This window comes from Symsagittifera roscoffensis, chromosome 7, assembly GCF_963678635.1.
Source record: "Symsagittifera roscoffensis chromosome 7, txSymRosc1.1, whole genome shotgun sequence".
NCBI lineage: Eukaryota > Metazoa > Xenacoelomorpha > Acoela > Convolutidae > Symsagittifera > Symsagittifera roscoffensis.
In genome coordinates, this window is record NC_087068.1 from 52,476,326 (window position 1) to 52,548,414 (window position 72,089).

Here is a 72,089-nt window from a genome sequence, read left to right on the forward strand (position 1 = left end):
GGGAGGGGATGATAACATGAGCGGTGGGGAGGAAGGGGGTTTTGATTCAGTTTTTTTTGTGCTACATGTTCAGTTTCAAATTGGTTGTAACCATGGTAATTTTTTTTACTTTGAAAATTGTTTTTTCTTGAACTCGAGTAAAATTGATAACAAGAGTTTTCCTGATTAATTTCGCGTAGTGAAACTCACGAGAGTTTTTGCTCAAAAACGGAAAATCTTTTCTAGTAGATCAATTAGACTTTAACTTTCAATTAGACTTTCAGATTGTTGGTGTTGTTTCAAATTTGTTCTATTTCAAATTGAACTCAAATATTTTCTCTTTCAAATATGAACTCAAGAATAAACATTAACCAGACGTAAAGTCATATGGTTATTTTATTGTTATAATGTCATGAAGTTTTCGACATGCGTTTTAAAATTACTTCAAGCTCAATTCAGTATTATTAGTTATCACATTTTGAAATGGTTTCTCTTTATTTGTCGCATTAAATTAAACAATTCATTAAAATGACAATTTAAAAACATCTATAAACCAAAATAAGAGTTAACACATTTCAAAGAGAATTAAATTTTTGTCCAAATTGGCTTCAATTTAAAAGCAACGAGAGCTTATCGAGCTTTGGAGAAATCTGAAATTAATATCAAGTTTTACTAACCGATACGAACTAGGGGAAATATTTCAACTATGTTGTCAGAGGATATTGTTCTGACTCGGAAACCAACAACTGCTATTGCGGGTATCTTCATCATCTCCAATGCTGCGCTAGGGGCAGGCACTCTCGCATTTCCAAATGCATTTGCCAAGTCAGGACTCATACTCAGTTTTCCCATCTTGGGGGTGAGTACCCGCACCGAAGTTTCATGGATAAAAATATTAATGAATTTTTTGACTAAAATGTTGTCCATATAATCGATTATCATGGCAAATTTAGACGACAAAGTAAAGGATTCTTAATCCATTTTAACCGATTATTTTTGAAAAACAAAAATCCATTAATAGCCATTATAATCAATTATATTCCATTTTGTTTTCAATATAATGGATATTTTTTGTACATAAACTCCAGGAAAATTGATTAAGTTTTAAAAATAATGACTCTACTCTCTGCAATTTTCTGCAAAACCCGAACGAACACGTTCATCCAGGGGCGGTCATCATGTAGTAATTTTCCCATCCTTAAACGCATTTAAATTCAAACCCCCCCTCCCCACGCGCGTACCACACCCCCACTAAACACTAAACATCACCACCTGGATAGGTAATTATGTAGCATGAGTAATAGCATTTTCAAATCACCCTTTGCTAACAAACTTGTCTTATTATAAACAAAAAAAGTCTTTTTTAGATCAAATTTTATCGTTCAAAATTCAAAAGATGTAAGCCGGTTTCTTCGACACTGGGATAATTTTTCAAATTTTATTTTATTGTAATTCTAATAAATAATAAAAGAACTTGAATTTGATATATCATTCGACCCATTCCAGTGATTAATTATGATCATTTTTTTTTGAAAAACAGAAGAAGTCTGCTCGCTAATCTCATTCGCTCAAATTTAGACCAAAAATAAAAAACTTCAAACCGGGTTTTCCTCACAAAGAAATTCTTTTGAAATTTTTAAAAATTGTTTGAACCACGACTGAAATGGTTTTAATATGGTATATCACTCGACCCATTCCGATGATAATTTGTGGTACTTAATATTGCATGAAAAAAAACTAAAACACATCTGAATACAAATTTCCTTCCAACTTTCAGTTGTCGGAAGAATTACTTTCAGCAATTTTTAATCAAATACTAATATCTTTTTACAGGCATTTTTGATTTGATTGAATCCATTTTTTATATTTCGTCTATGTAGCCCATCTATTCCAAGCCCATGCACTTTTTTGAGTTTTTTATAAATGTTTTGAAAACTAACTTTTTCTTTCTAGATATGTATAGTGTTGTGTGCTCTTTCTCTCTCAATAGTGGCTTTCGCCAATTACGAAACAGGTGAAAATACTGTATGATAGATAGTCTTTCAGAATACTTCATGAAAATTGCTTAGTATACCGTCAAAGCACAAACTTAACTTTACAACAAAAATTAGTTTGTCTTAAAGTTTTTTGTGAATCAAAATTTGCGCAAAATGCTTAAGACAATCAATCAAACCAGATATATCATTATATTTTTTGCCCAGTAAATCGAAAATATTTTGCATTTTGTTTTTAGTACGATTTAGCTTGAGAAACAACATGAAAAAAAAACTTTTTTTTCCCACTCAATCAATGCAAATAAATCACCCTACTTATCACACACCCAAGGTTGCCTAGTAACGGATTGACACATATATAGAGCTAATTCAATGGTTAAGCATTTGTATTTTTGTACCTAGTATTGAACGCCCCCCCCCTTTTTTCAAAATGAGGACTACCGGGTCGAGCTCCCAGACTCATGTAGACCACATTTTGGCGACCAATTTTTGGCATGTCCAGACTTTCCAGACCGAAATTAGGCATGTCCAGACTTTCGCGACCAAAACTTGCCATTTCCAGACTTTTGCGACCACGATGATCCGTCGCGACTTTCGCGACCGAAGCGGAGTTGGCGCGACTAAAATATCGCGACCCAATTTGGTATGTCCAGGAGACGGCGCGACCAAGAAATAATTCCTCACGACCGAGATGGATACGGCGGAGATTTCCAGGTCAAGTTGGAGACGGCGCGACCAAGAAACAGTTTCTCGCGACCTAGGTGGATACAGCGCGACTTTCAGACCATGGTGGAGACGGCGCGATTTTGAGGCCGAGGCGGAGACGGCGCAAATTTCCAGACCGAGGCGGTCACGCCGCGACCACGACAGAATTCTTCGCGACCGTGGTGGACGCGGCGCGACTTTCACGATCAGAGTGGAGTCATCGCAATTTTCCAGACCAAGGCGGAGAAGGCGCGATTTTCTGGACACAGACTTTCGTGACCCATGTCGAGGCTTTCGCGACCAAGTTTTGGTACGTCCAGACTTTCGCGACCCATGTCCAGATTTTCGCGACCAAATTTTGGCAAGTCCAGACTTTCGCGGCCCACGGCGCGACTCATGTCCAGACTTTCCAAACTCAAACTATGCAATTTGGGTCTAAATCCGGATGCGGCGCGACCCTCAAAGTCTGGATATGAGTCTGAGACCTCGACCCAGGTAGTTGAATAGTTAAAAAGATCCAGGCTAATTTAGACTCTATCTATCATACTTAATTCCTCTAAGGCACCTATGAGTATTACCAAGCGATGCGGTTCTACTGCGGACCCTGGGTTGAGTTCTTGTTCAACGCACTAATGATAGTTGGCAATATTGGTACTTGTGTTCTCTACATGATCACAGTCGGCGACCAAGCAGATCAAGGTCTGTAAAGATCATTCAGATGAAGGGAGGCAGATATTAGTTTTTTGTTTGTTTCAGGATTGGCTCTTTTCCACTCCCCCACACTTGAATTACACTTTCAAAAAACAGTTTTTACGTTGTCAAAATGAGAAATGAAACATTGCTCAGTGAGCAAACTAAATATTGTGAACAAATTTGTTCTTCAAACTTTATATCATAACATCACACATTCAGTGAGAACATGTGAGACATTTGAGAAAAGATGAAAATATCTGAAATTGTATGTTAAGCAATGTTTTTGTTCAGAAAGTTTTTTTTGATGCCAAAGTTGCTCTCATTTAACTGAAGCTGCCATAAACTGTTTTATTTTAGTTTTAAAACAATATAAGATAATTTTCGGGAAAAAAACCTTTCGATTGAAAATTGCTTGCCATGCAGTTTTCTTCTTTGAAAATTGTATCATAAGCCTTATTCCATTTTCCACATATGAATTTGTAATTTGGCCTTTTTCTTGTATGGACCTCAATCCGCGATTATAGCAAAAATGACCGGTCGCTTTCCTTTTTTGAATTTGCATCCAAAAATTCTAAATAAAGTGTTGCATATGAACTTTTTGGATGAAAACTTAATGATAACGTTTTGAAATCAAAATTGTATTAGTATATAACAAAAAATGTTGGTTGCTTCTTACCTTCCACTGAATCCTACAACAAAAACTTAGACCAGGAAATATAGTGAGAATAGCGGTCTCAAATTTCATAAAAATACTGGTCTGTGAAATCATTAATTACAGAATTAAGCTTTTTTGTCTGAATTCAGTGCCCTAACGAGTGGGAGAAACATAAATTTCAAACAATTTTTTATCCATTTTTGCCAATTTTGTTCACTTTTCTAAACGCATTTTTTGCATTTGATATGTTTAAATTAGATTGAAATTGAGAGCTCATTTAGAATCGAAGCTTATTTAGCATTCTTACTTTAGGGCACTATCACAGAAAAGAGCTTTATGATTTTTGTGTTTCTTGAAATCACTTCAATTTGCAGCCAAAGTTAACTTTTTACGCTGATGAACCTAGGGCTTGAGACCTAAAAACAGTTGAATGAAGAAACCATGTTTACATTTATCTTTTAAGACCTCGTTTGAATAAAGTTTTCTTTATCATTGTGAGGCTATTATTTTGACCAAGAAATTTGCTGGTATAAACAGACCCTATGGTTGTATTATTGGTCTTATTTTGGCATAAAAAACTTGTTTATTAGTCAGAAAATTATCAAAAAAGAGTATTTAAGTTTAAAGCGACTTTAAAAAACAAAAAATGTTGATGACTATTGTTTTTTTTTCATATATTTCTACAGGTGTTCATATTTTCGTTTTTATTGGAAAATTATCTTGGGTTTGGAAACAGCACAGAGTCTGAAATACATTTTGTTTTTAACTAATCAATCGTTCTTTTAGATTAAGAACGATACGTAACATAATTGGCAGGTATCTAATCAATACCATAAGTCAATAGATCAAACAAAATGAACAACTTACACCATTCACCAACGTGAAAAAAATTAAGTTCTTACATCTAACTAAAACTAAAGCCTATATACACCCATTTCCCCCTTCAACGTAGAGTGAACAAAATTTAAAAAAGCACAAAACAAAATTAAATGAACAGATCGAAGTTTTGGTATCTATAAATGAGGTTGGTATGTACAAATATGTACAAATGGGTGATTTTACAGAACTTACTTAATCTACATAATCATACATAGAAATTAAAACATAAGTGTACATCTACACTACCAAATGTTGACTTCAACGTACACGTGTATAAAACTAAGAGACATTGTAAAAAAAATGGTTAAAATAGTCAACAACTGGAGTTTACCAAAGGTTGATATATTTCGTCTGTATTCATTCATTTTAGTTATGCGTTGACTTTGCTCGACCGACGGAAAACAGTTTGGACATATTCGACCAATGAAAAATTTTTCGACTGCATTTGAGCGATAAAAAGCAATTTCGACTACAATCACCAAGAACTTTCGACTAAATCTTAAGTCAAAGACTTTCCAAGCGATTTTCTGTATTCATGGAATTGCATTTAAATTGTATGATTAGAAATTTTTCATACATGGAAACTGAATTAAAAGCATTCTTGGTCATTTTTTGATGCAGAAGTGAATGAACTAGATTAAAAATTTTATAGGGTCACGCTGACGGAGTTGCGAAGTGAATATCAATTTCGCTTAATAATAATATCTAAAATAAGTTTTCAACTATAACACTAAAATATCTTTTTAAACAGTGTTTGAGATTTTTATGGATTCTACTCGGACAAATTTGTTCTGTCTGGGCCAAATGGCCAAATTTGGGCAAACCAGTCCAAGTTGGCAAAAGTGTGCTGTTTTTAGCCGTGATTGATTGATTGAACTAGGATACTTCTTGACTGTGTTTGACTGTTTTGTTGTCATAACTTTGTCTCAACAGTAAGTTTTTGGTCAAACAGGTTTCGTTCTGATTGTCAATACAAAGAAAATAGCTCCACTCGTGAGATCAAAATTACTCTGAGCTCATTTTATGCTTCTAACTTTGATAAAAAAAAAAGAACTCCATGATGAAAATTTTATATTAAGGAGCTGAATATGCCACAAGTTCGAGCTGTGTTTTTGTGAGTTGTGATGCGTGAATACAGATTTGTTGCGTGATCCGCAGCACAGCTATTTTTTGCTGATTTTTTCGCTTTTTTATTGCACGAACAAAAATAAATGGAAACAAGGTATTGCTCAAAATGGCTTCAAAAGCAGCCCAATTTGCGGAATCCAGAACAATTTGCAGATCCAAAAAAAAAACAATTAGGCCTTTATTACATCAAAGATTATAGTTTTGCGCATTCCGCTTACATTTGGCGGAATCTGCTTTTATTTGGCGGGATTTGCTCACATTTACGGAATCCATATCAACTAGCTATAATAGCTCTTTGCGGAATCCGCGATACTAACAATGTGCCGACAAAATTTACGTTACAAGTTAATTGTGCGCGAAATCCACACAAAGTTTCTAATTAGAACTCAATTACATTTTTGAGCCTGTTTAAATTATTGTCAATTACCTACACACATTGAACACACATTGAATCAGCAATAGTCAATCTAGAGCATGATTTTGTCTCGTTAACTACAATGATGATCAGAAATTGCGATAATTATAAATGAAACAAAAGGTTATCATTTAAAAACTAGGATTAATTGATAGTTATTATTTCCACCAACAACTGCTGTGATCAAAAAATCACCGAAGAAAGAATAGTTTTTATGAGCAAAAACAAGTTAAATAAAAAAAGTATTTCAGACTCTGTGCTGCTTCCAAACCCAAAATAATTTTCCAATAAAAACGAAAATATGAACACCTGTAGAAATATATGAAAAAAACAATAGTCATCAACATTTTTTGTTTTTTAAAGTCGCTTTAAATTTAAATACTCTTTTTTGATAATTTTCTGACTAATAAACAAGTTTTTTATGCCAAAATAAGACCAATAATACAATCATAGGGTCTGTTTATACCAGCAAATTTCTTGGTCAAAACAATAGCCTCACAATGATAAAGAAAACTTTATTCAAATGAGGTCTTAAAAGATAAATGTAAACATGGTTTCTTCATTCAACTGTTTTTAGGTCTCAAGCCCTAGGTTCATCAGCGTAAAAAGTTAACTTTGGCTGCAAATTGAAGTGATTTCAAGAAACACAAAAATCATAAAGCTCTTTTCTGTGATAGTGCCCTAAAGTAAGAATGCTAAATAAGCTTCGATTCTAAATGAGCTCTCAATTTCAATCTAATTTAAACATATCAAATGCAAAAAATGCGTTTAGAAAAGTGAACAAAATCGGCAAAAATGGATAAAAAATTGTTTGAAATGTATGTTTCTCCCACTCGTTAGGGCACTGAATTCAGACGAAAAAGCATTATTGTTATGACATTATTTACTTAACCGGGGTGCCGAACATCAAGGTGACAAGACTTAAATTAGTCAGCCAAATCGTAAAATTAGGGACTTCAAGCCAAATAATTTTTCCCAAAGTGATTGTTTTGTACATTTTCTTTGAAGAACTTCACATTTTTATGATCTTTCTTCACTATTTAGTGGCGTTTTCATAAAAATTAAGCCTCCAATCATATCTAACCTTAGACCTATTATAGGTTTAGGAAATTTGAAAAATAAAACACAGTTGAAGGCGTTATTTGTGTTTATAATTTATGCATTTCAAAAACCAGCTGATGTTGTTAACGAACGCCAATATTAAGTGGCGCATTGTCGCAAATGATACTTATTGCGGACTAAATCTGCCTACTTTTTTGAAAAGCAACGAAAATTTGTGATTTCAGATGCTTGTTAAGATTAAATTTCGGCCTGAAGTCCCTTCGGCTTGAAATCCCATTGGCTTATTGTCGTAGACCCACTTAACCGATTACAAACATCGCAGCTTTAGCATACTTTGTCAAGTGATTTAAAACTATCTAACTTTAGACCTATCAAAGTACGATATTGATAAGAAATGAACGCAAATATTTACCTTGTTTAGCTCAATCAAAATTTACAGTTTTAATAAATCCTGAGACGAACCCTGCGTAGATATTTGAATAGAAATAAAGATTTACGCAATAGATTCAGGCAGTTCAAACTTTGGAAAAAACTTCATAAAATAACACTTTTTGCCGAAATTACTGTTAAGTAGTTAAAATTCGTTTTACTTATTCTTTTCAACAAACTTATTCTTGTCTATTTTTAAACAAGTTTCCCTGATTGCTTTTCCAAAAACAGAATAATTGTCAAAACTAGTCTTGAGAGGACTTCAGTTGGAAGAAGTTACCCGAGAAGCTACTGTCCTTAAACTAAATCTTTCAGCAAAAAAGTAGTAAATTCATTTATGTCGTCAGAGGATATTGTTTTGACTCGGAAACCAACAACTGCCATTGCGGGAATCTTCATCATCTCCAATGCTGCCCTAGGGGCAGGCACTCTCGCATTTCCAGTCGCATTTGCCAAGTCAGGACTCATACTCAGTTTCCCCCTCTTGGGAGTTAGTGAGCTTCACTTCTTATTTATTTCATGTGTTAGTGGGAGTTAGTGAGCTTCACTTCTTATTTATTTCATGTGTTTTCCACACCTCCCCCATTTTTCAAAATTTTATTTTGGAGTTTTTAATTGCGTAATTTTGGCTAAAAATGTAAACTTACGACTTAAATTGTGAATAACAATTCTGTTCACAGATGTTAGTTCGTTCACCATGCCAAGTTCCATTGCACTATGGCAACGCTAGCGTAACCTTCTCATTTTGAAATTGGCAGGTGGGTGAGGTAGTGGAAAAAACTTTTATTCGGGTCATTAATAAACCGTCTAAGTAACAGAAAGGCGACAAAGAATTATTATTTTTTGTTTCCAACCAACAAAAATGAACGAATATTTTACTCAATTTTTTCTTGTAAATTCAATTATCATATAACACGCATGCCTGAAATATTGACATTGGTGTTTGAATTTACTTGAATTTAGAAAAAAAAGGACTGTGTGTATATCAGGGTGAATCCTTGAATATTCAGACCGCACTTAAGAACAAATTAAAACAATTTTTGGTTGATTAATTGACGAAATAACTGAAAAAAAAAAGTTTTTTGCTCATTTTGTTTCTTCATTTGATCCCACCACGCTATGTCAAAAACAACCTGTTATTCAAAAAACTAAACTGCCCTAATCAGTTTAATTTGGAATTAGTCCACCGCCTACAGATATTACACGAAAGCAAAATAGTGCGCGTTAATTATTCAAAATTGACCATTTTAGCATTTTTTAAACCCTCATACTTTTAGGAAAATTGATAACGGGCAATTTATTTTTCTTTATTTGAGCTCCAGTCAACAATATGTTTTGAATGCAGTAAGTAATTTTGGTCAAAAATATTGTTGTTAAAAAACTTCTGTCATAATTTAGCTTGAAAACGAATTAAATTCTGGCTTTTTTAGTTTATAATTACGCAAAAACAACCAACTGAATTACTGACAAAATTATAGCAAAACTAGTCTCGAGAAAATTTGAACAAAGTATACCGAAGCTTCGCAAATCTCCAAATTTTTGTGGAAATAAGTTTAAAAAAGTTTTTTTTTATCTAAAAAAATTGAATTTCATGTAAAAAGGTGAAATTTTCGGGCTATAAAAAAGAGTTCATATATACAAAATTGAAAAATTACGTTATTCTTGAATTATAAGTAACGATATAAGAGGCTCGCTGTCATATTTTTTTTGTCAGCAACTGAATGGGTAGTTTTGGTGTCTTCATTTTTTAGGCTAAATATTTACTCCATTTTATTTTTGTTAAACTTTTAGCATGTCAACCGACTGAGAAAAAGACAAGTTTTAAATTTCAAATTTTATTCATTTTGTTTGGATATTTTAAATCAGCTCTGTAGTCATAAGTCTGACAGATTAGTCATGGGCGGAGCCAGGTGCGGATCTAGGATTTTCTCGAGGGGGGGTTTGAACATGTATTAGGCCTGCAATTTTTTTTCAACTCTCATCTGTTGTTTTATGCTTTTTAAAGAAAACTTTTGGCCCATTGATTTCCCATTGCGTTCTGAGCCCTATAATGCAAACGTCTTGGACTGCTTAAGTCTCAACAAAAAGGAAACTTTGCGAACGAGTTCCGAACGACCAATCAAATCACCTGGCCAGAAAAAGATTTTTAAATTTTTAATCTATAGCCTAATCCTTTCAAATAATTTCATCAACCACGTTTCGAAGTTTCAGTTTTTTTATGGGTTAATTAAGAAGGTGCAGAAAAAAGGACAAAAGCGAGATAAAATTGTTCGTTTTGTTGCCCTGAATGAAAAATTTGCTATTTTTCCCGTGCCCGCTTTCTACTACTCAAAACGAAAACTCAACAAGAAAATATCGCGAATTATGTCGCTTTAGGAATCGATTGAGTCCTAAAAATTGTTATTAAAATTTTCAAATTCTTCGTTTTCTTCGGAAGGTTAAAATTAAATTTTGAAAAAAATTTAGTCAAACAACGCCTCCAAAAGCGTAAACTAAAGAAATTTCAATGAATTAGTGAAATATTTGGTTCTAATTATAAGTTTCAGGTACATTCTTTTCAGACACTGATAAAAAACACGAAAATTCAAAATTAAAAAATGAAAAGTGCGCTCTTAAATAATTATTTTCGTCATTGTTCCTTTTTGCCATAATCATAAGTGCGCTCAAAGAAATTAATAATGTTTGCTCAACTAAATTCGATTCGGTTCAAACACTGTTTTCCTGAATAAGGCGTAAAAAAGCAAACGCTTCTTAAAATGAGGACGGGAGAAATGTTTGCTGTGAAAACCGAACTCTGATTTTGACTCAAATCTGCGATTTACAGCAGATCAGGGCGATTTGTTTTCCCGGTTTTAGGTGTGCGTGGTGCTATGTGCTCTTTCTCTCTCGGTTGTCGCATTTGCTAATTATGAGACAGGTATTGCCAAGTATGATATGTAGATCTTTCTTTAAGACCATTTATCCACGGTGGAAAGGACCAACACAAGAGCTGTACAGCTCATCACGGCGAACCGCTGTTGTGCCCTTGTTTAAGAACTACATGCTATTTTTTTGGTTATTTTTCTGGGCTGGGTAATGTTGCTTCACCCTCAAGCAACGAGCACGGATCATGGTGGTCCTCGAACATCCGACCTTTCGATTGAGAGGCGGAGACGTAACCACTACACCACCGCTCCCCCATCTCTCGTGAAGAAACGCATAAAATCACGGATGTTCAACAAACCTCCATATTTGAAGCCGAAATTACATCAGAGTTGGAAGCTTTTGATTGGTTTGTACTTTCTCCTATGAAAAAGTACCAACCAATTACATCAGAGTAGGAAGCTTTTGATTGGTTTGTACTTTCTCCTATGAAAAAGTACCAATCAATTACATCAGAGTTGGAAGCTTTTGATTGGTTTGTACTTTCTCCTATGAAAAAGTACCAAACAATTACATCAGAGTAGGAAGCTTTTGATTGGAGTATTTATTTTCCATTTGGTCTTTCTCCCATGACAAAATAGCCCCCCTCCCCCGAGCTAATTTTAGTTAGAGACCAACCTATCATACTTGTGTAAATGTGTAGGCACAAAAGAGTACTATCAGGCCATGCGGTTCTATTGTGGTCCTTGGATGGAACTTCTGTTCAACGTGGCTATCATAGTGTCCAATATTGGCACCTGCATTCTCTACATGATCACAGTAGGCGATCAGGCAGACCAAAGTAAATTTAAAAGCAAAGTTATTTCTTCATCATCACCATCATCATTGGATTCTCTAATCACCTTTTTTATTGAAAGTAGGGTAAGTCGCCTTGATAATGGTCTAGGTTGTTCCTTGATATCAGTCCCGAGTCGAAGTTTTTGCCAGTTTTTTTTTCTATGGAAAAAACTGAGTCAGGGAAACTTTTAGTGTGACATACCCCCGTGTTATCACAGAAAAATTGAACCCAAAAACACCCAAAGGGTTCCAAATTTAGTAGTTTGGGCCATTCTTCCCCTTCCATGGCAAATTTGGGACCAATCTTTGAGCTCCCTCGTTCATTTTTGTTCAAAAAAGAATGACTCACGGGACTAGAACTCATTCACGGTGTATCTACGGTCTTCAGTGTTTCTCCTGTTCTGCAATTCCTTAAATTTACTCATGATTTGATTTTGTAAAACCGAAAGTGAGAGATAATCATTCCTAATTCAGCATAATACAATAAGTAAGATAATAAGGCTTAAAGGGTAACTTACAGCACTGAGTCAACACTAATTCTTGAGGACGTGGGTTGAGAGGCAAGTTATATGCGACTGGAACGCTACAGATTGTGTGTTCGATCCACAGTGGGATCTTTGGTTTTTTTTTGCTCAAAATTAAACAATCAGCGTTGATCCAGAGAAACTTCAACACTGTTTCAGAGATGATACAGATTGAATTAGAACTGAAATTTCAGCGCTGAATCATCGATGATTCAGTTTTGATCTTGGGTGGACAGACGCTGATCAGAGACTGAATCAGCGATGATTATACCAGCGACGCCAACCCGTTTTCCGGAAATTGGCTTCATTCATTTTCCTGTGTTGGGAAAAGTTGAGCTCAAAAATCTGCTTATTCATCTTTTGCTTTAAATTGTGCTCATTGAGCTTCTTTCGCAAAAAGCTGGGCTCATTCAGCTCGTTTTCTTAATAATTGGACTCATTCAGCGTCCTGAAAGGAAAAATTCAGGGCAAAAAAAGCAAACCTAATTCACGTCTGTTTTTTTTCTGCAGGCTGGAAATTGAGCCGACTTTATGTGAAAATGAAAAAAAAAATCCCATATATTCACTTGTACACTTATTTTCGAAAAACTATCGAAATTATCTCTGCAAAAGTTAAGCGCAAGGAAGGTTTCAATATTCAACAGCAGGTTATATAAAAAACTTTGAAGAATTTTCAATTTTTCAACCAATAAACCAGTTTCAAAGTTCAAAAAGTACAAATCATACAAGAGCAATATATAATTTATTTGACTTATAATGATGTATCCAAGAAAAAATGGAGCATACCCGGATCCAAATTGGGCCTCAATTCAAGTCAAATAGATTATATATTGCTCTTGTATGATTTGTCCTTTTCGAACTTTGAAACTGATTGATTGGTTGAAAAGTTGAAAATTATTTTAAAATTTTTATATAATCTAACCTGCTGCTGAATATTGGAAACTTCATTGCGCTTAAATTTTGATAATTTTTTTGAAACTGAGAGTACAAGTGAATATGTGAGTGTTTTTTTTCATTTTCACATAAAGTCGGCTCAATTTCCAGCCTGCATAGAAAAAAACAGACGTGAATTAGGTTTGCACTTATCACGTTTTTTGGTGATAGATAAACCATCCGAAGATCAACAGCCGACAAAACGTTTGTGTACCCGTGTTGAAATCCGTACACCATAAATGCTTGTACACCGTGTATGGAAATTTTTAATAAAACAGTCTGGTGATGAAAAAACCGAGGTTTTTATTTTTTTTAAAAACGCATATCATACAATTCCCATATAAGGAAATGGTATGACTAGCATTTTGTTTTGCTGGCGACACAAAAATTTTTCCAAGTAATTTTGAAATTGCTCCAAAAATTTTTTTTTGGAGTTTTTTCAACCTCACAAACTATTTCCAAAAAAAAATTCGCACACAAAATTTAAATTTTTGTGTGTATAATGTAGACCTGGATACACTAAAAATAGATTTTTTTCCTTTTCGCTTAATATTTGTTTTCAAAAACGCTGAAAATTTCTTTATATATATATATATATATATATATATATATATATATATATATATATATATATAAGCTATATAGGAATTGTGTAACATTTACCACCAGAGTTATGGAATTTTATTCATTTTATGTATTTTTTCGGCATGCTTATAAACTCCACGCATGTTCGATTGGTTTATACTTCGGCTTGTTTGTCTATTTACCCTTTTTTCGAGACAACTCAAGTAACAATTAAAAAAAACGTTAGATGGGCTTCACTGAAAAATCATTTAAGAGGCCGCTCAGACGTGATTTGGGCTGCAAGGTAAAAATAGGTGTAAATATACTGTTATCGAGAAAAAAAAGAAAAAAAAATTAGCTCGGCAATAGTGGCAAAACTTTTACCGCTAAATCATCAAATCAGATAGAAACAACTTAGAAAGACCTATCTGTCAAAAAACTGCAATTAATTTGTCAAAATTTCGTGGGCAACGTTGGAATTGAGATACGAGTTCGCTAATTACTTGTCAAATTGCATTCTTTGCAGAAAACCCATGTAAATGATGTTATGTTCAATTTTGGTTTCGAGAACTTAACCGAATTTGGAGATCAAAAATTTTGAAACACCAGTTCATCCATACTTCATGAATAATCGAATAAACAAATATGATGATAGAGCAGCAAGGTGGAAGTTTTTGTTTGCAACATTAGTTTTGTTATAAGTTTGCCAAAGAGAGTTTTAGACATCACGCTAAAAAAACTTAAGCACTTGTTAATTAACAAACGAAAAAACTAAACAAACGAAAATAAACAACTAAAAAATTTATAGATCCAGTTTTTGAATCTTTCTTTGAGTTTTATCACCTCGGTTCTACATCAGTTTTTAAGGAAATGTTCTTAAAACTTGATCAAGTTCAAGCACATTCAACAACATTTTGGACCAAACTGAAAAAAATCTATCATGACGGGAAAAATGAAACCAGCTCAAAACAGATCCTCCCGACTGTAAAACCAAAATAGAGTAATACGTTTGACAATAGCTTGGCCTCGTAATGTTTGGGTTAGTGGAAAGTTTGTGTGAAACTTCCGAGAATTAAAGGTGACTTCTACTGCAAAACCGCTGTCTCAGAACACCAAAATGGTTAGTTAGTTGTGAACATACGTGTTGTCGACTATCGACAATTTTTCCAAACATGGCAAAATTTTTTAGCTGCATTTATGAAAAGAAGAAATTCAGTAATCATTCAAAGTATGCAAAATGTGCGTTTTGTTTGTGCAAAGCGGGAATCTCTAATCAATTGAGAAAAAATCTCCTATCAATCTCTGATCAGATAAAGCACTCAAAAATATCGGAGAACAAGCAACTTGTGAATTGAAGTAGGCTTCAAAATTTCTGTCAACAAAAGTGACATTTCGGAGAAAAAATATTCTAGATTTGCCAGCAATCAACAGGTTTTGCCATCCGCAAAAACATTAAACTTCTCATTCAACGTCAGTTTCTAATGAATGTGTCCAAATACAGTTTTGCTTCTTTTTTTAAACAAAATTATTGTTCTGACTTTCGTAACGAAAGTAACGGAATATTTATGCTCGAAAGTGGGTTTTTTCTTCAGACAAATTTCAATTTATTAACTAGCCACTGTTGACGGAATTTCTAAAATATCATTCTAAAGTTATTGTTGTCCTGAGCTTAAATTTGAAAAAAATTTGTACCTGTGATCAATTTTCATAAAGTCATGGGGGTTTAAAGACTGTCATTTTGATCAATTTGGGTCATTTAACTCGCTATATATCAAATCTGCCATAGAAATCGTTCCAAATTGGTTGAAGGAAACTTAATTGCAATACTTGCTTTGTTAGGAGCGAAATTTATCACTTTGTACTTTATATGGCGTGTGGGGGACAATTTTTCTTTAAAATCTCAAACTAAAAATTACTGCTCGTATCAGCACGAAGCCTTGATTGTTCCGACTGTCTTTTAAGGTATATGAAGCAGTAATAAAATTCAGTAATAACATGAAAAAAATTAATTCTAAAATTACGAGGCCAAACTGTGCACTAGATTTGTGTCTGTATGTTCCTGGATTCCAGAGACAACTCTTAAAACAAGTTGAAACTTTGTCGTATCGATCAAACGAAATGAAAGAACAAAAGAAAAACAAAATGAGCGTCCTCGTTGCGGATTACGCTTACAATTCACAAAAAGCACAGTTTGGCCTCGTAATGAAGGAAATAATTATTGTTTTTTAATTTGAAATTTTATGTGAAAATCCTACCCCCAAACGTCACATAAAGTGTAAAGTAATAGATTTCAATCCTTTTAACAAACCAATTATGGCATATAAGTATCCTTGAACCAATTTGGAACGATTTCTAAGACGGATTAAATCTCCGCCTACGCGTTAACAGCGCGAAATATATCGCTCGTTAATTGTCCCAAATTGGATAAAATGGCAATCTTCAATCCCCCATAACTTTAACGAAAAATGATCACAGGTGAAATATAATTTCAAACTCAAGCTCAGGACAAGAAAGAATAGCTTTCGAAATGATATATAAAAATCCGTCAAAATGGCTAGTTAAAAAGTCAAAACTTATCTGAAGAAAAAAAGCCCATCCCGAGCACAAATATTCCGTTACTTTCGTTACAATCAATAGTCGGAACAAAAATTCATTTTATTTTGTTTATATTTAATTTTTTCATGTTTTTACAGAGAAATACCCTGAAATTTTGACATCGAAGAAGAGTTACATTAATAGAAATTGATTAAGCAAATCAGACAGAAAAACTTCTTTTTACGAGAACTTCAAGGTGCTGTGATGCTACAAGCTTTTTCAGTTGCCATTTCAATTCCACGAAAAAAAACTCAAATTTTTTTATCTCATTTTTTTCGCAGATTTGTTTACACCTGAAGGGCGTAAGTTAGGTACTCATTTGCATAAAAACCACAAAAATAATCCACAGTTATACGGTAATTAGAGGTTTATAAAATTTTCCAGGTAGGCTTAGGTAAGAAAATGAGGAATATTGAAGTTCAGATGTTTTTTTTTCATACAAATTTAGCCAAAGGAAAAAATATTTTCGTCATTTTATTTATATAAATTTGCGGGCGTGTGAAAAATTCAAAGTTGAACAGTTTTGACCAAGTTAGATCCTGAAATTGATCGAAATCCTTTCAAGGTAATCAATTTAATTTACACGGTACAAGAAGCAAACTATATCACTTCATGCTTCAAATAGCGTGTTAAACAAATATTTGGAAACAAATTTAAAACTTTTCCTTCCTCAGCCAAAATTGACTTGATGCTATTTTATTGTGTACTTGACACCATACCGTGAGGGGAGAAAGAGCCTCAAAACGTTGACATAACAAAACCAAAATTAATAAATCAAAATGTCGCTTTCAGCTTTAAACAGGGGCGGATCTAGGATTTTCTAGAGGGGGGGGGCGGATTTTCAAAAAAAATGAAAATTTTGTCGAGCTTTTTTTTTTACTTTTTAGGCCGACCAAATTGAGATTCCGAGCGGTCCCAGAACAAAATAAAGACTTAATTTAGACAAAATTTTGTTCGATAAAAAATTTGAAAAAACAAGTCCAAAAAGCCGTGTTTGGGCACTTATAAGAAATTTTTGAAAGAAAAAGTACGTTTTTTTTTGGCGCGCGCTCCCCCTCAAAATTAATATATTTTGGCGCCTTTAGAAAAACTTTATGGTTCGTCGGCGAAAAATTGATTTCTTGAAAAGTACCAAAGTGAAGACCTTTTGGGTCGGCAGGAGGTCGAATCCCTGAGGCTGAGAGCTTGGCGACCCCCCCCCCCCCTCCCCCTAAATCCGCACCTGGCATTTCTTCATTTCAGTTGTGAACCGAATTCTGGACAACAATGACGATTCAGAAGACAACCTGTGGTATGTGAACCGGAAATTCACCATCACTGTTTTAAGCACCTTCATAATCCTCCCCCTTTGTCTGGCTAAGAACATAGACTTCCTCAAGTACCCCAGTAGTCTGGGGGTGTTGTCTATGGTGTATTTGATGGTGGTCATTGTGTGGGACTACTTTGAGGAGAGGGGGGAGGAGACAGGTGTGGAGATTGACAAGTAGTAAGTAGCAAATCAGCTCAACCAAGTCAATCAGGAGCAGACTCTAAGAGTGAAGGAGGGGGGGGGGGGGGTTAGTCAACTATATTGTACGAGTTTTTTTCTCGAAAAACCAGCTTATTGAAATTGTACAATCAATTTGAATATGAATAACCGCAAGCGCATTACTGCGAAGTCTGCTTCAGTAGAAATTACTGCCCATAAGTTTAGTTATCCCAATCAATGTCGCAAGTTTTGTCAAATTTCAGTTTAAAATAGGTTTCTGAGTAAGGCAAAACTCAGGTTTTTTTCGAGAGGGGATTAAGTCGTGTTTCAAAAACTGTTCGACACTTTTGTCGACGATTTCAGGTCTGCCAAGTTATTTGTTACAAACCTAAGCCGATAGGTTTTCCGTAATCTTGAGTAGTAAGGATACTGAACTCCCAGCCCCTAAACAGTTTCTGTTTCTGAGGCTTCTAAGTTCAAATTAAAATTTTCTACAAATTTCACAAAATTTCTCAAAACCCTATGAACTTGCGATGTTTTAGTCCTTCCGACTATGCCAATATATTCGATGCATTTCCAACAATTCTTCTTGCATATCAGGTAACTATTCTGGTCTGAATATTTGAGACAAAATTGATGCCTTGTAAAACCGTTTCGACGTGTGTTTTTCACGTGTAATAAATGTGTTTTTGTCGTGTGGTTTTTATCAGCTTCTCCCGGAAAATGTCTTGAAATCGTCCCACTTTTTTGGCGCTTTGTTTTGATTTATTTTTTCAACTTTATTTATTTATTCGTTTTTTTCTGAATTCATTCAACTTTTTTGTCAACTTTTCAACTGTCTGTTGTTTGTATTTCCATTTTCCTTTATTTTTTCTTCTCTGTAATTTCATTAAATTTAGTGCATGTCGAATGCGTACCCTGTGTTCGGGAGTATGGCAAGTGTGTCCTTCCGAAATTACTTCATATGCATCAGTGGCAGTGTGTTTGTCTGCACTCTCGTCTATCTGCCAGTTGCACTCTTCGGATACCTCTCCAAGGGCGTCAATGTTAGTCATATCATACCTCAAAGAGTGCTCATTAGTTCGAGTGTTTCGTCGTCCTAAAACCCTTTCAGCCGTAGTTCGGATTTTATAAACGTTCCGCTCAGTGTCAAAAAATTCTAAAAGCAATTAGTTTACACAAAAAAAAGTGGGTGCGAAAGCTATTTCGAAAATTTGACGGCCTTTTTTTTATGTCGACCAAATTGATTTTCCGAGCTCTCCTAAAGCACTAATGCAAAATTTTGACAAAAAATAGCGTTTTTTTGGCGCGCGCTCCCCCTCAAAGTCAGTATGCGCCTTTAGAAAAGTTTTAGGGTCGGTCGACCAGAAATGGATTTCTTAAAAAGTACCATTGGGTCTGGTGGTTGTGAAATTGATGATATCTTGTAAACCCCAACGCACTAAAGTTTAAACTTTAAAGCAAATTCGCAACATTTTACCAAAAATTTTTTCTGGGGAAGGGCGGTTTTTCGATGACCTTTTTGTCAAAACTTTTTATAGGTCGACCAATTTGATTTTCGAGATCTCCGAAATACTAGAAGGACCATTTTTTGACTAATTTAAATAAAACAGGCCAAAAATGCCCTTTAGAAAGGTTTCACCGAAAAAGTGTTTGTTTTTTGAATGCTCTCTCCCCTCAAATTCAGTTATATTGGCGCCAGAGGTGCTTTTTAAAAGTTTTTGAAAAAGCCCAGACAAAAATGAGCGTCGTGAAATTAAACCAAAGACCGGACCTCGTAGCTCCGTTATTGTTACTTCGTCGAATGTTAAACCACCGTTCCTATAGTAAAGTAGTCTCCTTTTTTTTGAGATGAAGGCTTTATTAAAAGTCAATTTATTAAATCAAAAACTCGTATAAAACGAGGAGAGCCAGTTGTTATGCAAGTAGCACGGAATGTAACGACCACGATGTTTAAAAAAAATCATACATACAAAAATAGTTTAAAAAATCAAAAAAAAACATTTACATTTCAAATATAATTATATAATACCGGACTCCGCAAAAAAACTTCCGACGCCGCTTACAAATTGCAGACTCCGCTCATAAAACGCGGATTCCTCCCACAAATCGAGGATTCTGCTTACTAAGTGCGTCTAATTGCTTACAAAAAATGAAACTGGTTGGAAAGTAGGATTCCGCTTACTTAATGCAGATTCTACTCTCAAAAAGCGGAAACGCTTAAAACATCCGGACTCCGGTTATGAAACAGCGGATTCCGCTTAGAAAATAAGAGCTCCGCTTATAAAACGCTCATTCCGCTAACAAAAGGTGGATTTTGCAAACAAAATGCAAAACCCGCCTAAAAGTGGGGATTCCTCTTCCTCTTGCAAAATGAAAATTTCGCAATCAAAATGCGGATTCTGCTACAAAATGCAGATTCCGTCATCATTATGATGATTTCCCGAGAGCACAATCAATTGAACACATGAATACGTATTCGTACTCAATCTGTTCTGGAATTCATAAAATATGTTTCGAATTCTGCAGATTTAGCTACTTTTGAAGCGATATAAGGTTGTAGTCATTTGTCTGAAGACTCTCTTACAAGAAAGATGAAAAAATTGATTTTGTTGCTGCTTTAATAATTCAGTAAAGAGCGAATAAATAGAACTAAAACTGAACTTTGATAGATAAAAATGCTGGAAAAACAGTAAAACTCTATTTGTGAGGGCAGCATCTCATGTTTTTTGCTAACTCAGTTGGAAAACAGACAAAAAATTAGAACAATTGTCGGAGGAAATAATTTTTGATTTATTAATGAATTCAAATCATGGCAATTAGGTCTTCTATATAATAGAGCAGATGTGAGTTTTTTGAACATCTGCGAATTTTTTGAGATACCTGCAAGTGGATGAAAACACAAACACACTCTAAGCCATGGCATCTTCGCACCCCCTTTAGGTGGGATGGCTCGAAATAAAAATCTTTTAAGAATAATGCGCGCTTGAATGCAAAGGCTAATTTTAGTAATGTACCTAGTTACCTGATAAAATAATTGAATGAAAACACTAATTGCTTAAAACACTTAAGATATTTTTTGACCAACAAAAAAAATATTTTCAACATAACACGGAGGTTAAAGAACATGTGCTGTTTATTATACGTTTAAAAATTAACAAGTACGATTAGATAAATTTAGGTGTGGTTTTTATCAGCTTCTCCCGGAAAATGTCTTGAAATCGTCCCACTTTTTTGGCGCTTTGTTTTGATTTATTTTTTCAACTTTATTTATTTATTCGTTTTTTTCTGAATTCATTCAACTTTTTTGTCAACTTTTCAACTGTCTGTTGTTTGTATTTCCATTTTCCTTTATTTTTTCTTCTCTGTAATTTCATTAAATTTAGTGCATGTCGAATGCGTACCCTGTGTTCGGGAGTATGGCAAGTGTGTCCTTCCGAAATTACTTCATATGCATCAGTGGCAGTGTGTTTGTCTGCACTCTCGTCTATCTGCCAGTTGCACTCTTCGGATACCTCTCCAAGGGCGTCAATGTTAGTCATATCATACCTCAAAGAGTGCTCATTAGTTCGAGTGTTTCGTCGTCCTAAAACCCTTTCAGCCGTAGTTCGGATTTTATAAACGTTCCGCTCAGTGTCAAAAAATTCTAAAAGCAATTAGTTTACACAAAAAAAGTGGGTGCGAAAGCTATTTCGAAAATTTGACGGCCTTTTTTTTATGTCGACCAAATTGATTTTCCGAGCTCTCCTAAAGCACTAATGCAAAATTTTGACAAAAAATAGCGTTTTTTTGGCGCGCGCTCCCCCTCAAAGTCAGTATGCGCCTTTAGAAAAGTTTTAGGGTCGGTCGACCAGAAATGGATTTCTTAAAAAGTACCATTGGGTCTGGTGGTTGTGAAATTGATGATATCTTGTAAACCCCAACGCACTAAAGTTTAAACTTTAAAGCAAATTCGCAACATTTTACCAAAAATTTTTTCTGGGGAAGGGCGGTTTTTCGATGACCTTTTTGTCAAAACTTTTTATAGGTCGACCAATTTGATTTTCGAGATCTCCGAAATACTAGAAGGACCATTTTTTGACTAATTTAAATAAAACAGGCCAAAAATGCCCTTTAGAAAGGTTTCACCGAAAAAGTGTTTGTTTTTTGAATGCTCTCTCCCCTCAAATTCAGTTATATTGGCGCCAGAGGTGCTTTTTAAAAGTTTTTGAAAAAGCCCAGACAAAAATGAGCGTCGTGAAATTAAACCAAAGACCGGACCTCGTAGCTCCGTTATTGTTACTTCGTCGAATGTTAAACCACCGTTCCTATAGTAAAGTAGTCTCCTTTTTTTTGAGATGAAGGCTTTATTAAAAGTCAATTTATTAAATCAAAAACTCGTATAAAACGAGGAGAGCCAGTTGTTATGCAAGTAGCACGGAATGTAACGACCACGATGTTTAAAAAAAATCATACATACAAAAATAGTTTAAAAAATCAAAAAAAAACATTTACATTTCAAATATAATTATATAATACCGGACTCCGCAAAAAAACTTCCGACGCCGCTTACAAATTGCAGACTCCGCTCATAAAACGCGGATTCCTCCCACAAATCGAGGATTCTGCTTACTAAGTGCGTCTAATTGCTTACAAAAAATGAAACTGGTTGGAAAGTAGGATTCCGCTTACTTAATGCAGATTCTACTCTCAAAAAGCGGAAACGCTTAAAACATCCGGACTCCGGTTATGAAACAGCGGATTCCGCTTAGAAAATAAGAGCTCCGCTTATAAAACGCTCATTCCGCTAACAAAAGGTGGATTTTGCAAACAAAATGCAAAACCCGCCTAAAAGTGGGGATTCCTCTTCCTCTTGCAAAATGAAAATTTCGCAATCAAAATGCGGATTCTGCTACAAAATGCAGATTCCGTCATCATTATGATGATTTCCCGAGAGCACAATCAATTGAACACATGAATACGTATTCGTACTCAATCTGTTCTGGAATTCATAAAATATGTTTCGAATTCTGCAGATTTAGCTACTTTTGAAGCGATATAAGGTTGTAGTCATTTGTCTGAAGACTCTCTTACAAGAAAGATGAAAAAATTGATTTTGTTGCTGCTTTAATAATTCAGTAAAGAGCGAATAAATAGAACTAAAACTGAACTTTGATAGATAAAAATGCTGGAAAAACAGTAAAACTCTATTTGTGAGGGCAGCATCTCATGTTTTTTGCTAACTCAGTTGGAAAACAGACAAAAAATTAGAACAATTGTCGGAGGAAATAATTTTTGATTTATTAATGAATTCAAATCATGGCAATTAGGTCTTCTATATAATAGAGCAGATGTGAGTTTTTTGAACATCTGCGAATTTTTTGAGATACCTGCAAGTGGATGAAAACACAAACACACTCTAAGCCATGGCATCTTCGCACCCCCTTTAGGTGGGATGGCTCGAAATAAAAATCTTTTAAGAATAATGCGCGCTTGAATGCAAAGGCTAATTTTAGTAATGTACCTAGTTACCTGATAAAATAATTGAATGAAAACACTAATTGCTTAAAACACTTAAGATATTTTTTGACCAACAAAAAAAATATTTTCAACATAACACGGAGGTTAAAGAACATGTGCTGTTTATTATACGTTTAAAAATTAACAAGTACGATTAGATAAATTTAGGTGTGGCTCCTAAACGTTATGATTAACTATTAAAAACAGTTCAATCAAGTCGGAAACTGGAAACTTAGTTTGAAAACTGTCAGACATTTAAAAACTTTACCTGTTTGCAGTGCAGTTAGCACAGAATTTTCTTACCACAATCATAAACAGAGGCGAAACTGCGCTCTGCAAATACTTGCGAGAACACAACCAAAAAGCAGCTCTATGAAGTGACGGAAGAAAAAGTACAAACAAGCCTCGAATTAGCAAAAACTCGGCAACGTCTCGGATTCGAATCTGCCACCGAGCAAGTTTGAATCTCATGCACTAACCACTCAGCCAGAGCTGCTTAAAACACCCAAAACTGGCCACCAATAACGCAGCTACATATGCTATTAAATTACCAATTCGATATAACAAAAACAGCCCGCACCGAAGTTTCTCGGATAAAAATAGATTATATTGGGAAAATTTTGCCGAAAATATTGCCAATATAATCGATTATGTGTAACCAATTTAAGCAACATTTTCTATTATAATAGAAAGAAAATAGATTATTTTCATCAAGAATATATTGCCTTGTAATTCCACTAAAATATATTTTTATCTCCACATAATCTCAATAAAATCTATTTTTTTTGCCCTGAAATCGCCAAGAAATCGCAATAAAATCGATTGCTTTTGCCATAAAATTGCAATCAAATCTCTTATTTTTACCTTAAAATTGCAATAAAATCTATTGTTTTTGCCATAAAACCGCAACAAAAACTATTGCTATTGCCATAAAATTGCAATAAAATCGATTATGTTGTCAAAAATTTTGATTATATCGACAGAAAAATTGATTTTTCTCTGCTTAAAAGCATGCTATTTGAAAACTCAAAGCAAAAGTTCAATTCAAACCAAACGACACGAATCATGAAAATCATCAATATAAACAAGATTTTCGGCACAAAAAATATGCAACAAAAATACAAAATATCATCATTGTAAATCAGATTTTGTGCAAAAACAATTGGAAAGATTCCAGAAAATTGTCAATATAAACCAGATTTGAGCTTGAAAATATGCAATTCCGCTCATTCAAATCAAATTTGTTATTCGAGTTATGATGGGATAGAGTGAGGTCTCGAATGATGTAAGAACAAGACACGTAACAAAACTTGAAATTCAGTTCGAAAATTACTTAAAAGCTTGTTTTGTTGCTAAAAATCTCATATTTTCATGCTCAGGCAACTAAGAATTTGAAAAAGTTGGCGTCGCACATTTTTGTGTTTTTTTGATCGAATTTTTAAATCAATTTTGTCTAAATTATAATCTATCATAGTCTATTATAATTCCAATATAATCGAAATAAAAATAAAGCTTTTTAATGAATTGTTTTTTTCCATATAATCGATTATTTTACTCTGCTACCACAAAATCACCAAATAATTGATTATTAAAAGAATAATTTTTGGTTCGACCCTAAAATCGCCAGATAATATATAATAATCGGAGAAACTTCGGTGCGGGAGCACCAAATACAAAAAGTCACAAATTTGCATGTAAAAAAATGGAGGGCATAAAGCCAAATTATATATAAATTATGAATTTCGAAAAAACGCGAGATACATTGAGTTGGAAAATTTCTGAAATCGAGCTTTATATTTTTGTACTGCTGTTTCAATCAAATAACTTTTTCGGTTCGTTCGATGAACTAAAAATGCATCTGCTGTGTTAACTTTTAAAAAATAAATTATAAAGCACATATAATAACATACTTTATCGCAGCCTACCAATTCAAAAGTACCACCAAAAGTAGCAGTTTGTTTGTGATTTAGATTGGAAAAAAAGAAAGTTCGTACTAAAACACTTTGCTTCGCAAGTGTGAGAATTCCTCAAACTAGGGTAGTTTCTTGTGCATGGTTTGGTTAGAGAGCTATACACGCGCGTAGAAAGTTCGTGAAATAGGCAATATTGCCAACAATTTGTAGAAAAAATTAGCAAACTAACAAGTGAAAATACTTTCAACAAAAATTTTCCACAGTTTTTTCATTTTTTTGCACATTTTCAAAAAAGAAAATGTTGCAAGTTTTTTTTTCCAGGAAACCTCTAAGTGAAGCTTTCATAACCAACTTTCATTTAGTAAAATCAAGTTTTTTAGACTAAATGACCAATATTCATTAAGTGAACGTCACTCGGTCGCTTTAATCGTTCGAAGTTAGTCTGAAACTCGCAAATTTCAAGCAAATTTTTCTCGACCCGTCCCGATGATTGTTTATGGCACCTGCTTTAACGTGGGGGAAAAACTAGAACAAATCCGAATACACAGTTCCTCCAAAAGTTTTCAATGGTCGGAACAGTTATATTTACGGATTAAAAGATAATTTTATACGGTGTACCCATTTAGGTAAAGAGTAATGTGCTGCTATCTTACGACTCGAGGGACAACAAAGTCTTAGTGGCACAGGCAGCTGTCCTCATTTCAGTCTTGATGTCATACCCAATTCAATTTTGGGTACTCAAGTAAGACCTTTAACATCTTATTCGTCCTTCCTACCACCCCCGTTATCTATTTTTGTACCAATTCATTTGTCTACCCTATCTTCTTTTCTTCCATTTTTGGTACTTACTTTTTATTTTCAAAGTAATCTTTTATCAATGTTTTTAACCCTCCCCCATCTATGAAAGAACCCCCCGCCTGCAATTCTTACTTCCTTAACATATAAGAAATTGTCCGCATGGGTAAACTGTAGTCAAATGACCTGTTTTCTGCAAACTCCCCATATTTTTCACCCTCTATATCCACAAAATCACCCACTCCCCTATCATACCTGTCTAATTTGCATTAAGTGCATCTGGGACACTTGTGTTATCAAAATAAGAAGTGATAAACGAACTGAAACATGCCCTATTTAGGACGACCATTTTTTGAACTAATTTGAAAAATAAAGTGTGCTGTGCTCAATTAAGCGTTTTCATGTTAAATGGTACTGCACTCATACAAGCAGAGGCAAATTTGGGAGGGTGCGAACAATCTTATTTGGTTCTATTTCTTATGACTATTTTTTTGATTTTACGGAACAATTAGGATTATGAATGATGCAATTTAAGCCTCAAAAATAATTTAATGTAGCTTGCAACTGGTCGTTATTTTTTGTTCAAATACAACTTTGATCGGCTTTTAGGTCTTTTTCTTCCATGCGTGGTACTTTTTATTTATATAAAAAAAAAACATTTTATTGTTGCTTGAATTTTTCTTCCAATTTTGGTATTTTTTAATTCAATTTTTTTTTACCATTATTTCTGTTTCTCACAACAGGGAAAGTATAATCAAAGTGTGGCAATCCGGTCGCCAATTCACTTCCAGCAGTGACTACACTGATCCAGGCCTCACTCCCCTGAGGCGCTACACCATAGTGGCCATAGTGTTCACTCTCACTCTTGCTATGGCCCTGCGACTGCCTGATATCAGTGTGGCTGTGGCTTTCACAGGCTCATTTGCTGCCTACTTCTACCTCATATGCCCAGGTTCGCACTCGCTTAGATCAGTAAATTTCTTATAAAAAATTTGAAAAAAATAAAAAAGGTTTGATTTTATACTTTTTATGGTAATTATAATTGAAGAACCTTTTATTGTTTTTGAAAATAAATATGAATAAAAAATGTTCGAAAAAATCGACAAAAAGTTATGATTTAATATTTTTATTGTAAAAAGAAAATAAAAAAAAACCGAATCCATTTAAATCGTGTTCGAAACAATTTAAAATGTAAAAAACTGCGCAAAATGATTTTTTGATCCGTTTAGATTCTAATAAAAAAAATTGGCTCACAGCTATTCGGCTTATTGCAAAAGTGGTAAGCTGAAGATCATGTTCATAGTTGTGAATGCATACCTGATGGATTATTGGGTAATAAATTGGTGAACACGGGTGGTTTTACACTTTTTGCCAGGTTAATGCTTATTTAAAAAAAAATCCGTAGACCGTTGTAAGTCGACCAATTTTTCTCTTAGCAAAATTCGGCAAAAACTTTTAGCTTCACAACCTATTGTTCCGTTTTCTAGGCTTGCTTTTTTTATCAGGTCTTGTTCTAATCCAGACGACATACGTGAACGAAAGCGGTCAATTCATCTACAAATCAAACCCCAAAAAAGTTATCACATTTGAAGATTCAAACTTTCGACAAAAATCAACAACTCAAAGTTTACAGTCACAAGACGGCCCAAAAATATTCATTATTGAAAATGACCTGGAGAATCAGAGTAACTTCTTGGAAGAACATGATGTCTCAAAATCAAATTTGGATCCAGGCGTGAACAAACCTAAGTTTATGATGAACAAGTACAAAAATGGCGCGCTTTCATGGTCACTTCGAGTAGTTGGGCTGATTTTGTGCGCTTTGGGAAGTTTCATTACAGGACTTGGATTGGTAGTAGCTATTTATGGAGTTTTAGACATTCTATGACAGCTGCACGGAAGTAATCATACTATGGTATCATTTAGTTTTTGAAAGGATATTAGAAAATGAACAAAAATTTCAAATTTCTTCATTTATATCATTGGAAGATCACTACACTAAATTTTCATTACGCAATTTGAGAAAAGTAGCTGGAAACAAAACGCTTAGTGTGTCTACGATAGTCGAGATTCTTCTTTAGAGATGAGTCGGAACTTTGTTTTAGGTTTTGAGATGGGAAGGATCGTTTTCCTCTTAGAATGATCTTTTTCGTCTAACACTAACCCTAGTCCTTCACTTTTTTGCTCGTCTCAGTAAATCTAACGGATTACTAAAAACAGCGAGGTTATTGAAGCATCAACTTCTTTCTGATATCTTCTAAATGTGTCTGACTAAAAAAACTAGTCAATGTTTACAATAAAAAAGATTGGTTTACTAATAGAATTAGATTGCTAAGTAAGAAATACTTGAAACCCAAATAAGAAACGGAAAGCAAAAATTTAAATGAAACTCAGAACAGGTTGCAGTTAACAAAAAATGAATATGAGGAAAAACAGAAGCAGCTTAAAAGTTGAGCCGGAAAACTTATACCTGAAAAACGTCCAATATATTTTTACTAAGTCAAAATATGTTCCTATCAATCACAATTTCAAATTTGTTTTTTTTTTCAAATATTTATGATTAGTTAGTTACCTTTATACGATTTATGATTATTTAAAAAAAATGTTTACTTTATTTTTATAGGGAAATTACAAAACCAATTGAACCGATTTCAATTTACAAAAAAAAACGTTCAAGCTGACTCGTTGTCGAAGAGACTGGAAATGCGCAAATGGATTACTAGTAGAAAATTATAAAGCTTTATTGAGCAAAAGCAAATAAAACAAGACTGCTCGTATCAGGGCGAAGCCCTGAATATTCCGACTGCCTTTTAAAGTCTATGGAGAAGTAATAACATGAAAAAAACTGAAAAAATTAAATGTAATAAAATAAAAAGTTTTTTTTTTAATTTGAGATTTTTTTTTGTGAAACCAGCCCAAGCGCCATATCTAGATCGCGCGTTAATTGTCCCAAATTGGCAATCAATAAAACCCCATAACGTTAAGAAAAAAGATCACAGGTGAAATATTTTTCAAGTTAAAGCTCAAGATAACAATAACTTTTGATTGATACAAAAAATTGTCAAAAATGGCTAGCTAAAAAGTCGAAATTTGTCTGAAAAAAGTCTACACCGAGCACAAACATTCCGTTACTTTCGTTACGAAAGTCGAAACAACAAGAAGGTCTTCTATGCTTGCTGCCATTGACCAAATTTCAAGAAAAAGACTTCAACTTAGCCTTTGAAGCGGTCTAGAGCGGAAACAAAAGCAATGAGCTTCGACACAAAAAACTTGTCTTCCTCAAAAACAAACAGAATAGTCAAAATAGAGGAAAAAACTATTTTGGCAGATTTCAAAAGTATCTAGCAACATTCATAGAGCCAGATAACCCACGACAGTCTTTTCCAACTATTTTACTCACAATACATAGACTAAGAAAAGAAAAACAAAACTTCAAGTTTTGAAAGCATTTCTTAAATAACAGGTTTGCTTACACTTTTGCGGATTTCGCTTTACAAATCAAAAAAAAATTTAAGTAATTAGTCAGATGATTACTATCAGTTTTCCTAGGGTGTTACATCAAGAGCAAATGTGCTCGTCGTAGTGTTTTTGTGTGGCATTCATTGTAAAGATTTTAAACACGATTGTTTAAATGTATATCGTTATTTGCCATACTAAAAACCTATTTCGTTTTTCACAGTTGATTGTAAACAGAAAACAAAACTTAACATGGATAGCTGGTTGCTGTGCAAGTTGCACAGAGTGTTCCGACGACTTCCATAAAAAATGTATTAAAAAATTCCCATTTATTTCTGAATTTACTTGCAAATGTTAGACTAGTTTGATGCAAAAAAAAATCAGAAAAGTTACTCCTGAAAATCTTCCCGGAAATTTCTTCTAGTTTTTGTTCTGCAGAACAGTTGTTTAGCTTTTCAAAATTTTTTCACAGCCAAAATGTCCTAAAATAAATTTTAAAATTTAGTCTCCTTGAGTAAAAAAGGGTTTTTTACTGCTTAAACAAAAAAAATCCGTCTAAGACCTCTTAGCTTTACTTTCCCTAAATTGGACTAAAACTCCACAAGTTTAGATATATTTTCTTGAAAATGCAGTCAACTATTGAATTTTTTCAAAAACTTGTTCAAATCACAATTGTTCGAATCAACTTTGATCTATAAGGTTTAATAAATGTGGTACCTAATTTCGCGTGGACAATTTTAAATTTTTCAACGGTCGAAAAAAAACTGCGAGAAAAATAAACGATCGACGGCTGGTGAACTAGCCGACAGTTGTTTTAAGAGTTGAGACTGAAACAGATTCAGGGCAACCTATTGCAGAAAAATTTGACAATTACGCATTTAGATACAACGCATTCAAAAAACGCTGTGAAAAACTGTCTATAAACTGTGCGAAAATTTCTGTGATTTTTTAAACTTCATTTTTCACATTTTTAATTTCATTATGAAACAATTTTTAGGCTTCAATTAATGACTCTGCATATTGTTTCCCAACTAGCTTGAGAATTCCTAACGATATTTCACGAATCAGTCCAGAGTGAAGAAACTTATTACATTTTAAATACATTTGAGAAAAGTCTACATGTTGAAAAACCAGTAAGATGAAAAAATCTTAAAAAAAATTTTTGAAAAAAAAAAATGGAAAAAGTTTCAATAAAAAAAGTTGAAAAAACAACAACAATCAGTTTTATTTTTTTCCCAGTTCTTTTACCGAGTGGCCATTGAATCGGAAAAAAAACAAAATGTAAAGTTTTGTTTTGGGAAAAAATCTAAAATCATTTCAGAAGCAGTCGAAAAAGACAACCACCAGTAATAATTAAGCTTTTAGTTTCACCGCTCGAACACTTAGCCGACGTCAATGCAAAAAGTGGGTGGACGTCAATGCAAAAATCAATTATTGAATGTTCTATGCAACTTGGAATTGCCAAATTACACTTAGCGCGAAACAGTTTAAAAGCTTTCGACGCAGCTGCTGATGCAGGTGAGCTTTCCACAATCCATCTTTTCGATTGAAATAAAAAACTTGACTTTTCCGAAGGCCGTAATTTTTCGTGCGAAAAAATTGTTGTAGCTGCTAATACAGGGGAGCTTCAAGAAACATTCTGTTTCCAACTCAAAATTTCAGATTCGGGAGAGTACTTGAGAAAAGTCAAGAAGTGTGATAAAAATCAGTCACAGTTTTGTCTTCCCCGAGGATCATAAATTTTCGTGTGGAAAAAAATTGAGCGTAGCCGCTCATGCAGGGGACCTTTCGATTTATAAAAAAAAATTCCAAAGCGTCCAAAAATCCGATCCCATACACTTTCATAATACATGTTCTTATCAAAGAGGAACTTTCGTTAAAGACCCTCATGCCTTACTGCAGTCATTGCCGAAGTCGCAACATTCTGAATAAATTGCACATCAAGCGGCTATCTTAGCCGAAATGTCAGTTTCAAAATATCTCAATTTTAATCTTTACGACGGGACTTCAGACCTAAAAGCTTTTCGACAAGTCACCCTCCTAAAATTGTCTAGACCACGTATTCAAATGAGCGCTTTTTTTTCCTTTAAATTGTTTTGCAGATGTTTTATGTGCATTCAGCATATTTTGACGACCTTATTTATATCTTTTTACATGTCCACCTGTAATTCGCTAAAAAAAAGTTGATTTGAAAAATGTATTGAAAACGTTAAGTGACATTTGAATACATACGCATAAACATTTCGATAAACCTTTATGGCAACACATAGTCCTTCCAAATTAGAAACTTTAAAGTGGCAAAGGTGAAAAGCGAATCCTTACAACTGCATTAACTGCTCATCTTGTGGAAATGAATAACAACTCTTTGAAGGAAAGAAAACAAAAACTAAACGCGACAAAATAATAGGCTGTAAAATATTGACTATAACTGAGATCAGTTCTGAATTCAGCGCACTAGCGAAGACGAGTCATACAAAAACATAAGTTTCCAGCACTACTAAAATGTGAGCACTGAAACATTATGCGGTCTTTTTTGACTAAGAAAAATTAAAGAAAGTTTTCAGATTGCCTTTTTCATCAGCTCTGAAACTAGAGCCTAGCAAGGATTGATATGATTTCGGTGCTCACAAATTTTGTCACAGTATAATCCAGGAAATATGCTTTTTTTTTGCATCGCCGAGAATAGAATCTACTGAATTTTTCAATTTAACAAGGATTAATAACATTTCCATAAATATATGTCTATGAAAAGAAAACTAATACATTTGATATATAACTCTGAGAATAATTGATAGCTGAGAAGGAAAATTGTAAGATCATCAAATAATATCATTTTGAGGATAAAATAAAAGTTATGATGCTAGGCTATTAAGCAATATGTTAAACGAACGCAAAGAGGTAGCAAAAGAAAAAATGAACACCTTAGTAAAAGCAGAGCCCTTTAAATTTAAATTTATTTCACTTTAATCAGTGCTGTCAAAATTGCAGGATTCAATACAGGATATCTTCGCTCGAATCAGAGAACAGAAAGTGATAAACTAAAACAGATAATAATTTGCTCTAAATTAAAATAATTTGCACAAAATACACATTTTGACATTTAAAATTGAACGTTAGCACTGGTAATATAGACTATTTGGTGACACCGAAATATGTTACGTGCAGCTTCTCAATAAAAATAAGTTGCAATGCCTGGCGAGATTTCCATTTTCTCCTGATGAAACACACTGATCTCCAAAATTCAGTTTTGTATCCCTTTCATTAAAAATATTTTCAAGAGAAAATCGAACATCCAATAGTTTAACATAGTGGCTATGTATGAAAATAAAGAACTCTATGATAAAATCTATGTAAAAACCATAACATTTATCTTATTACTCTCGTTAAGTAAAAAAAAACTGCACCACCGATTAGGCTTTATAATACCGCTGTTTCCACTCCGCTGAGAACATTTATAATGAAACTAAATACAAACAAACTCACCCACAATTCACGGACGTCAAAACATCTATGATCTATCAAATTAGTATTTTACAAATTTTGTTAGTAATTTCGTACAAAGTTGTAGTAAAATAAGTTGTTCAGCTAGCTATATACAAACATGACAACAAACAACTTAAGATGTCCAAGGACTGTTCAATGATCTCCATGATAACCATCTAGTCAACGAAGATTAGTTCTGGTGAATGATCGTTCATGCTTGCACGCGTAAATACTCCTCTTCTGCGCAATTTACTGCAGAATTCGAAGCGCATGGTCAGCGGGCTGATGACAAACAGGGCAATAGGAGTTATTAGATTGCACGAGTGAGCTTACACAGTCGTAGCAGAACAGATTGTGACCACAAGGTACAAGCGCAGCTGAGATTCCGTTAGTTTTACATATCACACAATTTTTGATCGCCTCGTCGGGTACTCCTAGCACCGGCATTAGAGGTACTGGCAAACGAGCAGCGGCACCGTCCATACCACGATTAGCATTATTCACACCATTTAGCACATAAGTCCCGATTGGGTTTGCAATGGACGAAGTCATCGGTACAAAATGAGGATCGACCACTGAGCCACCAGCGGTCATAGCAGGTGCCCATTGCTGGGCGTGCAACGCAACTGAACTAGATGCAGATTCGTGCACATTTGGCAGCTGATTGTCTGAAGCTTTTCTGGCAGCTGCTGCGACTTCATTAGCAACGTTAGCGACCTCCGAACTATTGACGGAGACCGGGTAACTAGACGACCGCACAAGAGGCGAGGCTTCGAAGCTGAATGATGAGTAAGCACTTGATGACCCAGAAGATGATGGGTCGTTGGACACGCAACCCGTTTGCATGATATCGCTACAAACTGAAGAGTTCATGGGAAGCACAGATTTCAGATTGCCACCAAACCCATGATTCCACATGGCATATTGGTCATTCAAGCCATGTGCACTGGCCGATTCCGGTTGACCGTGGTCACCACTTAAGGCATCCAGGCTATTTCGTTTTTTGTCGTGTTTTACAATCGGAGATCGGCCGTTTGGTCCACCAGAGAAAATTTCTTCAAGAAATTCATTTATCTCTTCTGGCATGACAGATTCTTTGGCATAACTGACACATCTCTCCCCGTTCCAAGTATTAGCAACAGAGACAGCTGGAGCAATCGCTTTCTTTTCTGAGTCAATAAAAGTCCCAGTTCTTGCAGCAATATAATTAGAAATTTCTATACGAGCCTGCTCGACACTTTCAGGAAGTCCAGTTATTTCAAACACCGGATCTCGCTCTCTGCTGGGAGTAACTATATAAGTCTGAGTTTTGAGCTGAATTTGCTTGATGGTTTGACCTTTGGGTCCCACTACAAGTCCAACAACTCGATAAGGAACTCGGATCTAAAATTGAATACATTACACCTATATACCTTTGCGGAGAGCCAATTAGTTTATAAGAGGAAAAAGTCTCATGCTGTAACTTGAGGATACTTTATTTATCTGTTACCAAGAAACTATTGCAAAGTAATATAATTAAGAAATTAGATGTTTTAAATTCATAGTAGGCATGGCTCTACCGTTAAAAATATCATATCAGGTGGATTAAAGATATGAAACAAGTAAGCTAGGCTTACTGTTTTAGTTATCTGCCCCGGCTGAATTGGTGGTGGCGCGACTCCTTTTCTTTGCGCTCGGATGTTGGAGAAATGTTCCGACGCTTGCAAAATCTCGGACTTAGCCATATCGACATCCTCGCGTCTTCCAGTGATAATGAACACCGGTTCGTCTCCTCTTCCGGGAGTTTTGATGTAGGTGTTTGTTTTATTCCTGAGTGCTTTGATTTTGCAGCCTTAACATAGAAAGCCATTTCGAAGAAATTTTTGCTAAAAAGTAAATTTCAAACGTTTTCGCAACTATGTGCATCGTCAGGATTTTTACAATAAACTACTCTAAATGACGATAAAACATCAATTTAAAAATGTTATTTACAACAGCCATTTCAACTTAATCATTTTACTGATGACTCATCATATTAAAATTTTGAAAACTCACCTTGTTTACCAACAATTTCAGCTACATGTTCAGACGACGGCACGGGGATGTTTTCGGTAATATTTGCACTAACTCGGCGTCTTTCTATCTGTATTTGATCATTGTCTTCTGATATACTTGGGTGCGCATCCTTTTCAAACAACGTAGAATTCAATCCAATCATCGATAAATTTTCCAGCACAAGCTGCAGGGCCTCACGATCCTGCATTCCATGGTCTAAGGAAGATTTTGTGGGCATAGTCTCACACCCCATCTAATGGATTCGTTCTGAAAGGAAGGGAAAAGGCGGGGTAAAATTTTAGGTTTTTTAGCAGGGGATAAGCAGGCGAACGAGGTGTTGTTGCTCCTTATAAGTTGAGTCATTCACATTTCAGAAAATTGATGTCATTCCAAAACTAAAGATACAGTTCACTTGAAAACTGGCTATTCTGGGCAAAAATGAACAGTTTGAAGCAAAGACTGGTGTTGTTTTGAAAGAATTGAATTTGAAAAATTAAAAGATTTCATTACGAATAAAAACTTCAAATCGAATTTTGATATTGCCAAAATTGCAGAAAACGAAAAAAAAACACTCAAGAGAAAAAATCGTTGAAACATCTGAACAGAAACAGGAGTAAACGAGAATCTGATGTGATTTCATAACAAGACATTCTACTAAAAATTCAATCCGAAACCAACCACTAAAAATATTGAACGTTCATGGACCAGATCATTTCAACCTCTATATAACGATATCATTATAATGCTACCCTCTTCACATACAACAAAAGCATATCGACTATAGTCATATGAGATAAGGAAACTTGCTAATCTACTAGAGGTCCTCATCTTATGTTTCATTTTACCTAAATAAAATTAGGGTTGTCTTTACTGCCTGAACCAGATTTAAGTAAGTTCGAAGTTTTCGAATAAATGTCTTATTTTCTACATTCTTGAGCCATGCAAAGACTCTCTTCTTTGATCAGCTCAAATCAGATACAGCTCGATCGGCTTGACCAAAAACAGGTAACTCTCCTCACAGAAAGCCATAGTATCAAATTTTAAAGTTTTTCGATTATCAAAAGGAACAGTTTTGACTGCCGATTGAATATCTCCAATTGTATAAGTGTATTTCATGCTGTTTATTCCCATTAATGTCTGTTAAAAAAATAAATAGAATATACGGATAGCCGATTTGTGTGCAAGTGGCACAGAGTTTACCGACCATTATCATGAAAAACTACAAAAAAATTGAACCGTTCGTAACTTTTTTCAAAATGTGTTTGTTGTTTGTGTAGTACGAAGCGGGTATCACTGCGAGTGCCCGTGCAACAGCTAAATAGGCAGTAAAAAAAACACTTTTTTTTGAAAGTTAAAAGTTGTAATATTCCCCCGGAAGTACATATCGACGGAAAATAAAGCTAGGTTCTAAAACGATTGGCTAGCGTCTAAACACAGCTATACATGCTTCTCACCGTCTCTGTCAAAGCCAGTTCTTTTGTTGGTCTTTCTAACATCGGGTCGACAAAAACGTTACTGTTTCCGGCTTCGATCAGAACGCTCTAATTATTTTAATTATAGGCCAAATTAGTGAGCTCATGGCTGCGTCTCAGTATCCCCAGGTAACTCCTAAAAACAGCGCTACTACTTTTTCATTATATTACTATTGTTTTCATTCAGTAGATGAAATTATCATCTCCATCGAAGATGGATCAACCCTTTCCCTTAACTCCTAGCTCCTCATGATCTGAAAATGAATTTAGATGTTAATTGATTTCAACTCAGGACATCTCCAGAAAGCTGAAAAGTTGTAACATTCGTCTACTGCAGTCACACATGAGGCTTAAGAAAAATAGGCCCTATAACCATTGGCTCAAGAGTCAGGGACACTATCTCTTGTGTTTTTGTACCTCAAATCAGTCGGAGCCAATTCGGTTCGCTTGTGACATGAGACTACGACCCGTTACAGCTTAAAGGCTACTACTAAAATATCCCCCACTCTAGAATTAATAACGTCCCCATACTCAGGTCTCTAGATACCCAAAATACATGAACGCCGTTAAAAACCGGGTTGGAACAATCCGTTAAGTTACTTTTTATTAGACAGTGGAACTTTGATCCATTTCAGATGGATCAACCTAAAACTCGCCTTACCTCAACATAACGATCATAAAACACACTCTAGAAATTTAAATTAGGACTCACATTGTAGCACTCTCAAGAACCAGGAAGTAAATAAGTCGGTAAGCAACTCAAGAATCAATAAAGTAACTAAGATGAGTTTAATGTCCGTCAGTTTTAACAACAAAACAAGTTTTTTACTCTAGACTGTGAGTTCTCGTGAACCATTGGGACACTCTAGCTGTCCACCTTTCCAACGAAGGTTCACTCTGGTCCAGTTAATAATAGTACTCCAGTCACAACAATCCAGTTCGTGGGAATGCGCTCGTCTCTGTTTCAGATGGGACAGCTCTACTCTCGATTATTATTGCTACTGAAATTGCGAATAGCAATTTCCCACTGATTTTTCTAGCAACTTTCCCGCGATTGTCACTCGATCGTTCTGACTTCTCTTTTCTGATTTTCAGTTATCGCGAGAAAATCGTGCATGACAGGTTCCATTCGAAATTTTGAAAAATTAAATTTCACTCCAAAATTAAGTGCTTTTTGCTTCTCTCAAGGTCAAACTTCCAAATATGACCGACTGGCACATACTCCCCGGACTCGAGATCGATGTCCTCATTGCGTGCTGTCTTCTGCCAGTGAGTCCCAGAAAACCGAGTGTTACTCAAGATACAGTGCCAGTGGTCATTTACAGAAGTTTGCAGCAGACTTAAGCTTATCTACACCCCAAAATTCACAGCCATGTAAAATTTTCACACTATCGCTAAACAGCAATCAAAATCTGCACACACCTGCACCCTTGAATTCTTGCTTTCCAAGCCAATCATTTAAAATTTCTTTTGTCCTATTCAATTAGGAAATTGTCATGCAGCATTTTGATTTATATAATAAATATAGTATATTAATAACAATATTTGCTTTGTTAAAACTTCTTTTTCGTGAATCCAAGTTTCACCCGGATCCACGCTCAAGCCCCCTTTCCCCTCTCAAGACTCAAGATCCATACGAACCACCCACTCATCTCGTACTCTTCGCCTTGGAGGTACTACACCCTGAAGTACTAGATACGGCAAACTGTCTCAACAGTTCCTCTTCATCATCGGAGCTAATCACAATCTCCTCCCAAGCCTTCAGCTGCTCGTAGGAACGCATCCATTCTCTTTGCTCTTGCAACCTCTTTGCTTGGTTGGGTAGTGCCTTCACCCTGGATTCCCGGTTCAAACAAAAGGAGTTGTGCAGGCTCAAGCTCACGTTCTTCGCCAGGTCCTCCTCTAGTATCGATTCCCTCGCCTTGGTATTGTCTCTAGACATTTTACCCACTCTCTTCCATCCTGTCGTGATTGCATTACGATGGGTTAACAGGGGTCTCTTGAAAGCTTCCGGCCCAATCTCGGCCTGGAACTGTCGATACTCCTTTTGATGTTTTCTCATGTGATCTTTCGTTGTCATGTACAACCAGGACGTCAGCGTCGCCCGAAACCATGGGAAGTACCTCAAACGGCTCCAGACATGTCTGACTTCCGTTGGTATGGCGAATACCTTGCACGCAGTCTCAAACAACTCGAGTCTCCTACTGTAGTCTATCGCGTATATTGACTCTGCCGTTGGCGTCCCCGCTTCCCGATACTTCGTTATATTCTCTTCTATCCATCTCAGAGCCAAGATCGTACTCACTACCAAGATCGTCACCTTTTGTCGGTGATCCGGTAGTCCGATCGACCGGATTTCTTCCATATCCCACACCAGGCAAAGGTTCTTGTGATCTGGATACCACACCGTTTGCGCTAAACAGTGGCATGGGCATTCTCCATGGGTGATTTCAATGCTCCTGAGGTTACGTTCCCCCGAGGTTTCCATAAGAGGCTCAAGCTCCATCATTTTCTCATGCATCGTGTCGTTATCTTCCAGGTTTGGAGCACTTCCCACAGGTTTTCCGATCACGTTTTGTCTCTCGTGATCGCTTGTGTTCTCTCTCTCCAACTTCAAAAGTTCTTCTCCCCAGATTTCACTTAAGTCATCTCTCAATTCTTTTGGTACTGTCCCTCTGATTTTTCTCAACAACTTGTGCGAGTGATGCGATATCCGAGCCAACCTCACGCACTTGGGCACTGAGAAGGCCTTGTCCACCAGTACTCTCTGGCTGGATGCTTCCACCATCACCATGTGCAGTGGGTAGTGACTTACGCACAAGTTGGCCATCATTGACCCTATCAGCGATTTCGCGTTCAATGGCAAGCCATAAGCTTCGCTCATGGGAAATCCCATTTCCGCCTGGAGACCAACCTTCCAGCTCCGGATGTGTTTTTGAGTCACCTGCAACACCCCGGGCCATGATTCTACGCTCAACGCCGTCACTAAATGATGTTCAGATTCTAGTCTTTCCAGTGACTGCAGACTACACATTCTCGAGAAGAATCCGAGAGCTGTCGCTATATTCACCGTGGTTCTCGCGTAACACTCCGCTACTATTTGCACTTCACTTTTCTCCCTTTCTGTTATGTCTTCGAACCAAGTGACCAGGTCTTCTTTTTGAAATGACAGTATTCTAACGCATGACCGTCCATCGCAGGTGTGCTCTCCGTTTCCACACGTCGAATCCAGACAGCTACCCGGCTCCAATTTCTTTGCTGACCCGGGATTACTCGTCTTTTCGCCTGGCTCTTGCATCTGAGGTGAAATTAGCTTATGCAGCACACTCAACTTTGCCAGATCTTCATCTTCCGTTGGTGCTAACCTCACTCGCTCGGTGGTTTCCTCGATCAGACTCGCGTGGGGATGTGGACACCAGGAGGGTCTTAATAGCTTCCATACCACTCCCAAGTTCGTGGTTAACAAGCCATTTCCATCGCCCATGTTCACTTCAACTCTCTTGTTTGAACGCGGTATGCTCACCACCTCTGGTGTTTTCTCAAGAATCAGGCCCAGGCTCGGCCCCTCTTTTTCCATCGCGTCTATTTCCATTATTCTTTCTGTCCAAAACTTCAGTAGCTCCGCTACCTCATGGTTCCTGTGGGCGCCTCCAGCTTCCGAGTCTAAGAAGGGGTTGTAGGCCATTCCCATCACTCCAGACACATATTGGTATTCCCCCTTCTCGCTGAGCCTCGAGTACTGCTCTGACGAGGCCAGGTTACGGTGAACATCATGTTCTTCTTCGAACTTCTTATTATAAAACCTCCGTACCTCGTCTAGCTTCCTATGGTTCTCTAGGGATAGTCTGGAAACCTCTTCCTTTTCTCTTCCTGTGCTCTGATACAGGTTCAAGATGACCGTTGAGACTCTTTTTTCCATGGTTTTGCTTACGCTTGCTCTCTGTTGGCATGCCAGGATGGTGCTATCAGACATCATCGACATTATCCATCTCAAGAAACACGTGGCGTCCTTTCTTCTAGCCAGGCTCAAGCCTGAATTATCCCTGGCTACGTGTTGCATCAGTGCCTGATACACATCTAGCTTCTTGCTTCCCAACTTCAGCCTGTCATACGAGGTCAGCGTTTCCAACTCTATCCCCACCAGACTCCAGGTGAACATTAATTGTCCTGCAGTTCTAACGAAGGGATTCGCCATTAATGGTGGTGCTGGTGAGGGTGTCCTCATTGCTTCTTCAAAATGATCCTTCAATAAACTCTGCCAGGACCTCTTCAGATGATTTGCCATTTCTATTTTATTAACCTCGGCCTTTTGCTGGGTGGCCCAATTGCGTCGCTTGCGAGCTACTCCACTGTCCAACTTCTTCCAGCAGTCCTCCATTTCTTTCAATGTTTCAAGGGCCACCCACCACGTCCGGGAGGTGTTCCTCGTCTTGTTCCTCTCCAATGGATCACTTGTCACTCGCTTGCCCGTGGCCTGGTGTGCCTTCGAGATCCATTCTTTGCCGACATCTACTTCCCATGTCTGTCCGTTCGTTGAACCTCTCTTCACGTTTATCTTCTGAGGCTTGAAGTCTTCCTCCGATGTCCAACTGGTGGAAACCTCTATTTCCCTCTCTACTTCAAGTGGTCTTCTGAGCTCCGAGCTGCTCTTGTATGCCGCCGTCTTGCATCGAGCCAAAATCATGGGCGCCGTCTCTCTCAAGTTTCCTTCCAAAACAGCATCCACTGAAGGACTACCCAATCCTTCCATTTCTCTCTTCCTCTTGCGAGTCTTCACATCTCTACTTGAGGGTGTTGTGGCTACCATCACTGATTCGACCTCTCCATCCACTCCTTCCAACTCTTGCCTCCCCCCTGCTCGAGCCTTAAGGATATTAGTACTTTTAATCATATTACTAGTCCCAACCTTATCCCTTTTTATATCATCAACCATTTTATCTACAGTTTTTTGTCTCCGAGTAGAGCTGTCCTCACATTTTTCTTCTCTAGTCTTCGATCGTGAATTTCTCAGCTCTACCAGCTTGCTCAGTAGCTCTTTTCTCGCCTTCTCATCCAGGCCCGTTCCTATCAGAAGCGGTTCTCCAAATCTTACGACTGTGTCCCACAGTTCCTCCTTGAATTTGTCCAGCGTCGTCTCGCTGCCCACTTCTTGATTGAATTCTTCCAAGAACTCCTGCCAAGCATCGTCCTTCAGGGATCCCAGGAATATGTCCCTGTTCCCTTCGAAAGTGTTCCTTTCCTCCGAGCTCAAGAGTATCATCCCCATATTGAAGGTTTCACTTGCCAATGGCAATTCCAGATTCTTCCGGGGGGACGGATTCAGGGGTGGGGTGGCCGTATCCTCGCTCAAGTCTTTCAACAGCTCTTGAGTGGTGAGCTCCTCCCCTGATGGCCCTGGTTCAGGCGTATTCCCCACTTCCATGTCTTCACCGGCTTCACTGAGAGTTTCATCCATACTCTCTTCTTCTGACTCATGTCTCCTTCTCTCGAGAATTTTCTTAAATCGGTCCTCGACGGGTCCACTCCTCTTGTCTCCAGGCGTGTCCACTGACAGTGGTGATGGTGTCGTAGGATCCAGCTTTTTGTATTCCGTCAGTGCTACATGCAGTTGACCCTCCCTTGTCTTGTTCGTGGCGTTCTCCAGCCTTGGTGTCAAAATTGGCCACCAGCCATTCTCTTGAGTCAAACGATATTTCATCGATTCTAATTGCTTTTCCGTTTCGGCCACATTTCTTCTCTCGTTACTGGGACCTCTAGACTTGCTGGTGGAGTTTGTGATCTTCACATCCATACTCCGAAACCACAAGCTGGCCGTTAATTTGCTTATCGCCGGGTGATCGTCCCCGATGACTGGGCTGAACTTGAGTTGCCTGGCAAAGTTCGATATCTCTAGCAAGAGCACCTCGTCTAATACGATCAGGATGTCGGCTAGTCCATAAAAGCCCCTCAGTGCATGAGATATGTCCGCCCATGCCGCCGCCAATTCTGACTTGCGAAGCCTCAGGTTCGATGGCTCCAACTCCCGATTGGGGGCTGCCATTAGAATCCGCCATTCATTCCCTTCTGCTATCAGGATCAAGACCGCGTACACGAACTGTAGGGCGGGTGGCATATTCGCGTATCCAGGGGATGTGGTAAACACCACCTTCGTCTTGGACCCAAATCTCGAGACAACACTCTCTTGCACTTCACTCATCGCCGCAAACAACGCCTGAATGGCTTCCCATATCTTCCTCGATGTCGGAATTTCATCGCCCTTTAGTTGCTCAAGAAGTCCCATCGCGTGCAGGTGATCATTCATTCCTGCAAACAATAGCAGCTCAGGTTCACAGGGCATCTCCGACTTTATTGCCACCACCAGAGTTAACATCTGATTTAATTCAGCTCCTGGCAAAGAGTATATCAAAGTCTCCGGCCAGAACAACTTGGGAGACGTTCCTTCGAAGTCTGATCCCGCCACAATGACTACTCTCGCAGCAGCTGGATCTGCTCTATCATAAACTGCCAGGGTTTTGGCCAGCTGGGTACTCCCACAGGGCTTCCCGTACCTGGGGTCTTCCGCCAATTTCGAGCCTTCGTAAGCGGCATCTGGCAATCCCGTTCCTCCCGGATTGAGTAGCTTGTCTACCACCTTTAACTGTGCCGGGGTTGCCAACCTGATCCTGGCGATGCTAGTTCGGTGCTTGGGAGGTTCTGCTATAAGTCCAGGACTCCCCAGCAGCTTGAGAGGTCTGTAGTTAATGGGTCCCATGATCGCTTTTGTGGGAATTCCAGTCAGGTCTGTGGTCTCCATCAACTTCGCTCTCGAGAAGTGCGCCTCATGAGCTTTCAACCAGTCCACGCAATGATGCCTATTCAAATCCTCGTGTGACACTCGTTCGATCCCCAGGGTTTCCGCCAATTCTCGCCTGCATTCCAAACTCTCTAGATCCATTTCTTTCACCTTCTCAGGATATCTCAAGCGAGCGGTCTCCATAGACTTCTTTTCCCGTTTGCTCTCTGCCACTACCACTGAGGATATCGCCGAGCCTGGAGGTGTTGATGACATCACCTCCTCAGACTCCATTGGCGTGGCACTCTGCAATCTGGTCTGGCTGCTCCTTGAACTGTCTCTAGTGTCAACTCTCGGTCCCAAGCGACCAGACAAGGCCCTTGAGGCAAGGAATGGTGGGTTCGGAGGTGGTCCTAATTTGAATTGGGCTGTCTCTAGCAGATCCGCCTCTAGCGCGTTTATGTGTTCTTGGAAGACGTCGTTTAGCCACTCTGCTCCCCTTGGTCTATCAAAATGGATTCCATCATTGGAGGTGTCTTCAGGGAATCCCTCTTTCTCCATGCGCTCTGCCACGTCCAACAGTCTTACAGGGAGCACACTCTTCCGGTGGATGTCTCTTATCACCTTGTTTAGGTTCCGCACCTTCTCGTTCATCTCCAAGGCGTGCTGATCAAACATCATGTTGTAGGGGACCGTACATACCGTCAACAGGATGGGGTCCATCTGAATCCTCAGTTCCTCAAGAAGGCAGCTCACCTTATCGTGCAGCCTTGTTATTTTCCTCGCTTCTCCCCTTGATACATCGTTGGTCCCGACCATCAGGGTCACCGTGTATACTTTGGTCATCCCCAGCATGTCAAGCGTTGCCAACATCTGTGGCGTGGCAGCTCCAGCGAAACTCAAGATTCCTGTCTGCCAGTGCGATCGGATCCGGGTCAACACCCGCACCAGGCTGTCCCCTACGATTAGGTGAACCGCACCTTCTGGTACTCGGGGTGGCGCCAAGTACTGCACCCAGGCCGCATCATGAAAGCAGTCTCTCCTAGCTTTTTGCTCCGCACTCCAGTCCAGCCGATTGTGCCTGTGGTACCTCCCCTCTGTATTCTTCTTATAACTCGAGATCACGACACTCCTAACCGGCTGTTCCCTCCACGTCGGGGGAAGCTCCGGTCTTGCCGAACTCTCACGACTCTTTTGTCGCAATCTCTCGCCCAGTTCTTTCAGACGCGATGAGCCGCCGCTCACCTGACTGTCACTCGAGGTCGAGGTTGGGGTGTATCCCGGCAGCTCCACATCCATCAGTGGGCGTATGGGTTGCGTCTCTAGGCTACGCAAGGAAGATGTTGCGTCATTCGGTATCCAGACTTCCAACCCTTCACTCATGTGTTCTCGGGCCTCGCGGTCAAGGTTGAACCGTGCTCTTGCTCTGGGGGCTTCATCCACCTCCATACGTGACTCTGGCCTCGAGCTGGTGACCACTCGCTCCTTCGGCCTGGCTCCCTTCTGTGCATCAAGCTCGCGTTGTCGTTGTTCTATTCTGTCCAATTCCGACCTCAGTTGATCACGATTTGCGGCGTTCTCCCGCACCCTTAACTCCTGTTGATGTTCAGCTTTTTGCATCTCAAGCAACCTCAGAGCCTGGTCTCGCTCGTTGACCGCCTGGTCCCTTTCCAGCTGAACCTTCTCCCGATCCAGCTTTGCCTGATCCCGATCGAGGTTCGCCTTATTCCTTTCCTTCTGCGTCTTCTCGAGCTCTTTCTTTAGAACACCTAGATCCGGATATGCCTCGGTCGTCTGTTGCGTTCGTGACATCGATGGCACCCTACTCGAGCTCTGGCTTGTGGATCTTACTGTTGGCCTAGTCGGTAGTGGGAATTCCACTGCGCCATATTCGGTATTGTTATTCAGGCCAGGATTCCTTGCCAAGTCAAAACCCCTTACTCCTCCATCCACATTCCAAGACAACCATCTGGTCTGTTCTTGGTTCGATATTCCCTCGGTGGTGTAGCCGATCATCAAGACAGCCTCCGTCGCAGACTCCCTGCATTCACCCTGGTCTTCCAACTGGAGGATGGCATTCAGCATTATCGCCATTCTCTCGTCTAGTTGGGTATAATCCAGGTCCCTCAGGCGTCTGTACAGCTCATCAAGAGTAGGCTTCTTCAGGGCCGCGGGCATGGATTTCCAGAATCTGTCTGCCATTCTCTGTGACTTCGGGATGTATACAGGTATGTGTTAACCAGCTCAAGAATTACCTTACCGGCTCAAGAATTACCTTACCGACTCAAGTATTACCCAACTCAAGAATTCTCTCGAAATGTTCCCTTGCAAATACTTGCTGTAAGTGCCGATTATCGCGAGTTCGATCAAGGTTTCTCTCTCTGTTTCTCGCTTGAGTATAGTTGGACTCTCAACTTTGTTTTTCAAACTTGATCTGAAAACAGAAAGCATATTGAAACCTGACATGTCATGTTCCTAACCTAGGGACCCCCCTTTTACCAATATGGTTAAAATCTTATCATTCTCATATCACTTAAAACAATTCAATTGGAATTTCCTTAAAAGCATGCAGATTCATTTTATGTTTTAGCACCGTTAACTCTTTTTTTTTTCTTTTTTTTTTAAAATTCAATTGTCATGCCAATCATATCTTTAAGATCCCTTTACCTGCGCCGCACCCCATTACCTAACTCAAGACTCCTCCCTCACACCCGACTCGATACCCCCATGTACCCGACTCAGGCGATGCTCAAGTAGTACTTCTTATGAAGATACACCATTATCTCAGTTTCTGCAAAGACCACATGTAGGATAGCGTACAATTCCCTCGGGCTCAGTTTGCCCCTGTTTGGGTCATACACCGGCATTGAGACTTCTGTTATCCCTCTTTCAATCATGAAGTCTCGTAATCTTGTTAGTGCCAATATCACGTGTTCGGGATCGATTGTGTTCCTGTCATTCACCCTCGTTACTAGGAAGCACAGATATTTGCCCGGGACTTGTGCCACTGACGGTGGAAGCGCTGCCATCCCTCCCAGTCCTGGTCTCTGTCTGAACAGAAACTCTACATTCTGGTACTCTCTTTTGAAGTCAGCTTCCAATCTTGATTTGAAACTCATGTCCGCCGTGATGCAGATCGCGCTGGTCCTGTTTGACAGGATGAAGTCGCTATCCGTTATCATGATGTTCTCCGAGTATTCGTTGGGTATTTCGAATTTCATTTTGAAATTCCGACCTATAGTAGGCTCTGGCTCTTCTTCCTCCAGTTCCAATTCGCTCGTTTCTCTCACTTCCTTGAGCTTCTTTATCATCAAATTTTCGGTGTGGGTAAGTCCTACCCCCACTCCCCGGACAAAAATATTTATCGACGTCCCCGTCGATGTTGTCGGGTCTGAATTGTCCTGAGGAATGTCCAGTGGCCTGTCTGTTGCCGTCCATCCGAAAAGAGGGTCCTCTGTCTTCATGTAATTCGCTGCTGATACATCGACTTGCTGAATGCTTTGTCCTTCGCGGCTCTCGTCTTTGACATCACGCATCCACTCTAGAATCCTCAAGTTCGTGTTCTCCCTCCTCTCTATCTCACTCTGTTCGAGATCCGTTTCTAATTCTGGCGTCGAGTAGTCATCCTGCGGATAATGACCACCATCGTCAATGACCTGCCATTCCTCTCCTGCTTCCAGTTCGCCTGCCTTCAGTAATTCCTCGCCCAATTTGTCTGGCTGTATCTTATCGATCAAGAAGTCATCCCCGTACCTGTTGTACCTCATGCCTCTGCGTTTACGATTGCCAGTCCTGGTTTCCGGTGGTGTTGTTCGATCCGGTTCCATCCATTTCGGCACCTCGTCTTGCTCCGGGTCGTTCCAATCTTCTTCTACAAATGATCCTGCATCAGACTCCACTCCTATCTTTTCATTGTCGTCCAAACTCAAGTTCTCATTACCATCATTTTTCTCTCTAGTGCCTTTCTCATTCACTTCACACGCTGGCTCTACCACCAGGTACTCAAGACCCTCCATGTCCTTCGGTATGCACCAATCCTCTGGGGATGGGACGTGAGGCTTCAGATTTTCATAATGTGCCGCTCGCCGAGTACTCAAGCGATAGAACCGTCCTTGTTGATGAACCTCCGTTATCATGAATGGTCCCCTCCACTTCTTGAGTAGTTTCTTTGTTCCCTTGGGCGGTATTACATTTTGGAAGACCCACACATATTGGCCCACTTCATATGGCTTTGCTCTTAATATTTTTTTGTCATATTTCCTACGTTGCCTCATTTGCGCTTGCGCCGTGTTCCTCCTGCATAGCTCGTTCAACTCCTGTTGTCTTTTGATCGCTTCTTTCACGTATGCCTGAGGCGACGTCCTTTTCCCCTCGTATTCTGGGTAAAAGAATGTCAGAGGCATTGCTCTCTCCCTGCCTGTCAACATCATGAAAGGACTGATGCCCGTAGTTGAGTGCTGTGTACTGTTGTAGGCTCCTACTACCTGTGGCAGGTATTTGTCCCAGTCCGTCATGTATCTTGAGCAGTACACCCTTAACATGTTGACCAGTGTCCTGTTTTGTCTCTCTACCAACCCATTGGTCTGCGGATGATAGGTCGTCGAGTGTGCTTGAGCAATGTGCGATCTCTTCATCAATTCTTTTGTCAAGTCCCCCACAAAAGCTTTGCCGTTGTCCGACTGGAAAGTCATTGGACAACCATACCGCGATATCCAATGCGTTATCAGATGATCACATGTCTCTTCGGCCGAGGCTGTCTGGCACGGAACCGCTTCCGCCAACTTTGTGAAGTGATCTATTATAACCAGTATCTGGTTGTATCCCGACTCTGTCATGCAGATTTTTTGATGGTCTATCTGCACCACTTCATTGAACTCCGAGCTCTCAACGGACTTGAGGGGAAACTTCATCTTCCTTGGGTCTTTTACCTGGAGACATGCCAGGCAGGCATTCACCCATCTCTCGCAAGCTTTTCTCATTCCTGGCCAATCAAATCTGTGAAGTATCCTTTGTTGTACTTTGTCTATCCCCTGGTGACCCATCTGGTCGTGTGATCTGAAAAGCACCTCTGTCTGGTACAATTGTGGTAGTATGATGAGGTTGTGTTTGTGTAATATCTTTTCCTCGTCTCTCCTCTTGCACGCTACCACTCCATCAGCTGTGTGATAAAGTAAGTCTCTCTTTTCTTTGTAGAACTGGCTCAAGATCTTGTAGCTGTCTTCCTCAAGTTCCCCCTTCTCCTTGACCCCCGACTGGATCCATTTGGAGAGGTTACTTGTCATTTTGTCATTCTTCTGGGCTCTTATTAGGTCTGACAGCCTATATCTTGCCTTGACATGCTCCTTTAACGCCATGATCTGTCCATTCATCTCACCAGGGTTGTGGATGTCATCACTCAGTTTCACGCATATCATCCTTTTCACGATTTTCATATCATCTTCTGGCACCAGATTCGTTCTGATGTTTGAGTTGCATGATAGTTCCCTGAATGGTTTCCTTGCGACCGCAATTTTCTCAAGTTCCTCACCACCTCGCATCTCCTGTATGTCCATGTTGTATGTTCCTGAAGATGGAACCGTCTGTAACTCCCTGTCGTGGTGCCTTGTCTTCTCTTCCGCCAGTATCATGCACAGACTGTCCTGGTTTTCGCTGCTCTCATCCGAGTCTTCATCCCATCCTTCACGCTCCCCGGACAATTTTCCTTCCCCGGTTCCTTCTTCCGTGAACCTGGAACACTCCCCGGACTCTTGACCTAGTCCCAGGTGTTCAGTATCTTCCTTGAACGTCACTTTCTTTTTCCTAACCCTGGTCTGCTCCAGAATGTCTTCGGGGATTTTGTCAACTAGTGACCGCACGACATCTTTGCTGTCAGTGACGCTTCCTCTTGATGAGTCAGTATCGTTCACTGTCTCTTTTCTCCGAAGTATAGTGAATTCCGGTTTCTCTGTACCCTTCTCCTGGATCACTGGCTTATCATCTGATAGTTTCTCGAGCAACCTCATCAAGTCATCATCTATCTGTGCAGTTCCTGCTTCCACCTGGTTAAGATCATAGCCTTTTGCCTTGAGCGTCTCCTTCACGATCTTCGACTTGAGTATAATCTCAATCGGAATCCTCTTGCTCTTCCTCAAGATGGTCTTCTCTGGAGGCTCTTTAGGCAATTCAGGATGATCTTCTATCGGTTTGCCTGACTTGTCCAGCCATCTCGTGAGTGGAAGACTGTCGTACGTTTCCTTGTCCATGAATGAGAAGCCATCTTTGATTTCAGGTCTGTCTGCTTCTCTTTGCTCTTGTCTCTCATAGAACTCCGTCTTCTTACTCAAGTTGTCGGCATTCTGATGTTTATCTCGCGTTCTATGCTCAATTATCATGTTGTATCCGTCCAGGCGAACTATCCACCTCCCAATGTAACTTTGGTCCATTGAGTACGTTTTCAGCCAGCTCAGTGCTCTGTTGTCGACTCGCAACTTGAATGGCTCACTGCCCAGGTATGCCCTGTATTTCTCGACAAAGGTAACCACCGCGAACATCTCAGCTTTCGGTGCTCCGTACTTCATTTCCGTGTCACTCAGGACTTTGCTCCCGTACGCTATTGGTCTCAAGACTGTCCTCCCATTCCATTCTTGTTCTTGGTGGAGAATCCCAGAAATCGCGACTACCGACGCATCCGTGTCCAGCACGTACATTCCTTTCTCCGTCGGCATACCCAGTACTGGTGCCTCACATAGCTCTTTCTTTATTCTCTGGAATGACTCTTCTGCTGCGTTGTTCCATGTGAACTTCTTGCCCTTGTGTCTCATTAATTGTTGCATCGGGTATACCTTGTCTGCATAGCCTTTGATGAATTCTCTATAATAGTTAGCGAAACCCAGGAAGCTCATCAACTGGTGCTCTGTCTTCGGTGATTTCCAGGTCAGGACTGCTTCCACGGCGTCCGTATCAGGTCTGATGCCGTGCTTGTCTACCATCCTGCCCAAGTATTTAATTGAGTCCTTGAGTATCTCGCACTTTGATGGTTTACACTTTAGCCCCGACCTCTTCATGCATGCAAACACTTCGTCTAGTCTCTCAATGTGGTCTTCCAGTGTTGGCGTTGCTATTACCACGTCAACACATTACCAGGTTGCCATACTTCTTCGTTACGCCTATCAGCACATTACCAGGTTGCCATACTTCTTCGTTACGCCTATCAGCGCGTGTGCCATCAACCGCTGAAACGTGGCTGTGGCATTGCAAAGTCCAAACGGCATCCGTTTCCATTGAAACAGACCCAACTCGCAGGCAAACCCTGTCTTGTCCCTGTCCTGCTTCCTTAGTGGTACTTGCCAAAAGGCCGAGCCTAAATCAAGAGTCGTAAAAAATTTTGCATCACCTAACTTCGAGAGGCTCTCATCAATCCTAGGTATGGGATAGGCATCCTTCACCGTGACGGAGTTCAGGTATCGAAAGTCACAACAAAACCTCAACTGGTCGCCTTTCTTTTTGGCCATCACTACTCCACACGCCCACGGTGACTTGGATGGTTCTATCATGTCATACTCTAGTAACGTCTCGATCTCTTTTCTACACGCGTCCGATTTGTGTGGGGTCATGCGCCTCGCCCCCTCCCTGTGTGGTACCGCGTTTTCCTCAAGTTCTATTTCATGCTCAACGAAATTGCAACACCCGATATCCGCCTTATGCCTCGAAAAAACTTCCTCGTTCCGCTCTAGTACGTCCTTGATGGCTTCGAGCTGTTCATCTTTCAGTTTGCCCCTCAAATGTTCAATCTCCGGCAGAACCGGTTTTTCATTTTGCATTTCATCTAGTGTGGGTCGCTCTGGAAAGTTCGAACAGCTCGAAAGACCATCATCCGTTTCTGACTTAAGTGATTTAATAAGACCTGAAGAACCTTTTATTTTCTGCAATCGTCTCAAGATACAAATTTTGTCCCTGTGATTGGGACAATCAACAACTTCATTTTGTTTTGAGTTCTCAATTGTTTTATATCGAGTTTTAACCGGTAAAGCATATCCCAGTTTCCTCCCTCTCTGTATCGTGATCGGTATATCAAGGGTATTCAACAAGACACTGACGCAGAGGCCGCTCTTCGTTATCGAAAATGATCTTCCTAAAACAGCAGCCCTTTGACTATTAGGATTCGGAACTATGCACACTTGCTTGTTGTCACTTAGTTCATTGTAATTTTTCATCCTCAAACTTACGATTGCCGCTTCATTAGCTTTTAGCCTCACCCTCCTACTCAAGAATACCGGTGCTTTGTTTTCATTTGCCATTATTAAATTTACCGGTTTGACTGCGTACCTCCTATCCGGGTTCCGTATCCTGAACATTGCGTTATTTAGATCAATCGTTACGTCGAAATTCCTGATGAAGTCTCTGCCCAAAATGAATTGGTCAGATTCATCTAGGTTTTCTACCACGATAAAGCTCATCCACAGGTTACGTTCCCCCAAATTGAGGGCTATTATCGGCGTCCTGCCCAGCACCCGTAGGGCCCCTTTGTTTGCAGCTGACAGCCGTATTATCGAGTCTATCAAGTCACCTTTGTCAAAGCCCATCTTCTCCCAAGTTTCGATTGGTATAACGCTCAAGACTGCTCCCGTGTCAAGCAACCCACGCAACTGAGTCTTTTTGCCACTTATATCCAGCACGTGCCCTGTCACATCTGCCTCCGTCCCGATGTGCATTGCATCTTCCTCAAGCATGGCGCAGTGTCCAATCGATCTCACTTTCAATTCTTCTTCCCTACGTAGATTTGTCCAATCAGGTCTTCGTCACATGTTATCATCGTCTTGGTATAGATGTTAATCCCATCTATATTTAGCATCACCTCGTGTGGACCATAAGCTTCAGTATATCTGCTATCAACACGTACCGACTTGCTGCCCCCTCTCATGAGTAGTGCTCTCAGTGCTCTAGAAGTCGTTTGTGGGCTTATACCACTCAAATAGTCTGCATGCACGTCAATGTGCATTATTGTCTGGTCGCTCGGCTCGCTCAAGTTTCTGGTTACCTCGTGGCCGCCCACTGTGATTATCGACATTATCCTTGCCCCGATTTTCGATATGCCAAAAGGCTTACCTGTCACCATTTTCACAGTATTGCAATTCCCGGTCTTTGTTGAGCCCGGTACAGCCTCTGGTATTTGTTTCGTTCCGGTTAATGCTTCGTTAAAGTTCTGTCTTTCTATCTCCAGCTTTAGTCGTTGCTCTATTTCTTTCGCTGCCAGATCCTGTTTCACTTTGGCAATTGCTTCCGTCGCCGCTTTCTCATAATTTATCTCTAGAGATTTCCCGGACGCGGATTCTATCGCACCGTTAACATGTGTTACAGTTTTCACTGTTTTCGTCGGCAATTCGGTGTTTGGTGCCCCTAAGTTCCTAGATTCAAACTCGTTTTGCCTATTCCGCTGATTCTGTACCGCCGCTAATGCCAACTTATGTTTGGGGTGATTCTGGTCCTTGACCGCTTCCCAGAACAAGGGACAATCCATTCTGAAGTGCCCCTCCTGGTTACAGAAGAAGCATCTGGCGCCTATCTTGATGATTAAGCCATTATAGTACTCGTGTTCCTCCATCTGGCTCATGTCCTCCTCATCCGGTGCGTATCCTAGGCTCTTCATGCCTTGTTTGTATGTTGTGCAGTCAGCCACGTGGTGATCCGCCGACCCGCAGTTCGCGCATGATCTGCGCTTGTCCATGTCATCTCTAGGCTTGTACCATGACGACCTCTGGGGTTGACTTCCCCCCTGTGTGTTCCTGTTTTCTGTATATGAGTATTTCTTGGGTTTCATCAGCATGTATTCCCTTGATTTCTGTCTCATTTCTTCTGGGGTTGGTGCGCTGTCTTTCGACAATGTGTAGTATGTTGCTAACATTGTCCTTAAGTCGTCACTTTTTACCCCATCAATGAACTTCGAGGCAATGCTAAAGTTTCTTCTGTTTGTCGACTCCTCTGGGTCACTCCTTCTTCTCAAGCTCTCGAGATCATCTAGGAACCGATCTATTGACTCGTCGTCCCTCTGCCTTCTCTTTTCAAATCGCATCATCGCTTGGTGACCCTTCATGCCTGACCCGAATCGATTCAGCAATATCTCGAAGATCTTGTCCGCGGTATCGCGTTCTTCTTCTTTCTTTGCAACCACGCATTTCAATGCCGTGCCTTCCAGGTTACTGAGTATGGCTGTGCATGCTTGCCTTTCATCATTTAAGTTATCTTGTTCTAGATGTAATCTCATCACTTCCACCCACGTGTCAATGCATCCATCTGAGTCGTCTTTGAATTCTTTTGGCTTCTTGAAAGTTTTCCTTGATTTTCCGTCTCTCCTATCGCTCGAGTTAGTGTTCCTCGTGGCGAAGGCCTCTAGAGTCCTGTTCATCATCTCCCAAGTGCTTGCCCATGTCATGGCATCCGGACCTGCGTTGCTGCTAGCTGTTGAGTCCCCCGGACCACTCGTTGTGTTTGAATTCCCACTTTTCATGATTGTTTTATCAGCCGTTGGTGCTATGCTCACCGTATTCCGGGTTAAGGGCAACGGTGTCGATTGCCGTTTGCCCCTTTGTGGTTCCACAAAGTCAACTCTGGTGCCTTGCGTGCGATCCGCTGCCGGTCTTTCTTGTGAGGTAGAATTTCTCAAGATTGCATCCAATTTCGTCTGTATTGCACCTGAACTTTCGGCCTGATTCTTGCTCATTGTGTCCAGCCTCTTTTCCAGGCTACCTATTTGGCTGTTGACATCATCATATCGGTTTTTCAACTGTTGCAAATCTTTTTTGATGTTCCCTTCTCTTTCTTTATTGGTGGCTTCTACCTTATCTGTCATCTCCTTGAGTCTCTCGTCTGTTGCCTTAGCCAGGTTAAAATAACTATCCAGATACTCGTGTTTGTTGTATCTTAATTCTTTTCTTATCACTTCCCTGTCCTCTTCGCTGTGCTTCAGCTTTTTGTCGATCTGATTCAGTTTTGCCATCAAGTCACCTAGCTCAAGAGTAGCCTCTTCATGGTCAGCCGTTGATCTTTCTTCGGCCGTTGCTTCTGCTTTAGTTTGTTCCTCTCTCGGATCGGCTTCTGTCGTCTTCGTGCTCACTGTCCCAAATGTTCGTGCTCTTTCAGCTTTTGGTTCTTCAGTCACGTTCTCTTTCGTTTTTATTCCGACCATCATCGCCAACCTTTCTGTAAAAGATGTCTTTTTTACTTGAGAGTCTTCTTTCACCGTTTCTTCGGTGTTGCCTATTGCATCTTCCACATCGTCTATTGGTGAGAACTCTATGGGTTTCTGGTTTGGTTCTTCTGCATTGGGCATTGGAGTTGACTCCGTCGTCTTCTTCTCCAGTTCATCTACGCTCTGGTCTGGTGTCTCTAGGTCGATTTCGATTGTAGGTTCTACTCGTTCTCCTTCCGTGCCCTCTCTTGCTCTGTTCTCCGCTGTACTCCTTGTGCTGACCATGTTAACTGAAAAGTTCTTCTTTGTTATCTTTGGGCCCATTGATGTTGTTTTGCGTAGCGACGAATTATACTTTGCTTCGGTAGGTCTCTTTTCAGCTACCGGTACCCTGCTCCGCCTCATTATTTCTATTTACAATTGCTCTTATTTACAATTTTACTATATACACAATCCTATTCTAAGAATAAAATCTTTCGAGAGGAAAAAAAATATTTCTTAAAAAAAATATACAACGTGGTGAAAAACCTTGTTTCAGTTCTCTTTATTAACTTTTCGAGAAACTTTCCTTATTTGTGGTCTCAACCGTACCTGGTTCCAATTAGTCTTGTTCTATCTTAATTCTGTCTTAAAACACTTCCTGTAATTTTACTTCAATTTTTATACTGTCCCAAGACTTCCAATTGCCGTCCCTACTCTTCTTTGTACCTTCCCAGGCTCCTTTCTCCTGTCCCAAGACTGTTCGGTACCGTCCCAGTACTTTCCGGCCGTGTCCCAAGACTCTTGTCCAAGACTACTGTCCCAAGACTAGTGTCCCAAGACTAGTGTCCCAAGACTACTGTCCCAAGACTACTGTCCCAAGACTACTGTCCCAAGACTACTGTCCCAAGACCAGTGTCCCAAGACTAGTGTCCCAAGACTAGTGTCCCAAGACTACTGTCCCAAGACCCCTGTCCCAAGACCCCTGTCCCAAGACCCTGTCCCAAGACCCTCGTCCCAAGACCCTGTCCCAAGACCCTGTCCCAAGACCCTGTCCCAAGACCCTGTCCCAAGACCCTTGTCCCAAGACCTTGTCCCAAGACCCTGTCCCAAGACCTTGTCCCAAGACCTTGTCCCAAGACTCTGTCCCAAGACCCTGTCCCAAGACCCTTGTCCCAAGACCTTGTCCCAAGACCTTGTCCCAAGACCCTGTCCCAAGACCCTTGTCCCAAGACCCTGTCCCAAGACCCTGTCCCAAGACCACTGTCCCAAGACTGTACTGTCCCAAGACTGTCCCCAGACTGCTCTGTCCTAAGACTGTCCCCAGACTGCTCTGTCCTAAGACTTCTTCGGCACTGTCCCAAGACTGTTGACAAGTGTCTGGGTGGTGGGACTTCTTTCCTCTTCGTTATGGGGACTTCTTGATTCGCCGTACCTTGTACCACCACTCAAGCTCTAGTAAAATTTTCCCAAAATCCTCTCTTAAAAGCCAAATGCTGACCCCCCTTTTTCTTATTTCTCTTTTTGGCTACCTCTATTTCAATGTTCCAAGTAACTTGAGACCAAAACCTGTGCGCAGGTATCTTGTGATCACCTGTTCGTACAAAATTTTAACACAAATCCTCACCAAAATGCAACAAAAATCTAAGCAAGAAAAAGTAATAAAAACAGAAAGATGAGCCCACCTAAAATTCAAAGGTGACAAATGTCTACCTTCTATCGAAAAAAAAATGTCTGGTACCTAATTGCCACGCGTTTCCTTCCCCCCTGCTAGCGATCTTATGGGGTATCACAAAAACTGTCTATGTCCGTTCCCCCCTACCGATCCGACCAGGGTACCTACCTTAACCTAATTCCAATTTTGGATATCCGCTTCCTATGACCAACGCGTGTAAATGACTAATGTAACTAAATCAACGATGTCGACTAATTAGTTACTCTAATTTCTCCCCTTTTTACAATTTACAACCGCCAACCTCTAACTTAACCAGCCCCCCTTCTAACCTCCCCCCTTTTTAGCCCCCCTTCTTAAACCTAAAATTACCTTAAGCGCCGGGTGCTAAACCTCTCAAGAGAAAACCGTAGACCTGTCTCCAGGCCTGCTCAAGTAAAAACGTTTCTCAAAACCGGGGGATATCGCTTATCCAATTTTACACTTATTTCCTATAATGTAATGTGAATTGTAACGATACCCGTTCTGCCCAACTTGAGAACTCGAGAACTGTCAAATCCTTCTTGGCTGCTTTTCCACTCGACTGATCACCTGTTCCAGCTCAGTCTCCTATTGGTTCAGTCTCCTACAGCTCAAGTTTTCCTGAACCGGTTTCCCACTCGGCCGGTCACATGTTCCAGTCGAGTCTCCTATTGGTTCAGATCAAGTGCTCCTGAACAACCTTCCCACTCGGCTGGTCACCTCTTCCAGTCAAGTCTCCTTGTTGTCCAGCTAAGTTCCAAGCAATCTGAAAACCCTTGACAACGCCCCACACTCGGGCACTTTATTAAGGTTACTGGATTAAATTACTAGGTTGATCGAAACGATCGAACTTGTAAAACAGTATGGGTATACTATTTAATTAATATAAAGGTTTGATCCAACTAATCTGGTGTCAAAGTCACTGTCTTTTTTCGTTTTATGGTTTTTGTTCCTTTTTCTATTCTTTTTTGGTTTTTGTTTTGCTTTTTATCTTTTTGCTCGTGTTTTTGTCCCCCTAGTTGCCCCCCTTTACTCGGTTAGCTAAGCCTCGTTCGGAAAGCGTACCAGGAAGTTTTCTCGAGTTTTCTTAAAAAGCTATCACGGTACAACCGGAAGGTTTGCACGTTCCTGTCAAACCGTACCGCCGGTACTCTAGAATGGGCATTCAGCCCGAAGCTGTCTCAAGTGGGTTCGACTCCGTAGTCTTGATGTCGTAAACACCCAGGAGCGCCATAAAAACACTATGTAACATTCGTCTACTGCAGTCACACATGAGGCTTAAGAAAAATAGGCCCTATAACCATTGGCTCAAGAGTCAGGGACACTATCTCTTGTGTTTTTGTACCTCAAATCAGTCGGAGCCAATTCGGTTCGCTTGTGACATGAGACTACGACTCGTTACAGCTTAAAGGCTACTACTAAAATATCCCCCCACTCTAGAATTAATAACGTCACCATACTCAGGTCTCTAGATACCCAAAATACATGAACGCCGTTAAAAACCGGGTTGGAACAATCCGTTAAGTTACTTTTTATTAGACAGTGGAACTTTGATCCATTTCAGATGGATCAACCTAAAACTCGCCTTACCTCAACATAACGATCATAAAACACACCCTAGAAATTTAAATTAGTACTCACATTGTAGCACTCTCAAGAACCAGGAAGTAAATAAGTCGGTAAGCAACTCAAGAATCAATAAAGTAACTAAGATGAGTTTAATGTCCGTCAGTTTTAACAACAAAACAAGTTTTTTACTCTAGACTGTGAGTTCTCGTGAACCATTGGGACACTCTAGCTGTCCACCTTTCCACCGAAGGTTCACTCTGGTCCAGTTAATAATAGTACTCCAGTCACAACAATCCAGTTCGTGGGAATGCGCTCGTCTCTGTTTCAGATGGGACAGCTCTACTCTCGATTATTATTGCTACTGAAATTGCGAATAGCAATTTCCCACTGATTTTTCTAGCAACTTTCCCGCGATTGTCACTCGATCGTTCTGACTTCTCTTTTCTGATTTTCAGTTATCGCGAGAAAATCGTGCATGACAGGTTCCATTCGAAATTTTGAAAAATTAAATTTCACTCCAAAATTAAGTGCTTTTTGCTTCTCTCAAGGTCAAACTTCCAAATATGACCGACTGGCACAAGTTTTAAAATACAGTTACAGTTCTCCTACCGAGACCCCCCGGATTCTGGAATCCGGGTTAATAACGTCCTTATTTCTTTCAGGAAGGCTGGACACGCCGTCTCAACACCCTTCTTTGTTCTCGGGATTCGCCTTGTAACGAATGTAGCGGCACAATCGTTACAACTCGGATTGGTCTTTCTAGAGTTTTCTTTAATCTCGATCACAATTTCCGTTCACTGCTTTTCTTCACGAGTTCCGTTGTTGTTCTCTCTGAGACTAACTGTTGTTGTGTTTTCGCCGTTTCAGTTGGTGCGAAATTGCGACGTTGTCAAGTGACTTTCTTTATGAACGAATTTTTAAAAATTAACATGAAAGTCCAAATTAACCTTCCCGTGTTCGTCAAAATGAACGATTGAGACCTCTAATTCGTTAAAACCATTAATTTTCGCACTCCGATGTCACAATAAAATTTCGATTTCTGACTTTGCATTCTCGTACATTCTGGTCGAATGTCACATACTCCCCGGACAGCCCGGTCAATGTCCCCATTGACTCAAGTAGTCTTCATCAAAATGGTACAGTGCCACGTCAAATCGACTCACTACAAAAAACAAATGGCATCTTACTACACTATTAAAGCCTTCCAAGTTCTATCACTAATCTGCACTTTCGAGGATATGACTAAAGATAAAACATTTTTTCCGACTTCTAATGTCTATGTTCCGTTTTAAAACTTTTTCTCCTAGGTTTAAAAAGTGTTGGGACGCAGGACGGTCCTGCCAACCAACAAACTAAAATGATCCTACTATGCTTCTTCACTTCGGAAATTTAGTTGTTATTGGTCCTGAATATTAAATTTAAGGAACTCGGTGATTAGAAGGAACAAGGAAATAATCTCCCTCTTCAAGAGATTACCCAAGCCTTTCATGTCACCACAAAGTGATCAGTCGTCTTAGTTGATTAAAAACAATCATGCAGGCTGGAATATTTAAAATACTCTCCACTCAAGCCTTTCTAAATAATTAGTAAGTGTCTCTAAAGCCACTAACTAAAATCACAATGCAAATTCATAAATGCAACAACTTCTTTAACCTTAAAAACTCAACTAAATGTTTTCTCCTCAGTTTCAATTGCAAATTTAGTTGCATTGTCTCTCATTTGAGATTTTGGCACACAAACAATTCTGAGTTTTAACATCTTCTCCTTCGTTGCTTCTTTGTTTCTTTCTTTGCTCACTCTTTGTTTTCTTCGTTTAGTAGTTCTAAAGTTTCTAAATTCTTCTATTTTTCTTTTTTTTGCATCTTGTTTTTCGGCTATTTGTCAAAGTTGCATCTCCTCCTCCTGCGACATTGACTCCGCAATTTCAGCCTCAGTATCTTGCAACACGTCGGTAGCTATTCTGACGCTGTTGGAGGCAGTCCTCCACACTTCTGCTCTTCTACTCTTTGTTTGCAACAAGGTTGAGGATCAACGTTAGTTTCCCTGATTCGGCAGAAGCTGTTGTGGAGGCACAACGTCACGCTTCTCTCCAAGTCTTCCTTCTACATTTCTTCTCTATCTCCCATCACATTCACTTGTCATAGCCGTCCTCTTCACTGCGGTGGTTACTGCATTCCGATGAATTACAAAAGCTCGCTTGAAAGCTCCTGCTCAAATATCCAGCTGATACGCACTGTACACTTTGCTGTGCTTCGACATATGCTTCTTGGCATATTCATACAACCATGCAGTCATGTTGGTTACTGTACGATTTCTTTCTGATCGGTCCACAGTATTCACTGGATTTCGGCAGTGCTCCCATAGATTCTTTTGTGAGACTCATCCTCTTGTTAGAGAATCTCCTTATTTCGTCAATCTTCTGCATTGGTTCCAGCTCCACAGGCTCCTTCATGTTCACTCGCATCGGTTTACTCTGATGGATGTCCAAAAGTGCTAGTAAGAGCAGGGCTTTCGCTCGTTCATCGCCTTCTCTTAGCATCTTGACACAAGTGTTCAAAGTCGGCACTGATATTTGTTCTATCATGAATCGAATGAAACAGAGAGCGTCTCCCCGCTTCGCGCACGCTACTGCCGCTCCTTCTTGGGTGATTAGATCCCTCATACTCCTCATTATGAATACCTTCTCTCCCTTCGATCTTTTTCTTTCTTCCGAATCATAATCCCATCTTGTCAATCCAGTCATGCACCAAGCGAACCTCAATTGTAATTCTGTTCTCACATAGGGTATCGCTATCAGAGCGTGTTTCTTCGGGGTGGTTCTTATTTCTTCTTCGAAGTACCGTAACACTACTGCTCTCCATGGTAGATTCACCAACTGCTCTATCGTTTCCGCGTGCATCTCAGACGATACCAGAGTTCCGTATGCCTTCTGCTTCAGGGTTGTGCCTTGCATCATTGCCTCTAAATAACGTTCCATAGCACTTTTGTTTTCCGGAGCAATTAAGTGTCCTCTAGCCGAGTTTCTGTATTCCATCATCTCCATGTACCCACCAGCGGGCTCATCAAACGATACAGTTTCCGACACTGTCAGTCGGTTGTACTCCACTGGGACTAGCTGTCCTACGACGCTTCCCTTTCCATGGTTCATGGAAGACGGTTTGAAATCTTGTAGAGTACCTTCTACACATTGGCTGAGTATTTCCATTTCTAACGTTGCTCCAGTCAGAGTGCGGTCACTCCTCTTGGTTTTATAACTGGCTGATTTTAATCCTGCCATGAGAATGGGTGGCACCATAGCTACGTCAGTCAACATTCTGTCAGTGCCGGGCAACCGGTCATCACCATGTCCCATATCCATTGCTTCTTCGACGCGTTTTCTTTTGGCTGAGTTGACAGCTTTTATCGAGATTTCAGAATACACCTTTGTTTTTCCAGCTTTCCTCAATGTCATTTTGCTGCCAAGTTTCATTTTCATATCATTAATCTTGTCAATCACCATCTTTGATCGCATCGTTCCCTTACGGGTTCTCGACAGATATACTACTTCTTCCTTGCCTTCTTGCGGCGTTGTCTTTATAGGAGAATTTGCCTAACTTTTGTCAGTGGCCGAGTCGATCAATAACTTGCTCAATCTCCCTTCACTCTCGTCGAGTTTGTCAAGGACTTCGCGCATTAGTGGTCTGTTGAAACCTATTTTTAGTATAGACTGAGTCCCGTAGCTCTGAACTACTGTCCAGACCTTTTCCATGAAGGCAACTCTGTCCATACTGTATCCCGTCCTATTCTCGTTGTCTCTATGATGAACTTCCCACTCTTCTTTGGGCAACGTTCCCAAGAAAGATACTCTGGCAGCGCCTTCTTTTCTTCTATTCCTCGGTGATTCCATTGAGAGTTTCTTTTCGGCATTTTTAGAATTGCTCGGAGAGCTGCTCTCCGGCATATTCCGGTTCATTTCCATGAAGGCGGACGGAGGTCCCAGCGTGGAAGTTCCCTCGTCTGCTGGCTCAGTCGTTGCTTCTAACTGTGCCGTTTTCAAAGTCGCTGAGGAAGTTGAAGTCCAGGCTGGACATCCCACCTGTCGAAGCCTTGTCGTCCTCTTTTTCAGCCTGATCGGGATCCTGTTGCACGGGCTCTTCCGATCGAAGGTTTACTCCCTGCCCATCGTCTCGTCTTGGGTTCCTTCCTGAACTCAAGGGTCCTTGCACTTCATCTCTTATTCCATCTGGAAACTTCGGTACAACTAGTCTGCCAACTGATCGATCCTCTTCCTCTCCGTCCATTACCTTTACTTCTTCGCAGCCGAAGGGTGCTAGAATGGTTCTTGTTTGTAGTGTCCCGCCCATCATTAACTCTGGTTCTACACTCGTTAAGATCAGTGAGGCTTCTTGCAAGTAAGCCTTGCCTCTCATGACCATTGGCGCCAGATCCAGTTTCGCCCATTCTTCGTCAAATCGTCCAGGTTTCGCACTTGCTGCATTTTTCATACGTCTCCTAGGTGTTTCATCCGTGTAGGAGATTTTTGCTACCCTCCTTTCGTTAGTTTCCGCTCTGAACCTAGCGGTTTGTACTACGGAGTCTGCTCCGAGCATCATCTCTCTAATCAAGCGAAATTCAGGGATCTCTTCTGGCAGTTTCTTTTAGTCACCCCAGCCTTTCGTTTCTTCTCTCAATTTGTGATATGATGCAGTCAGTCGAAGAATTTTTGCAATTTCACCGTTCGTCTTATTGTAGGGCTTTAGATTCCAGAGCTTCGGTAATACTTCGATGTGCCCTCTATCCACTTCTCCCATTCGATCACGGAAGTAATCATCAAAATTTATGACAGTCATCTCCAGCTCTGATATTTTCGCGAATAACAAGTCCTCACTCTTCATCTCTCGTAGTGCGTGCTGTTCACCCCAGTTAAGTGCACTTCCGTCCACTGCTGATATGAGGTTCAGGTGCAACACCGAACTCATGTATGCCTCCAACTTAACGCCAGGGAACGCAAACGTGACTGCCGGCCGTATATCACTGTCATGAACTCCGTGGCTCCTCTGATCAGTGCTAAGGGATGGATCCTCATGGCCAGGTTCAGGTCAGTTAACAGGGGCATGACTTCGCATGTCTTCTTCCTTCTGAATTGTCTCATCCTCTCCTGTTCCAAAGCGATTCTGCTGCAGGAGGTATTGGATAAAAGAAAGTATGTCGCAGATCTTTTATCTTGATCCAGGAATCAGTGGGTCGCTTCACGTTAAACCTCCTCACGTTCTCTCTCATTTGCTCAGAGTAGCGGGTCAGATTCATCAATCCTCCCAAGTTCCCGTGCGTTATCGCAATTAGCGTCAGAAGTCCATCTAACCGTCGGTGAGCAGTACCACTGGTTCTCTCACAAAGTTCTCCGCTCCAAACGTCACGAACAGGGCTAGTAGTTCCACGATCGATAACTCTATGACTGCTTGGAGGAACTCTTTAATCAGGCATCGAGAAAGCGATGGGTAAACTTTTGCCAGGAAGGACGCGGTCCATCCGGCTCCCAACCCTTCCAGCATGCTGTCAGTCCGGTCAAAGCCATCTTCTCCCTTAACATTCTGTGTCCAGAAAGCTTGCAGGGTAATTTGGCACAATCTGTATATAAACTCGGCTGACTTCTCTTCAGCATTTTCGGCCAGGTTCACCTCTTTCACCAGGTAGGCATGGATCTTCTTGATCAACACTGGGCCTCGCTCGAAAGCGTCCGTGCCCAATGCGGCTATTCGAGGGGTCAAGTGCAGCCACTTGTTAGCCTCTGGTTTTGTTCTCATTTGGTCTCCTTGGAACTCTTCCTTCTTTCTCCTTCCTCTTTATTTCCATTCCTCGGAACCATAATTCGTTAGACATCGCTACTACTACTCGTTGGTCATCGTCAATTCCTGGTCTCAGTTTGAGTTGTCGGCTGAAGTTGACAGTTCCAACCCCAGTACTTCGTCTAACACTAACATGTGTAGTGAATGCTCCTTAAATCCTCGCATCGCATTCGAGATGTCAGATCACACCGCAGGTAATTCCGCCCTAGGTGGTCTTAGGTTCTCCATCTCTATTCTGCGATTCGGGGAAGATATGATCACATCATATTTACCTTCCGAGAGCAACGCCACCATCGCGTATACAAACTTCAGCTCATCCGGGAGAAGTGCATATCCCGGAGACAGTGCAAACACAGCTTTTGGTGTTATCTTTGGGAATGCGCCTTCTTTCAGCGTGTCCATTACTTCACCCATCGATTCGAGGATATCTTTTATCGCTGTCCATACTGCGTCCTCTGCTGTTGTAGGCTCTCTGAGTCTGCTCAGGAAACCCCTACTGTGTAGATGATCGTTTATGCCGGCAAAAACGATTGTGATCGGGTTCTTTTCCGTCTATCGTTGTACCCCGGTTGCCATTGACATCGACTTCATCAGGTCCAGGTCGACCGCTGCCAAAATTATAACGTCAGGCCAAAACAGAGACTTGGAGGTATGCACGAAGTCTGAGTTCGTGACTATCATAAACTTTGCTTTTCTCATTTCTGCTTTATCATACGCTGCAAACATAGTCGCGTCCTTCCTAATCATCTTCATCCCACCATATCTCTGAACATTGCCTTCTTGAGCCACCTGTTTCCGGTACGGTCTTTCTTTTACATGACATGGGGGTGCTCGTATTTGCTTGAACATTTTCACATGTTGTCCTATTGGTGCCCTCGTTGTCAAGAATTTTCCGGGTCTTTCTTCTCGATTTCCGTCACCATGATTCAGTTTCACTTCTTGCAAAGGTCCTGCATTTACTGGACCCATTGTGTTGTTGGAGGGCAGTCCCTCTAAATCGGCGAATCTTAAGGCGGTCGTGGAGCTGAAGCTAATGCCAGCTGCTATCAACCAGTCCACACCTGCTATTGAGTACAGACCGTTGACGGATAGCCTCGCTCCATTCAGCATCCTTATGGCATCGGCTGCAAAACTTACCGTCTGAAGGTTCAATTTCCTCAGGTCCTGTTTATAGACATGCCAGGGGGAAGGTATGGCCTCGACCACATCAAAGAGCTTCTTTCTGTTCGTCGTACTTCTCGGCTGGTGCTCGTAGTCTCTGATCTAGTCTCCGATCTCGTCTCCGATCTCGTTTCCGGTCTCGAGAAACTTGTTGTCTCCGTAGTCGGGGTTGACAGGTCCTAATCTTCGCCTTGGATGAATGGTTCTTCTTCTTGGCGCTTCTTCCAATCGCTCCTAGACCTCTGTTCTTTGCCCTGGCTCGCTGGAGCTTTGCGGCCTGTAGGTCACGGCTGGGACCGCTCCCAGACGTGTTTCTAGTTTGGGGGACACGAAGGTTGATAGTGCTGGCTCATTCGTCGTTTCTTCTTTCTTTAGCACTCCCGTGACAAAGAGCTCGACCTCCATTTTGTCCAGTCGATCCTGGAAGACTCGGTTCAACCAGGCTTGTCCTTCTATACTATCAAAGTGGATTCCATCGGTGGTTAGTCTGGCCTGATCCATAGCTCTGAGCTCGTGTTCAATGTCCATGAGGATCATCCATCTAGCATTACGACTCGCCAGCTGTTTTTCCACCTGATGACTCATTCGTTATGCCTCCTTCCTGTCGATGTCAACGTTCTCGTGCTCATCGGTACGGTGCAGGCGGTCAGTACGCGCACTTGAATTTCTGCCAGACAGTAGTGAATAGGCACACCATCATTGATTACCGTTGTGCCTCTTCCTCATCTGAGCCTCTGGACACATTGTTTGTCCCTATGTTGGGGACCCTTCCTGGGTTCATTAGCTCCATCATTCGATATAGCTGGGCTATCGTGGCACCTCCAAAAGCTATCACCGTGGTGATCCAAGATGTTCTCATGTTTTGAAGAACTCTCATCAAACTGTCACCCAGTATCAAATGAGATGTCCCGAGCGGCGGTTGTTGCATGTTTATCGCCGGATTCCAAGTCAATCGATTAAAGCAGGCTCGCGGGTCCGCATTCGGAACTCCTATGAAGTTATTCTTCACCTGGCTGTTCTTCTGCACATCAAACACTCGGGACACTTTCTTCATCGGAATTTCTCTTCTTTTCCTCTTAGGGGCTTCAGACGTCTTTGCTGGCAACGTGACACTGTCAGCTCCCGTTTTCTTTATCGTTTCACGGTAGAGTTCCACTCTACCCGTGTTGTCTATTCTTCCATAGGGTGCAGTCACCCCGGAACCTGGCGCATTTCTATTAGCTACTAGTCGTCCAGCTGTTTCTATCAACATTCGCACTGCCTGCTCCACGACTGGGTCACCTAGGGTATCACTTGGGTCCGGGATCGTCACTCTTCCTGCCGTTGTCGGGGGTCGCACCTCCGTCGTCTGACTTAGTTCGCGAGGCGTTAGGAGCTCCATCGGGGACACTCCACGAGGAACATTCCTTGCAGGTATCGCTTTTTCTACTGCCGTCGTCAACGTCGGCCGTTCCGATCGCTCTTTATATTCTTGCCTCAAGCGTTCTATTTCTTGACCCTGTTTCTTTTTGCAATCTTCAAACAATTTCTTCCGCATATCCCTGTCTTCTTCTACACTGAGCATAATCTTAGTCACTTGATCTAGCTCCCTTCTGATCTTCTCCATTTCTTGCATCGTTGCGTTGAGATCTTGCATCGTCTCGTCCGTCTGAACTTTTTCTTCTACTCTCGCCATCTTTGGTGGCACAGCTGCTCTCAGTTGTGAACTAGACGAGGCAGCCTCACTGTTCATCTCCTGATGCATTCTTCTCAGACCAGGCCTGGGCTTGGTTGGCAGAGGCATCTCACCTGGTTGGTAGGTCCTGGAACTTCCCAATCCAGGCTCGTTCGCCTAAGTCACTTCCTGAGAGAGCCCAGTTTCTCCACCTCATTACCCTCATGTTTGGGCGGTCTAGTACTCCTCTTTCTCCATATGCGGCCATCAATAAGACTTCCGTGGGGCGGTCCCCACGGTTATCGTGCCCTAAGATGTTTATCCATCAGCCGACGATAGATCGCATCTATCATCGGTCCTACATATGCCTCCGCTAGGTCCATCAATTCATTCAAATGGAAGTTTTCCATTTCGTTAGATTCGGTTTGATTATCAGTTTGTTCAATTGAAATCTGATGAATGATTAAATGATCAATCAGGATCTAGAAAACAGGCCACGGTTATCAAATTTGTTAGCGTTACTCTAATTGTGTATTAAAATTTATTTAAAACAGTCAGATCTTAAAATGTATTAATATAAGTTTATTGCTAAAATTTTGGAATTCGACCTCTGAATGGACAGTCCAAACTTTGGATCTATTCGTAAGATTGTCATTCGGTTGTTCATGGCCACTAATCCCTTCGTACCCAGAGTCTTAATAACTTAACACAAAACACCTAACATATCACACACAACTCACATATTATGACACCTTCCTGCATGCAACCTAAACTCAGCCTATACTCAAATAATATTTCTTATGTATGTTTACTTGTATTTTAGTATCAGAAAAGATTACGTGTATCAGTGCATATAGCTGGTCTGTCATACATACTTTTACGTATCAGCCACTGTCTGTCATACATATTTTCTGGTGGTCAATTAGCACCACCTCGTTGAATTCAGATGACTCGATCGACTGCAAAGGAAATCGCAATATCCTTGGATCCTTGACCTGTTGGCATGACAGACGTGCTGTTAACTCACTTCCTGCATGCCTTCTTCATCCCAGGCCTCTTCTTCCCTCTTTTTGGATAAAGTACTGTCTCCAAAACCTTCCCTCTTTTTGGATAAAGTACTGTCTCAGAGTACGGTAACTGTCTTCCTCCAGGTCACCTTTGTCTGGTGCTCCCTTTTCGATCCACCTTTTCAAGCTACTCGTCATGCGGTCATTTCTTTGTGATCCTATTAGGTCTGAGAGTCTGTATCTCGCCTTCAAGTACGTCTTAATGACCCTTAATTGACGTATCATTTCATCGGGCTGATGCGTGTCATCTTCCATCTTTACGCACCAAATTTTCGCCAATGGCTGTGTCTTTTATCTGAAGGGTTGAAGATCAGTCCTGGCTACTTTTTTCTGCCGCAACAAACTGGTTGATCGTCTCGATACCGCTATTGTTTCTAGATCATCTGCTGCGTTGTCAAAGACTGTTTCGCTGTGTACCAGGTAGCGATCATTGTCAGGGTCTTGATGTACCTCTCTGTCCGGGTCTCTTGCTCGAGTCTCCACAATCGCTAGCTCTGACAAATCCGATCCTGTGCTCGAGTTCCTGTCTGAGTAAGTGTCAGATCCTGAATTCCTCGAGTTGTCATCAACGGCAGAATCTGTCACTGAGCATGTTTCTTCTTCGGGATCATTTTTATGCACTCTGCTCATCCATCTGAACTCTCCGGACAAAATTTTTCCTCCAGGTCTTGTTCCTCACCTTGAACATTTTCCTCTACACCTGACTCCTCGGACAAACTTTCTTGTGCCGTGTCTTGTTGATAAGCTCGCCTGTTCCCATCAACGTCCTTCTCCCCGGACAAACTTTCCTGCCCCAGGTTTTGTTCAACATCTTCGCCTTTCTGATCTTGATCCTCAAAGGTGACGGTTTTCCTTTGTGTACCTTTCACCTGTTCTTTTCGTTTGTCTGATGTACTTGTGAAGACTTTTTGGGGGTATTGGGGATACTAGTTGCTGAACTATTGTCCTACAATCCCTTTCATTTTCCTTGTGTTGACGTCTTGATGGCTTAATCTTTACTTTCTCACTGACTGTTGGCTGCTGTCCACTCGGGGTCATCTCTAGTCACTTCTCTCTTCAACAATTCATCCAGCATCCGCATCACTTGCGGAGTGACCTGCGCCGTTTTTTCTAGCAATGAGAGGCTATTTATGTTCATACCAGGTTCGAGGCAACAGATCCAAACAGATCCAAAGGCACCGGGTCCTTTTCTGATAAGATCTTTATTTGTGCTGCCTTTTCCACCGGTAACCCGGGGTGTCCCGGCCGGAATTAGAAGTCCAGATTTGTCCAACCATCCCGTCAAGGGAAGCGCTTCATAAGTTTCTTTGTCCAGAAATGAGAACCCTTCCTTGATTTCCGCCTAATTGGCTTGTTTCTGTTCTAGTCTTTCATAAAACTCAGTCTTCTTGCTGAGGCTGTCAGCATTTTGGTGTTTGTCGCGCATCCTGTGCTCGATTATCATGTGGTAACCGTCTAACCTGACAATCCACCGACCAATATAACTCTGGTCCATCGAGTACGTCTTCAACCAGGATAACAGCTCTATTGTCCATGCGTAGATTTAAGGGAGCGCTCCCTAAGTATGCGCGGTACTTCTCCACGAATGTGACTACTGCAAACTCTTCTGCTTTTGGTGCACCATATTTCATTTCAGTGTCAATCAACACCTTACTGCCATATGCAATGGGACGGAGAACAGTTCTCCCATTCCACTCCTGCTACTACTGATGCATATGTGTCAACAACATACATGCCCATCTCTGTAGGCATGCCTAGCACTGGCGCTTCGCACAGTTGCCGTTTTATGTTCCCGAAGGCAGCTTGAGCTTCTTCGTTCCATTCGAACACTTTCCTTTGTTGCGCATCAGTTTCTGCATGCGGTACACCTTGTCTGCGTATCCTTTTATAAACTCACGGTAATAATTGGCGAACCCCAGGAAGCTCATGAGTTGTGTGTCCGTTCTGAGGGCCTTACATGTTAACACGGCTTCCACAGCTTCCGGGTCCGGCCTTACGCCATCTCTATTCACCATTCTTCCTAGGTACTTTATTGAATCTCAAAGGATTTCACATTTCGATGGTTTGCACTTCAAGCCTGCTCTGTTCATGCAACCAAAGAACTCATCGAGCCGATCAATGTGGTCTTTCACGGTGGGTGTTGCTATTCGGGGGATCTATCGTGTCCTATTCGAGCAACATTTCTATTTCCGCTCGGCTTGCTTCCGATTTATGAGGCGTCAATCGCATTGCGCCTTCCCTATGAGGAGTGGCGCCTTTCCCTAATTCTATTTCGTGTTCGACGAAGTTGCATCAACCGATATCCGCTTTATGTTTTGAAAATACGTCCTCGTTCCGATTTAAAACCGCCCTTAATGATTTAAAATCCCCTTAACCTATTTTCCCTCTCAAGTGTTCTATCTCCGGCAAAACCGGTTTGTCGGATTCTAGTTCCTATGACGAGGGGCGTTCCAGAAAATTCGAGCAGCTCGACAAGCCGTCATCCGTTTCGGATTTCATTGAAAACAGTTTAATAATAGATTTAAATTCATCAATTTTCTTTAAAATTTTATCTTTATCAGCATGATTTGGGCAGTCTTTCACGTTATATCTCTTCAAGTTCTGTGTCTCTTCATAGTCGGTCTTCATCGATAGAGCGTAACCAAGTTTCTTTCCCCGCTGGATCGAAACCGTGTTGTCCAGTGTGTTCAACAACACACTGGCACACAGCCCGTTTCGTGCTACTGAAAAGCTCCTGCCTAAAATCACCGAGCTTTGACTATTTGGGTTGGGTACCAGACAAATCTGTTCACTATCACTCAACGAATTTAAATTTCTCATCTCAAAAATTGCTATTACAGCTTGTCCCGGCTGTAGTTTTACCTTTCTATCTAAAAAAATTGGCACCTTGCTTTCATCTGTTATGATTCCATTAATCTAATAATTGGTCTCCTAACATACTTCCGGTCCGTGTTTCTAATCCTTATTAGGCTGTTGTTCATATCCATCATCACATCGACATTCCGGAAAAAATCACGGCCCAAGATGAATTGGTCTGAGTCGTCTAAGTACTCAACCACCAGGAAGCTCATCCAAAAATCGAGTCCTCCCATGTGAAGGACCGTTATTGGTGTCCTCCCTTCCGCTCCGCGGTTGGCTGCCGCCAATCTGAGGTTCGTTGGAATTAGATCTTCCCTCGTAAAGCCCATTCTTTCCCAAGTCTTTATTGGCATCACGCTTACCACTGCTCCTGTATCCAGTAGTCCTGTTACTCCAATTTTCTTCCCACTGGTGTCTAGCAGATGTGCAGTCACATCTGGTTCGTACCCTATGTGTACTGCATCTTGCTCCATCATGGCATCATGGCCGATTTTACGGACCTTAAGTTCATCCTGACCCAAATAGATCTGCCCCATTTGGTCACTATCTGTTGTGACGTTGGTCCTAGTGTAGATACTTATCCCGTCCACGTTCAACATCACATGATACGGTCCATAGACTTCAACGTAGAGCCCGTGGAGTTTCTTTGTTTGAGGGCCACTCGTTGTCAACAACGCTCGCACAGCCTTCGACTCAGTGCATGGCTCTACCTGTCTCAGATAATCTGCATATGTATCTAAATGCATCATAGTGAACTCTGAGAGTTCACTTAGGTTTCTGATTCCCTGATGTCCAGCAACTGGATTTATTGACTGTATTCTGCTTCCTTGTGGCACCATTCCAAACATATGCTCAGAGATCACGTTTAGTTTCATGCTCAAACTGCTTTTCGTTTCTTCGACTTCTTATGCCCCGAAGGCGTTTAGCCTGTCCTGACTTCTCTCATTCTAAGTTCGAGCTTCACCTTTTGTTCGATCTCCTTCGTCACCAACTCCTGCTTGACTCTGCTTAAAGCATCTCTCGTGGCTGCTCTATAGTCGATCTTGAAGTCATCTGCCGCCGTTAGTGGTTCTGGTTCACGCATTTCATCAGTTATTGCCTGCATTTTTTGTCGCCAGCTCTTGCGGTTTTTCCTTTCTGCGTGCCTCCGCTTCACTCAACACACCCGATTAAGCTTTCTCATGCCTTGGATGCTTGATGTCTGCCACAGCATCCCAAAATTGTGGACAATCCAATTTAAAATGACCTTCCAAGTTACAAAAGAATTACCCCGGGCCGAATTTCGCAATTACTCCTCTCATGAAGTCTTCATGATCCACCTCTTACGCATCTTCATCCTCGAGGCTAAAGCATATTGCTTTCATTCCCTGTTTGTAGGTTGGGGATGCTGACACATGATGGTCCGTCGAACTGCAATTTGCACAAGAGCGTCTCTTGTCCATATCGTCCCTTTGTTTGTACCAGTTGTTACCTTGGTTTGCTGGTCCATTGTTAAGATTGCCATAATTGTTTTTGTAAAATCCAGATCTCGATGGAGGCTTCATCAAAAGATATTCTATTGACTTGAGTCTCAACTCCTCTGGTGTTGGCGCATTAGTTGAAAGAGGTATGTAATGTGTCGCTAACATCGTTCGAAGAAGCTCATCATTCTTCATACCATCGATGAAATTTGAGGCTACTGCCAGGTTCATCCTTCTGTTTGACTCATCTGGTTGCCTACACCTTCTAAGCATCTTCAAATTGTCTAGAAATTTGTCTATCTTCTGTCTTCACGTTGTCTCCGTTTCTCGAAGCGTATCATCGCTTGGTGTCCTTGTACCCCTGAGCCAAAATGATTTAACAAAATCTCAAAGATTTTCTCAGCAGTGTGCCGCTGGTATTGTTTTATAATCATCACGCAGTTTAGGGCTGTCCCTTCCAGGTTACTGGTGAGCGCACTGCATTCTTGTCTTTCTGTCAAGTCCTCTTCTTC

General features: G+C 40.4%; 2 protein-coding genes across 2 annotated transcripts; one reads left to right on the plus strand and one right to left on the minus strand.

The window, feature by feature from the left end:
• Positions 1-695: 695 nt before the first annotated feature.
• Positions 696-27,825, plus strand: LOC134852071 (sodium-coupled neutral amino acid transporter 7-like; the record flags this gene model as incomplete). Its single annotated transcript, XM_063868351.1, is given in 11 exon segments — positions 696-838; positions 1,933-1,993; positions 3,240-3,377; positions 11,505-11,642; positions 17,497-17,740; positions 18,265-18,322; positions 18,622-18,768; positions 21,109-21,255; positions 25,761-25,876; positions 26,673-26,881; positions 27,435-27,825. Coding segments are annotated over 11 exon segments (1,784 nt in total), but the record flags the coding sequence as incomplete, so codon positions are not given.
• Positions 27,826-31,568: 3,743 nt separating this feature from the next.
• LOC134851406 (RNA-binding protein MEX3B-like) lies at positions 31,569-35,263 on the minus strand. The gene is made up of 3 exons (XM_063867473.1): positions 34,903-35,263; positions 34,485-34,699; positions 31,569-34,251 (listed from the first exon to the last, which is right to left on the minus strand). Exons 1-3 carry the CDS (start codon positions 35,153-35,155, stop codon positions 33,118-33,120), a joined length of 1,602 nt encoding a protein of 533 aa, XP_063723543.1. The 5' UTR covers positions 35,156-35,263; the 3' UTR covers positions 31,569-33,117.
• Positions 35,264-72,089: the final 36,826 nt, after the last annotated feature.

Excerpts from the sequence above, each read along its gene's own strand:
- LOC134851406 (XM_063867473.1), bottom strand. The coding sequence starts at position 35,155 with ATGGGGTGTGAGACTATGCCCACAAAATCTTCCTTAGACCATGGAATG. Across the intron at positions 34,700-34,902 it reads TGAAATTGTTGGTAAACAAG|GCTGCAAAATCAAAGCACTC; the intron begins GTGAGTTTTCAA and ends TTCTATGTTAAG. Across the intron at positions 34,252-34,484 it reads CGGGGCAGATAACTAAAACA|ATCCGAGTTCCTTATCGAGT; the intron begins GTAAGCCTAGCT and ends ATTCAATTTTAG.